This window comes from Oncorhynchus clarkii, chromosome 7 (assembly GCF_045791955.1).
Source record: "Oncorhynchus clarkii lewisi isolate Uvic-CL-2024 chromosome 7, UVic_Ocla_1.0, whole genome shotgun sequence".
In the NCBI taxonomy this organism is placed as follows: Eukaryota; Metazoa; Chordata; class Actinopteri; order Salmoniformes; family Salmonidae; genus Oncorhynchus; species Oncorhynchus clarkii.
In genome coordinates, this window is record NC_092153.1 from 51,370,279 (window position 1) to 51,442,367 (window position 72,089).

The window sequence follows — 72,089 nt, forward strand, 5'->3', positions numbered from 1 at the left end:
TTTACATTCAAAGACCGTGAAGTCAAAACTTTCTAGTGGATTGTACTGTACTCAGTACTGCATTGTTTGTGTGCAGCGACATCTGTCGTTAATAATCATCAATTGACATACTTTTTTTTCTAAGTAAAAAGTTTTTTGATATATGGATACAGTTTTTATTTGTTTTGGAATCAACAACTATAAAAAGTCCCTTTGAAGCATCAGACGAGTCAAAAAAAAAGATGGGCATACAAAAGAATGCTGACAATATTTTTATTAGATTAGAAAAATAGTTTTATGACACAAAAGCCTTGTCATGCATGAGCAGCTCCAGAATGCGAAAACACTTTGTTATGTGACTTGTTCGATGGTCAATACATCCTTCACAAGTTTCAGGAATTCTCTGATTGAAAACTATTCAAATAATATGTCCCTTATCATATCAGGCAATCAGCAATTTGGAGTATCACTTCTTTAAAACATCACTACTGTATAAACTGGAGACATTAAGCAATCAGACTTTACACAAATTATGATGTTGTGTTAGGTTTGTTGATGCAGAAATTACATACACATAGCTTATTGAATCGGGTCAATCATGGGCAATAATAAAATATGACTTTTACAATCTACTTGACTTGTATTCTAGATGTGATTGACGGTTTCCTCTGGATTATATTGTTTCAGTCCAAATCCAGTAATTGCAACTCGTCATTCTTTTGCAGTCTAAAAATATACAATAAGTGAAGACAACATATGGAGGTGGATTGATCAGATACAAATTGTAACAGTTAAAAAAGAAACCGACAGAAAATAAATATCACTTCCTGTTGAAAAATAAGGCATATGACAACTCTACATAAAACCTGATTGAGAGAAGTTCCATTGGTTTTCCCTTTTTTTATAACCATTTCTTCGGTTTCCAGTGTTAAAATTGTTCCTCCTTTATATAAACATAAAGGCACATTTTCATAGAGTTTAATTGGGAGAAAAGGCAGCTTTCTAAAACAAATTGTCTTTATGAAGAGAGTTGGTGCTGGTTCAACCTCCAGCCCTCATAAAGACCCTGAGAAGGGTAAAGTGGGTAAAACAGATGGATTTTTAGTGGTATCAAGACAAATGCTCTCCTTCCTTAAGAGACTTTGCCTCTATTTTGCTCCAAATCCCCAATGCCCATTTTGCCACCTGCCGCACCGACAAATGGGTAGCAAAGCATCACCAAAGCTCACACTTGTGTTTAGGGTTCATGGGGGAATCTGCCTTGCAGCCAAAGTGCTCAGAGAACTCATGGGAATTGGAGATGGTGCCAATAACTCGAAATCTTGATGGACTGTGTGGATCTGTGATGACGCCCTCATGCGAGCTTTCCGGAGTCCGAACTGAGCACCATACCTACATATAGCAGGATGCACAGACACACATATTAAGCATTTCAGAGTGAAAAGTCCTTAATTTACATTATCAATGTAATAGGTCATTATAATTAATACATAACACTGTTTAAGGTAGGCATGCTAGAGAATGCATTACTAAATTTGCCACAGACATGGATATACTTTAAGTGGCACAAACCTGGGCAAATCCAACAAAAAATAATTGATGATTGGTCATCCCCAGGGCAGGCAGGGTGGCCTCCTCTCCATTCTTTGCAATCCAGTTCATATAAGCCTTCAAAGCAGACAAGGGTCATATTACTGTCAGCATGCATTATCCTCCTCTCGCCATAGAGAACAGTATGAGAAAAAAAACTGTAGAGACTTTCTGCTCGCCCTCAGCTTTATTTCCTCCTCAGTCCTCACTAACAGACAGCGCTCATGCAGGTCCCCCTTTCTGCCATGTGATTGGCTCATCTGCTCCATAACCTATGACTTTCAGTTGACGGAAAGAATGTTTGAGAGCTCGCTCTGAGGCTGACCAAGCCACCTGTTGCATTTCCAGGCTTTGCTGTGATGTAGGCAACCCCGTTTTTTCCACCACAGAGTAAAGACACGACCCACAATGACCCAATCAAGTGAACAAGAAAACATGAAACGTGTGTCATAGTTCTGACCTTCCAAATACTGCATCTCACATTGATGATTCCGAAATGTCTGCACATTTACAGTACGTGTGTGTATAAGTTGAATTGCTCTTGCTCTTCATATTGTCAACTCTACTTTCTTCTATCCCACCCTAACAACACCTCTCTATCATACACACCTTGTAGGCAGCCTTCAGTCCACCATTGTCAGCTATGTTCTCTCCCAGGGTGTGTTTTCCATTGAGGGGTTCTTTGTTGATGCTGTAGTTACTGTACTGCTCCACCATACACTGGGTCTGCTTCTTAAAGGCCTCCACAGATGAGTTTTTCCACCAGGAGCGGAGGTTCCCATCCTTGTCGTACTCCCTCCCTTTAACATAAAATAAAAATATACCGTAGAACTAGATTACTCATTTAATATCGTAATGTATCACGTTCGGTGGGATGTTTTTTGGTGGGATGTTTACAACAGCCTATAATATTTTTTCATTCTTTTTTTTAAGAGAAAGGGCAGACAAGATTATGCAGTCGAGATTCTGGTGAATTTGCAGGGGTCAGCTCGCCCTGTAATCAAAGTGTCTCCCCTGCCATGTAAGTATACAGCCTTTATTAAAAAAAAATAGTATTTTAGTTTGTAGCAAAACTTCTTATTTCCCATATAAAGTAATAAGAATTAAGACAATAAAACTTGTATTAAAATAAAAGATCTTACCTTGGTCATCAAAAGCGTGTGTCAACTCATGTCCCATAACTACACCAATTCCCCCAAAGTTCAGGGCCCTGGAAATAGATTCAAAATCCTTTCAAGTAAATAAAAGCATTTTGTAACTTGCAATTCAATTCTTGGCTATGTGAAGACACTCAAGGAGACACACATACTGTATACAATTTATTATTATTTATTATATTTGTGCCTGAAATGGGGACGTATTAGGGAACTGTATAGGCTGAAGAGGGAAGAGGGACCTACTTTGGCCAAGAGCGGCTGTAAAAAGGAGCTTGGAGGATTCCTGCTGGGAGCACCATCTCATTCTTGGTGGGATTGTAGTATGCATTCACCGTAGGAGGGGTCATGCTCCACCTGTGTATGCAAGACATCGGATATAACACCAACTGAGCACAAAAGTCTGAGATCAGGGTGGTAAAAACCAGTATTTGACTCTCCCCTATCCCCTTCGCTAGGCTGTTGACTTCAGATCAGTGTGAAAGAATGAGAACCCTGAGCTACTCGGCTATGTAGTGAGAGAAAAGGATCAGTACAGCTGAGGGATATTGGTTCCCGGGGAACGTTTCTGAATGCCAGCAGTATTCCTTAGAGTCAGAATGGGAATTTGTCCCTGTCAGAGCATTTGACCTCCTCTCTGGAGAGGCGAGCAACAGGAGGGTGAGGGCTGGGTTATAGACACTCACTGGTCTCTGTTGGGGGTTTTCCTCAGCTGGTCCGCAGTCACTCTGGCAGAGAAGTTGTAGTACTGCATGACATTTTGGAAATACAGGTCAGACCCCACCTCAAACTGAGAAAGAGAGAGGAATCAGGTTAGAGAGAGAAAGAGGTTTACACACAAGCAATGCAAACAAGAGAGACTGTAAGAGCAAATCAATTTCTATTGGTCACATACACATGGTTAGCAGATGTTATTGCGAGTGTAGCAAAATGCTTGTGCTTCTAGGTCCAACTGCAGCAATATCTAACAAGATTGACAACCCTCCTCAATACTAGGGTTACAGTAAGACAACAAAGAGTTGTGTATTTTTTTATCAACATATGATATGACATGGACAACTTCATGAAACAGAAGTATGCATATTTATTTTAATTACATATTTACCTACATCATTGAACACTTTGTCAAGTTCCTTGGGGTCCATGATGAATTTTGGATATCCAACCATGTTGTAAATGGCATCAGCCTATAACAGAGCAGATGAGGTGAATTGAGACAGATGCTAACACCAGATGGCACTGTAGAGTTTGTTTCACGAGCCTTACGCTAAACATGACCATTATAGCAAAATGGACTATTACATTTACATTTGAGTCATTTAGCAGACAATCTTATCCAGAGCAACTTACAGTTAGTGCATCCATCTTAAGATAGCTAGGTGAGACAACCACATATCACAGTCATAGTAAGTACACTTTTCCTTGATAAAAGTAGCTATCAAGCAAAGTCAGTGCTGGCAGGAAAAGACAAGTGTTAGTGCAAACAAGGCAAGGGTGTTCTTTTTTTCTTTTTTTGTGGACAATGCTTTATGTGTCCTGCCGGGCAATCTCTTATGGAATACAATTGAAATGCTATAGCTGTAACAGACACAGCATGTTAATTATGAGGCAAGAAACATTTCCATAGTTTGAAGGTCAGTGTAATGACAATTCCCTCACTCTAACAGTGGAAAACATATTTCTGGCAGTTATTCAAAGCAACTTGTCTCGCCCACCTTCTCTTTGGCTGCCTTTTTGGTCTCCTGGTCCATCCAGCCCACATACTTCAGACTATCCTCAAATGCCCATTTGATCTCAGAGACCATATCCTCTGCCTGACAGACAGGGAAAAGGAAAGGCATGTCAGAATCTCACCCAGGGGCAGCTCACAGTGGAGGTAGTGTGTGAGTGGGTGATACCTTGAAACACTTACAATGGCCTTGCTGTCCTCGTCAAAGGTGGCTTTGACAAACATGGCCCCGAGAGCAAAGCCGAGGGCACTGTCCGTGTCGCTGACGCACAGCTTCCAGCGTGGAGTGCAGCTCTGAAACATCACACTGAACACATGAGAACTATGACACCACACCACCGGAAACAATTACACCACCTACACACAAAAACACTGACATCGCCTAAACACACAAGATAGCACTGTCTCTCAGACTATACAAAGTATATACAAATACTTGAAAACACTGCATGATCCTAACACAGCATCAGTCTTTAACTGTATTAGATTTTATAATGCCCCTCAAGCATGAAGTAGTAGTGTTGGTTTTGCAAATGAAGCAAACAATCTTTCCTTGGAATCCTTTACCTCAAGGCGAAGCCAGGCCTTTATCAGAGTGTGTAGGGAGACAGCACATAGCCCTCTAAAAGGGATGACTGTTGTTTTTGTGAGATTCTCAGAGATTGGCAATGACAGAACACTCCTCTCGCCCCCCAACTTCCCCTCTCCTACTATAGATATTAGAATCCAAACTGAGACTATGCAGCCAGGGGGAAAGGAAGAGGCCAACAGAGTGGAAACGGGTGAGCAAGAGACAAATAGGTGTAGATAAAGGGGAAATAATGACCGAGGGAGTGATAGAGGTAGAAAGGGAAGGGTGCTAATAGTGTAGTGTGGATGGTCTCAGGAATTGTGCACACACATTTGCAAACACGCACACACAGGACGAGAAAGCACTTGGTATGTTTTAATAGTGTGACCCCAACGGAAATCTAGCTCAGATAAGGGTTTGGATAGCTGGGACCCCGACAGCACAACACAACACAGCAGATAGCTGTTAGCAGCAGACAGCTAAGGGAAAAAGCTGTCCGGTCAATTTAATGTGTGTCTAGTGATGACAGTGATAGCTACTAAAGTATTTTCTTATCAGCTCCTTGTTTAATTAAGTTCGCTACTGACAAGTGCACATCTTAATACCTTCTATCTATGCAAATTTCCGTTTACAGTGTACTTTATAGTCACATAGTTTCAGCCACTCATTTATTTTTTTATCTGTGCTATAAGCAAATATAGCTTAACTCTGTTGACTGAAGCAGCAGGAAAAGTCAGTCCCCTTGAGTACTCTTATCTGAGGTCTGTTGCCTATTTACCTGCCAGCTTAAAGCACTGACATTATCTCCATCTCTCTCTCTCTCACCTTCTTGGTTCCATACATGACTTCAAAGAAGCGCTGCTCAGCATCCTGGAACTTCTGGTCCAGGATGGACACCATCTTCCTCAGCACCTTCATGATCATGTAGTTGTTCAGGATGCTGCACAGGTAGGAGTATATTCATTCATTACATCATTCATCACATTAACATTTCAGGAAAGGAAGCAAAATATTATATTATATATGTACAGTGGCAAGAAAAATTGTGTGAACCCTTTGGAAATACCTGGATTTCTGCATAAATTAGTCATACAATTCAATCTGATCTCCATCTAGGTCACAATAATAGACAAACAGTCTGTTTATACTAATAACACACAAAAAATTACACGTTTTCATGTCTTTATTGAACACACCGTGTGAACATTCACAGGGCAGGGTGGAAAAGTATGTGAACCCTTAGATTTAATAACTGGTTGACCCTCCTTTGGCAGCAATAACCTCAACAAAACGTTTCTGTAGTTGCGGATCAGACCTGCACCGCGGTCAGGAGGAATTTTGGACCATTCCTCTTTACAAAACTGTTTCAGTTCAGCAATATTCTTGGGATATCTGGTGTGAACTGCTCTCTTGAGGTCAGGACTCTGACTTGGCCACTCCAATAGGCGTATTTTCTTCTGTTGAAGCTATTCTGTTGTTGATTTACTTTTGTGTTTTGGTTCGTTGTCCTGTTGCATCACCCAACTTCTGTTGAGCTTCAATTTGAGGACAGATAGCCTTACATTATCCTGCAAAATGTCTTGATAAACTTGGGAATTAATTTTTCCGTCGATGATAGCAAACTGTCCAGGCCCTGAGGCAGCAAAGAAGTCCGAAACCATGATGCCTCCTCCACCATACTTTACAGTTGGGATGAGGTTTTGATGTTGGTGAGCCTTTTTTCCTCCACATATGTGTGTTCTTTCCAAACAATTTAACTGTAGTTTCATGTCCACAGAATATTTTGACAGTAGCACTGTGGAACATCCAGCTGCACTTTTGCAAACTTCAGACGTGCAGCACTGTTTTTTTTTGACAGAAGTGGCTTCTTCCGTGGTGTCCTCCAATTAACACCATTCTTGTTTAGTGTTTACGTGTCGTAGACTCGTCAACAGAGTTGTTAGCATGTTCCAGAGATTTATGTAAGTCTTTAGCTGACACTCTAGGATTCTCCTTAACCTCATTGAGCATGCTGCGTGGTGCTCTTGAAGTCAACTTTGCAGGACGGCCACTCCTAGGGAGAGTAGCAACAGTGCTGAACTTTCTTTATTTATAGACTATTTGTCATACTGTGGACTGATGAACATCAAGGCTTTTATAGATACTTTCCAATTAGCTTTTGGAGAAGTCATTGGCCTAGTGTCACACCCTGACCTTAGATATCTCTGTTTTCTATATATTTTGGTTCAGGGTGTAACTAGGGTGAGTACTCTAGTTTTTTTTGTATGTCTAGGGTTTTTGTATGTCCAGGGTTTTTGTAGGTCTAGGGTTTTTTGTATATCTATGTTGGCCTGATATGGTTCCCAATCAGAGACAGCTGTTTATCGTTGTCTCTGATTGGGGATCATATTTTAGGCAGGCCTTTTTCCCACTTTCTGGTGTGGGATCTTGTCTATGTGTAGTTGCCTGTCAGCACTATATTGTATAGCTTCACGTTTCGGTTGTTATTTTGTTAGTTTGTTCGGTGTTCATTCTTTTAATTAAGAGAATGTACGCATACCACGCTGCGCCTTGGTCTGATCCTTTCAACGAACGTCACCTAAGGGTTCACATACTTTTTTCAACCTACACTGTGAATGCTTAAATTATGTATTCAATATAGACAAGAGCAATTCAATAATTGGTGTGTTATTCGTTTAAAACCTGTCTAGGACTGGGGTTCCGCTAGCGGAACCAACAGCCAATGAAATTGCAGGGCGCCAAATTCAATCAACAGAAATCTCATAATTCAATTTTCTCAAACATACAAGTATTAGGCACCATTTTAAAGATAGAATTCTCGTTAATCCAACCACCATGTCCGATTTAAAAAAAGATTTTCGGCGAAAGCAGAAAATATCATTATGTTAGGTTAGCAACTAGTCACAGAAAGCATACAGTGATTTTCCAAGCAAAGAGAGGAGTCACAAAAAGCAGAAATATTGATAAAATTAATCACTAACCTTTGATATTCTTCATCAGATGACACTCAGATGACACATATCCGACCATGTTGGAGTCAACATAAGTCCGAAATAGCATTATGAATATAAATATTCACTTACCTTTGATGATCTTCGTCAGAATGCACTCCCACGAATCCCAGTTCCACAATAAATGTTTGATTTGTTCCATAAAGTCCATAATTTATGTCCAAATTCCTCTTTTTGTTAGGACGTTTAGTAAACAAATCGAAACTCACGAGGCGCGGGCAAGTCCAGCGGAAATGTCGGACGAAAATTCCAAAAAGTCATATTACTGTTCGTAGAAACAAATCAAACGATGTATAGAATCAATCTTTAGGATGTTTTTTTATCATAAATGTTCAATAATGTTCCAACCGGAGAATTCATTTGTCTGTAGAAAAGCAATGGAACGAGAGGTAACTTTGTCATGACCGCGCATCACGAGACCGAGGCTGCTGGCAGAACACTGACTCATTCCCCTCTCATTCAGCCCCCCTTCACAGTAGAAGCCTGAAACAATGTTCTAAAGACTGTTGACATCTAATGGAAGCCTTAGGAAGTGCAAGATTACCCATCTCCCACTGTATATTCAATAAGGGCGGAGTTGAAAACCTAAAAACCTCAGATTTCCCACTTCCTGGTTAGATTTCTTCTCAGGTTTTTGCCTGCCATATGAGTTCTGTTATACTCACAGACATCATTCAAACAGTTTTAGACACTTCAGAGTGTTTTCTATCCAATACTACTAATAATATGCATATATTAGCATCTATGACTGAGTAGGAGGCAGTTTACTCTGGGCACGCTTTTCATCCAAACGTGAAAATGCTGCCCCCTATCCATAAGAAGTGTTAAGCACACTATGTGTGTCTATTGTTGTGACTTAGATGAAGATCAGGTCAAATTGTATGACCAATTTATGCAGAAATCCATGTAATTCCAAAATGGTTTACATACTTTTTCTTGCCACTTCAGTTTGCATAATGTTTTATAATGTCACCTGTGCTGCTCAAATAATATCACTGCTGGACCGATATGAAATCTTACATAAACCATATCATCCCAATGGTTACCTTAATTACATAGTGCTGTCCATCACCATTCAAATATGAATAATGAGTGGAAGGCAGGGCTAGAAAGTGGTTTTAACCTCTTGTTAGTGCTGGCAATGAGGTCAGAGACCTTCTGGAGGTAGTCCTTGGCGTACACCACCACAGGCTCTGAGTCATTGAGGGGTACAGGAGCAAACACATCTGTGAGATAGGGCATCCAGTCCACCGCAGGAGCCAAGGTCTACAGAAACACAAAGAAACAATGATACGGTCCACATATCTACTGGTGCACCTGTCCTATCAGATATATATATATATATATTTAGATTTTTTAATCAGCAGGTATGAATAGAAAGCAGTAAGAAAGACCTTGCAGAAAGCACTGTTAAACCAAAATACAATCTATGCGAATTGCACTTTCATTAACACATCTCAATCTGGGAGTCATCTACTGTAGGTTTGTATCTAGTGATACTGCAGGTGGATATCTGGTGTTGACATGATGCTTGGATCAGCTGAAGCAATAGAGAGATGGGTACTGACCGCCAGATCCTTTGCCTGGATCTTATGGTAGATGAGCTCCTCGTCCCTTCTCTCCTCCTGGGGTACGGTGATGTTGGCCAGGGTGGTCTCAAAGTCCACAATCTCCTGCATCAGCGATCTGGACGTCTCCTCTGAGCCCCCCAACAGGACCCCTAACTCCACCAGGAAGTCTAGGTACGCATTCAGATACTGCCGAGATCAAGTGGGAAGCACAGGGGGAGAAATGTTGGTTAAATTAATTTAAAAACACAATCTAGCGCTAGGAAAATACTGACTACTACAGGCACAGAGTTATCCCCTGAGCTATACATTCTTTCTATATTATTTATACATGGTCTGTCCAAGTGGGGTACTGTAGGGTTTGTACTGCCGATTTGGATATTTTCTATTCCTAATGAAACACATATCTAGCGAGATAAGTTTCTCAGTATAGTGTACAAATTTATAAAGTTAAGTTTCCTAATTTAATCAGGCCTCTGCATCAAGGCACTGATCTATTTCATGTCCTCCCTTACCCTGTCTGTCATCATGCTACAATCTTTAAGCATATTCACCACAGTGCCATAGTGCGGCCGCCTGTCAGTACCTTTGCATTGGCCGTTTTGTTAAGGTAGTAATCCCGTGAGGGGAGCCCCAGCCCGGATTGATCCACCTGTAGGTACGAGGAACAGTTCATGACTACCATCTCACACTTCATTAAAACATTTCAGCACTCTCAGCAGTGAGCCTCTTTCTTTGATAGTATAGTATTGCAGGATCTACTGTACAGTATACTGCAGCTTCGATTAACCTTACAATTTCTAATGTCCCTCTGCACATCTTTTTTTTTTTAAATAGCATGTAAATGTATATGTCAATCCTCTCTGAGCAGATCTGGGGATAAGTGATGTTTGATGATTTTTCTGACAAATGTACAGTGCCTTGCGAAAGTATTCGGCCCCCTTGAACTTTGCGACCTTTTGCCACATTTCAGGCTTCAAACATAAAGATTAAAACTATATTGTTTTGTGAAGAATCAACAACAAGTGGGACACAATCATGAAGTGGAACGACATTTATTGGATATTTCAAACTTTTTTAACAAATCAAAAACTGAAAAATTGGGCGTGCAAAATTATTCAGCCCCTTTACTTTCAGTGCAGCAAACTCTCTCCAGAAGTTCAGTGAGGATCTCTGAATGATCCAATGTTGACCTAAATGACTAATGATGATAAATACAATCCACCTGTGTGTAATCAAGTCTCCGTATAAATGCACCTGCACTGTGATAGTCTCAGAGGTCCGTCAAAAGCGCAGAGAGCATCATGAAGAACAAGGAACACACCAGGCAGGTCCGAGATACTGTTGTGAAGAAGTTTTAAGCCGGATTTGGATACAAAAAGATTTCCCAAGCTTTAAACATCCCAAGGAGCACTGTGCAAGCGATAATATTGAAATGGAAGGAGTATCAGACCACTGCAAATCTACCAAGACCTGGCCGTCCCTCTAAACTTTCAGCTCATACAAGGAGAAGACTGATCAGAGATGCAGCCAAGAGGCCCATGATCACTCTGGATGAACTGCAGAGATCTACAGCTGAGGTGGGAGACTCTGTCCATAGGACAACAATCAGTCGTATATTGCACAAATCTGGCCTATTTGGAAGTGGCAAGAAGAAAGCCATTTCTTAAAGATATCCATAAAAAGTGTCATTTAAAGTTTGCCACAAGCCACCTGGGAGACACACCAAACATGTGGAAGAAGGTGCTCTGGTCAGATGCCCAATTTTTCAGTTTTTGATTTGTTAAAAAAGTTTGAAATATCCAATAAATGTCGTTCCACTTCATGATTGTGTCCCACTTGTTGTTGATTCTTCACAAAAAAATACAGTTTTATATCTTTATGTTTGAAGCCTGAAATGTGGCAAAAGGTCGCAAAGTTCAAGGGGGCCGAATACTTTCGCAAGGCACTGTAAATAGAATCAAAAGCTAAAGGAGTGAGGAGGAGGCCTGTGGGAGTAACTGGGCCTACAGCCACTGAGCCTTTGAGCCACTGGGGCCACTGGCTCTTCTCTCACCTGGATAATATTGCTGTTGGAGCTTTTGGAGTCAGTGCTGACAAACACAGTGAAGAATGGGGAGCAGCGGTAGTTGGCCGACACTGTGCGTAGAACCTCCTGGAAATTGTTCTTGTCCCAGGAGCCGGTTAGGGCCCATCCCCCCGTCTGAAAGAAAAAATGTATGACCTCCTTCAGAGAGAGGCTCACTTAAAACCTGAGAGGTGGTGATCCTTTATATCAGGGCATTGGATACATTTAGGGTAATTAACTGTATAACATAAAGAACATTTTACACATCTATTAGCACATCATAAACACAGCTTCTATGTGCATAGCACTATGGCAGAAGACTGGATGGGGATGCCTCTTGATGAGCGAACTCACCTGATTAATGAGCTCTTGTAGAGGCTGAGCCCCTAACTCCTCAATCTTAGTCTCATTCATACAGGCTTTGTAATACCTCTGGGCCTTTTTCTCAGCCTTGCTCAGCCCCTTCATGGTGGTGTTCTCTGCCAAACACAACAGGTTTCACAGTTAAGTCTTCAACAAACATATCTTACATTACAATGGGATAACAAAAATATAGAGAACAGTGGGCCAATAAGAACTAGCTAACTGTTTGTTTATATTTCTCTAGGCTGTTAAGGGTGAGAGGGGCAGCTAAGGTCACCCCACCCCGTGAGGAGAAACCTTACCCAGCAGGTGCTTCATGACGGCCATGTTGCGCTCCCATAGGTTGCTGAAGGGACCCCAGCGGGACTTTCCCTCAGGGAGGGGGTTGTTCCTCACCCATCCCCCACAGGCAAAATTGTAGAAGTCATGGCAGGGGTCCACCGAGTGGTCCAGGGCTCCCATCACAGCACTGGCCACAGTAATGCATGGCTCCGTCAGACACATACCAGGGTGAGCTGCCAACAGGGAGTGGGACAAGACAACTAAACATACTGTATCAGATACCTCTTATAGGCACTGTGCTACTTCAACCTCAACATGGACAACACTATTTATTTTCTTAAACAGCCAGTATATTTCAAGGTCCTTCAATAAATAATTCAAAATATGTCACGACATGGATGGAAATCATTATTTTCAACGGGTTACTGAAAAAAATATATAACCTCAAAGAAAAATTACTTTTCCTTCTCTAAACTCCTACAGAAATAAACAGTGAAATTGAAGAGAGAAGGGCTCGAGAGGTTGTGCCACAGACGAGGTTACTGTCAGTCATTGTCCCACAGTTCCAACAGCTGGTCCTGATGCACTGCTCTTGCCCCTGGCCTGCACCTGTCACACCTGAATGTTCTCCACAGGTGCAGCGTATCAATCACCCAGCCAGGCCCATCTCTCTGGGTTCCCTGTCTCATAGACAATGTTGAGGCACGGTTGTGTAAATTCTCAGCAGGCCATTGTCCGATGCTGCCATTGGTTCTAAGATGGGCATTCGTTGGCTTTGACGTGATTGCCATACATTAACTGGCTGTAAAAGCTGAAGTGTAAACGGATGTTCATGGAGTATTCTTTCTCTTTCACTGGACTGAATAAGGAGATGGATAATACAGTATTTTATTAGAATGTGTTCTGGAATTTTTAAGGGCTTAGTTGCAAAAGCTGATTTACAGCCAAGGGGCATTTGGCAACTCCCTTTATGTTGTTTTGGGAGAAGATGTGGAAAACATATTTATATCTTTAGAGGCATAATTATTCATGACCCAAAGTCTAGTTAGTGCATTCTCATTCTGTCTTGTGTCTATGTTTGAGGCTATGTTGTACATAAGTGTAGGTTTCTTTAAGGACAATACGTTTAAAATGTTTTAATCAATGATCAACATAGACATGAGACAGAATGAGAATGCACTAACTGGACTTTGGGTCATGAATAACAGGAGCTGAATAAAAGGAGTGGAAAGTGAATGGTGTAGTAAAAGCACATTCTTGTGTCGGTTCTCATAACAGACAGCGGGGGATTTGTCATGTGGGCTGATAGGTGGTTGAATAGGAGGAAGAGGCATCTGCTTCCCTTCTCAAAATACAAGGAAACTAATACTGAGCTGAGAAAATCTTTCAGTAAAGAGTTGTACCCAGGAACATTTTGTCAGATTATATGAACATAAAAGAGAAAACCTAGATTGTTTGGTCAATTCTTCTCAGGATTATTTAGCCAAATCAGGCTTAACAATCTTAGCCACTCACTCTCTTTGTAGAAGATCCCGACAGTGATGAGTGAGAAGAACAAGGCAACAGACAGAGCACACACTAAGACCAACAGCCTCCTTTCAGTGTGTGTCTTCTCAGCCCAACACCTGGGACCAGGGCCATGTCGCAGTGTCACCTGTACAGAAACACACACACACAGCAATGAGCACCCCAGTGTCATCTCCATAGACACACATACACTGGTTACTGTGTGTAATGGTTACAATGATTGGTATACAACCCTTAACCACAGTACTCATGCAAACAAACCACTCTATGTTCTATGATCCTATGATGAATGGTTTCTTCTTTCTGGTCATAGATGATACACTGAACACCAGAGGCAGAAGTGCTAATACTGTGTGACTAAAATGAATTGGTTATGGTTGAAATGACTCACATGATATATTACAATAGATAATGGCTTCCACACAATAATGCCTTTCAACACCCCTCTATATAAAGGTCATGAATTCATATTTTGTTTATTTCTTTATAGTTCTTCAGCCGGCATCATTCAAATGCATTGTGCCTCTGTCCCAGATAAGGGGAAGGCAGAGCACTAACCACAATGGATGAACTAGGACATGGTCATGTTTTTTTAAATGTCAGCCTGACTGCGTTTACTGAAAGCTCACTTGAGTTTTAGATCTGCTCAATTACTATAGCAATTAATGTGGCTTCCCATCACTGAGCTTTACACACACCGCAAAAACCATTTATCCTAGACCTGTTAAAGAATTAGATTTAGTCCCATTAACTAAGGCAAAGTTCAAATGTCACACTGAATGTGAGCAGCCCTGGTGACAAAGCCGCCAGAGGCTTCCCAATCCTCCAGACTTTGAGGTTTGGGTGGGTTTGAACTTGTAATCTGAATTGATGTGTGCAATTGAGAAGACTTGTAGTTAGACATGTGTGAAGCCACTGACTCAGACAGCACAGGTCCATTGTAAAAACCTGTTTTGGTTTCAGGTACATAGCTACTGTTGGTGTAGCCTCTAAAATGTTTGCCAACAGTGTCTTCAGTATACCTTTCTCTATCTATTGATATGTTTGTTTCTATGATAATCCCCCAAAAAACATTAATCCACAGTATGTGCAGTATGTTGTTCTGCATTCTCCTACTTAATCAGTTGTGGATATATCTCTGCTCTACTTAGTGCAGGGGAAAAAGAAGGATCCTGCACAGGGGTTATTTCAGAGTTATAAGACTGTTGTATTCTGCTGGGCTCTGCAACTGATTATCCAGGATTTTTGAAACACCCAGAAAAGCAGATACTATATGGGCCGCTGTAAAGGGTAGTTTGTTTTATAAAAGGGTTCCTCCTGAGACTGAAGTCTTTCTCTTCAAGTAGCCCTTAATGTTAAACGTAGCACATGGCTGACAGAGAATAGCAGGCTGTCAGGAAATAGCATGGCGCTCATAGTCCTCACAAAGACAATAGAAAATCTGGAATTTGATTAGCTCAATGGTCATGAATTTCTTTGGAATGGAATGTAATTTGTCATACAATGTAAGCAGATCATCACATAACAACAAAAGAAGCAGAATGAGTGCATCTCTAGACAGGCTTGGCATTTGTCAGAGTTTGTCGAAAATGTTTATACAAAGGAATAGTTGTGCCTACCTGCATGGCAGAGGAGGGGTAGATCTCATCTCCGGTGGAGTCCACCAGGTCATCCTCGTCCAGAGTGGCCCTCTTGTACGTGGACATCTGAAAGGTCAAATGCAGAAAAGACTCCCTCAGTGCTTCCATACTCCTCCAGGCCCTTCTCCTTTCCTTTGTCAGGATGTGTGTGACGTTTACTCTTTAACAGTCTTTGGGAATTCTAGGTATGGTTTCACCCTCAGATCCATCAGGAAGAGTCTCTGTCTGTCTGCTTTGGGTTGCTCCAGTCCAGGGGAAGGAATATTAAATTCTCTCTTCACCTCTCAGACACACTCACCTCCTCCCTTCCCCCTAACCCCCTACTCAACAACCCCCCTGGGGGCTGATCTCATGGGCACCGTCAAAACTCACTCACTCAAAAAGTCCTTTAAAGGTTTACAAAGAGCCCTTCCTCTCAAGCAGCTATGTTGTTCTGCTCAGCCTTCTGTCAGTACACTCTCCTCAGGAGCTCTCACTAAGCCCAATTTAGCCAAACGAGACAATACAGAGGGAACTCGCAAAAAACAGGAAGCAGCATTGACTTGATCGACGGGCATGACTGAGTGTGAGGGTGTGTAAGAGGGAGTGTATGTGCATTCCACAGTGGTTTCATTTCGATTTAGGGAGGGAACTTTTGTAGGTTAGTTCACTCCCACTCTCCAATCCATAGGGCTAGACCAGAGGGTGGAGTCTGGATAGAAACACTCTCCCACTGCATGCTTTCAGTTGTTGCCTGGGTTACCGTCACCTGATAGGCATGACAGTTGATTGTTCTTACCCTGTCTAACCCTTCACCCAGAAGGATAATGCACTATTTCTTTAAAAAATCTTATTTTACTACTGAGGTAAACAGCTGTAATTTAAGAGTGTAGTACTAGTTCTTCTCATTTTACATTTGAGTCATTTAGCAGACGCTCTTATCCAGAGTGACTTATATTTCTCCTGTTATCAATTTATCCATGACACTTTCCCCTAGCCTACAACAAGCGTAGTTACTTTCTCCTATAACTCCTGCCAATGGCTCTGCATCTTCAGCCTCCATGGACAGCAAATAGGCAGCTCTAACTACTAGACCAGCCAAGCCAAACCCCGCTTTCTAGTACATGGACAGTGGCAGTCAACCCAACTGGCAGTATCACAGGTCAACCCTACTGGCAGTATCACAAGTCAACCCTACTGGCAGTATCACATGTCAACCCAACTGGCTGTATCACAAGTCAACCCTACTGGCAGTATCACAAGTCAACCCTACTGGCAGTATCACAAGTCAACCCAACTGGCTGTATCACAAGTCAACCCAACTGGCTATATCACAAGTCAACCCTACTGGCAGTATCACAAGTCAACCCTACTGGCAGTATCACAAGTCAACCCTACTGGCACTATCACAAGTCAACCCTACTGGCACTATCACAAGTCAACCCTACTGGCACTATCACAAGTCAACCCTACTGGCAGTATCACAAGTCAACCCTACTGGCACTATCACAAGTCAACCCTACTGGCACTATCACAAGTCAACCCTACTGGCACTATCACAAGTCCCTAACAGCGCAGCGGACAGCCACTAGTGTTGTCTTAACCTCCACAAGGCCACTCATGCAAAATTCCCCACCGATGTCCACACTGATATACTTGGCTCTCCCTAACGAGGTCCTGCCTAGACCCATCATCACCCTGTGGAGGGACCGTTCTGATGAGAGAGAGATGGTGAGAGAGACACAGAGGGGATGAAAGAGGTTAGAAAAAGACTGGGAGAATACTTGTGGCCACCACTTTTTTCAGTGATTTCTAAACTACATTTCCAGACTAAAATGGGCTTCAGTTCTCAACATCATAATGTCTACTCCACTGTATATGCATAGCTGATGACTGAGATTTGAATGACTGAGACATTTTCTTCTCCTTTTCAGTTTATTAATATGGCTGTCCCTAAGCCTCCTTTTATGCAGTGAATGCATTTTACACACAAACAAAATAATGCGACTCTTTAGTCACAATCTACATTCCTTTTAAAACGACTACATTATAAAGGTAACACATGTAGTGGAATAGCCCAGGCACCATGTTACTAATCACAGTCCTCGGCCTTCATAAGTTGTGGTATTCACCGGCACAAACCCATCCATGGCACGCACTCATTCCTGAGAACACACACTCATATTTAGACACTTTCTTGGCACTGATGTGTGTGCAGATGTGCCTCAGAGCATTTTTGCATGTTGCCACAGATCGCCGTCGTTAACAACACTGAATTTCAGACCAATGGTGACGCAGACTCCCTTTTCCTGCTGTTGAGAGGTGTAGGAGAGACTAATGTAAAGCTAATGGTAGAAGGTTTGCTGTGAATCACCAGGAACACCTGTGTAAGTGTGTATCCTGTCAATAGGCTTTTGTCAATGAAAACACCTCTATACTGTAGGAGCCGGATGCTACCGAGGCCACACATAGTTGTAGCGTGAGGTCATAGGCATTCCATAACATAGTAATTCTATGAGATCCTAACAGGAAGATAGGACACATTCACTCTGATTTCCTAAGACTTGTCTGGGTATGGTGCATAGAATGATTTGCTGCACCCAAAGTTGATTATTTATAAAACTTACTGTGATACACAAACAACATTTCGACCAAAATGGTCTTCATCAGGTAAATTAACCCTACATGACCCACAACAACCAAATACCTCAGTTACCTCGACTAAGCACATTGACTCTTTAACGGTACCACCTGTGTATAGCCTCCCTACTGTTATTTTATTGTTGCTTCTATTTTTCTTCTTTATTTTTTTTTACTTCAGTTAATTTTAGTAAATACTTTCTTAACACTTATTTTTCTTAAAACTGCATTGTTGGTTAAGGGCTTGTAAATAATAATTTCACTGTAAGGTCCTGTTGTATTCGGCACATGTGACCATTTTTCTTAAAAAAAAATATTTGCACAGGATCCCTTGGTGTTCTCATGGTCTGGGTCTGTGACATGACTCTGGCTCTACAGTGTATTTGTTTGTGTTCCTCCAAAGCATGTGGGGATGTGTCTCACAGAGCAGCAGATGGCTATGAGAGGTCAATATTCCAGGATTCTTGAACCCTAGTGAGGCCATGGCCTCTGAGAGAGGATAGAAACCACATGCATGCGTCAGTAATTCGTCACAGATCCTGCAAACCAGACAATTATTTGTATAAGGGGAGTGTGTGTTTGTGCATGTATTTGGGTGTGTGTTTCTGGGATATGGGCAATGGACATGCATGGCTAGGAACACAATATATACAAAAGAAAGAGGTATAGGCTGTGATTCCGAAGGTAACCGCCCTGTGGTGCATATGGTTGAGTTTTGGCCGCATAAGAGAAAAATGCGACCATTTGCACAATCATCCTAAAATCTCATAAGAAATTACGTTTTTTTTTTTTGTCTTACCGTAACGTTATACTCTGTTATTATATTATGTTCGGTAAAATACTATCATTATGTGATCTTGCAGACATTGATTCAGCTTTGATCTAACTTTATTAAAGTAGAGAATCTCGCACATGAGCAGAAGCTTCAGGCCTTTAGCTATTGGGAAGAGTGTTCCAGAGAATTCGGACCCGCAGTCACTCCAAAAATAATATCAGTTTCACAAGGATTAATGTCTATGGTAAATGAGATCATATGGTTATGTGGTTTTGGCCCACGACTGACAACATTGGCCTCTTGTTCATTTGGCGTAAACATAGCTATCCTTGGATTGCTAAATGACATAGAAGATTATCCTCTCCTTCTATTAAATTATTTTCCTGACTGGCAAGTGAGTAACAGATCTCATTCAATCTCCTCATGAGGGAGAGAAATTTGAAAATATCTTTAAGATATTTGGAGTTTGGTAACACTGTGATATTTTTTTACTTACAGAAGGAAAAAAAATAATTTCAGCAAAAATAAATATAAATGTTGATATTAGTTGGCAGGGGTCTTTACTTCTGTTGAGATAATGGGCATCATGCCAACCCAGAGATGGAGCTAGTAGGCCGCCTATCTATGATAGATATACAGGTGCATTATCAGTACCTGATTAGGATGTCGGACATGACTTACTACCGGAGTAAATGATTATGCTAGCACCTTATCTAACTCTCTGATGTGAGTCATTCACATACACCAACAAATACTTGGGTACTATGACCACTCCAAAGGAAGTGATGCTACAATGTGATGCAAGTGACAAAGGTCTAGGGGCAGAGCCCCTGCAGAAGGGGCAGCCCATTGCATTTGCTTCAAGCACATTGACACCCATAGAGGAGGGATATGCCCAAATTGAAAACAAGTGTCTAGCCATTGTGTTCGCTTGTGACCGTTTTGACTAATACCTTCATGGCAGGGAGTCTGTCACGGTGCACACTGACCACAAGCCACTGGAGGTTATCTTCTGTCTGCCTCAAAGCGACTACAAAGGATGATGCTAAAGCTTCAGCGTTATCAATTAGAGGTAGTTTACAAAAAGGAATAGAGCTCCACATTGCAGATTTCTTGACCAGGCCAGCACTACTAACAACTAGTCACCCGCAATATCGGACAAATGAGACTGTATGCTCTACAAGTTGAGTTTGAAGATGTTTTGTCCATTAGCATGGTTCACATTTCCCTGCCAACATGCCCTTGACTGGCAGTTCTGGCTGCTCCATGCTGACTGGCAACTCTGGCTGCTCCATGCTGACTGGCTGCTCCATGCTGACTGGCTGCTCCATGCTGACTGGCAGCTCTGGCTGCTCCATGCTGACTGGCTGCTCTGGCTGCTCCATGCCGACTGGCTGCTCCATGCTGACTGGCGACTCTGGCTGCTCCATGCTGACTGGCAGCTCAGGCTGCTCTATGCTGACTGGCGGCTCTGGCTGCTCCATGCAGACTGGCAACTCTGGCGGCTCCTTGCAGACTGGCAGCTCTGGCGGCTCCTTGCAGACTGGCAGCTCTGGCGGCATCCTGCAGACTGGCAGCTCTGGCGGCTCCTTGCAGACTGGCAGCTCCTTGCAGACTGGCAGCTCAATGCAGACTGGCAGCTCCTTGCAGACTGGCAGCTCCTTGCAGACTGGCAGCTCCATGCAGACTGGCAGCTCTATGCAGACTGGCAGCTCTATGCATACTGGCAGCTCTATGCAAACTGGCAGTTCTGAACAGGCGGGAGACTCCGGCAGCGCTGTAGAGGCGGAAGGCTCTGGCAGCGCTAAACAGGCGGGAGACTCCGGCAGCGCTGGAGAGGAGGAAGGCTCTAACTGCGCTGAACAGGCGGGAGACTCCGGCAGCGCTGTAGAGGAGGAAGGCTCTGACAGCGCTAGATAGGCGGGAGACTCCGGCAGCGCTGGAGAGGAGGAAGGCTCTAACTGCGCTGAACAGGCGGGAGACTCCGGCAGCGCTGGAGAGGAGGAAGGCTCTGACAGCGCTGGACAGGCAAGGCGCACTGTAGGCCTGATGCGTGGTGCTGGCACTGGTGGTACTGGGCCGAGAACACGCACAGGAAGCCTGGTGCGGGGAGCTGCTACCGGAGGCTGGTGTGTGGAGGTGGCACAGGATGGACCGGACCGTGAAGGCGTACTGGAGAGCTTGAGAGCAAGGCTGGCACAGGACGTGCAAGGCTAGGGAGGTGCATAGGAGGCCTAGTGCGTGAGGCTGGCACAATCTTCACCAGCCGACTAACACGCACCTCAGGACGAGTATGGAGCGCTGACCCAGGTGCCATCAAATCCCCGACACGCTCCGTCGGGCGAATATCGTACCTAAAGCACCAACACAGCAACTCCCTCATAACTCTCTCCTCCAATTTCCCCATTAACTCCTTCACAGTCTCTGCTTCGCTCACCTCCAACACCGGCTCTGATTCTGGTCTCCTCCTTGGCTCCTCACGATAAACAGGGGGAGTTGGCTCTGGTCTGAACCCTGACTCTGCCACACTCTCCCTGAGCCCCCCCCCCCCCCCCAATACATTTTTGGGGCTGACTCTCGGGCCTCCGTCCGCGCCGCCGTGCTTGCTTCGCAAACTCCATTCTCCGATAACCTTCCGCGCACTGCTCCATCGAATCCCAGACGGGCTCCGGCAGTCTCTCTGGGTCGACCGCCCACCTGTCTATTTCTTCCCAAGTCGTATATTCCTCCTTTCGCTGCTCCTGCTGCCGCCGCCTGTCACCACGCCGCTTGGTCCTGTTGTGGTGGGTGATTCTGTCACGGTTTTCTGTATGGGAAAGAGAGTCGGACCAAAATGCGGCGTGTAGATTGCGATATTGCCATGTTTAATAAACAAACGTAAAACACGAATCGATACAAACACTACAAAACAAAGAACCTAATGAACGTAACGAAAACCTAAACAGCCTATCTGGTGAAAACACAGAGACAGGAACAATCACCCACAAACACACAGTGAAACCCAGGCTACCTAAATATGGTTCCCAATCAGAGACAATGACTAACACCTGCCTCTGATTGAGAACCATATCAGGCCAGACATAGAAATAGACAAACTAGACAATCAACATAGAATGCCCACCCAGCTCACGTCCTGACCAACACTAAAACAAGGAAAACACACACGAACGATGGTCAGAATGTGACACCAATAAACTTATCCAAACAAGTCAATCAACGTTTATAATCAAACCTTAGGTACCCTAATACGCAAATAAACAACAAAATATAAGACGGAGAATCATTATCGTCTTTACCGGAGATAAACAAAAAGAACGCGCTCTCTCGGCCATGCGCTTGGAAACACTACAGCGAAAATGGGAGCCTCTTAGAAAAACTACAACTTCTCCCTAATTTTTCCAAAAACCAGCCTGAAACTCTTTCTAAAGACTGTTGACATCTAGTGGAAGCCCTAGGAACTGCAATCGGGGACAATTTCGCCCTATTATAAAAGTGTCAGGCATTGAAATCAGTGGTATGCTGATTTTTATTTTATTTTTATGGTTTGTCCTCAGGGTTTCGCCTGCCATTTCAGTTCTGTTATACTCGCAGACATTACTTTAAAGGTTTTAGACACTTTAAAGTGTTTTCTATCCAAATCTACCAATTATGTGCATATCCTAGCTTCTGGGCCTGAGTAGCAGGCAGTTTACTTTGGGCACGCTTTTCATCCGGATGTCAAAATACCGCCCCCTATCCTAAAGAAGTTAAGAAATGGACTAGAGGTCGACGGATTAATCGGAATGGCCGGTTAATTAGGGCCGGTTTCAAGTTTTCATAACAATCGGAAATCTTTGTTTCTGGACAGCGATTTAGTCTTTTAAAAAAAAAACATTTACAACATTATTTAATGAGGCAAGTCAGTTAAGAACACATTCTTATTTTCAATGACGGTGGGTTAACTGCCTTGTTCAGGGGCAGAATGACAGATTTTTACCTTGTCAGCTCGGGGATTCAATCTTGCAACCTTACGGTTACTAGTCCAACGCTCCAACCACCTGCCTCACGAGGAGCCTGTCTGTTACGCGAATGCAGGAAGAAGCCAAGGTAAGTTGCTAGCTAGCATTAAACTTATCTTATAAAAACAATCAATCAATCATAATCACCATAAACACATGGTTGATGATATTACTAGTTTATCTAGTGTGTCCTGCGTTGCATATAATAATGCGGTAATGCATTCGCGAAAAAGGACTGTCGTTGCTCCAACGTGTACCTAACCATAAACATCAATGCCTTTCTTAATATCAATGCACAGACGCATATATTTTTAAACCTGCATATTTAGCTAAAAGAAAGGTTAGCAGGCAATATTAACCAGGTGAAATTGTGTCACTTCTCTTGCGTTCATTGCACGCAGAGTCAGGGTATATACAACAGTTTGGGCTGCCTGGCTCATTACGAACTAATTTGCCAGAATTTTACGTAATTATGACATAACATTGAAGGTTGTGCAATGTAACAGCAATATTTAGACTTATGGATGCCACCCGTTAGATAAAATACGGAACGGTTCCGTATTTCACTGAAATAATAAACGTTTTGTTTTCGAAATTATAGTTTCCGGATTTGACCATATTAATAACCTAAGGCTTGTATTTCTGTGTGTTATTATGTTATAATTAAGTCTATGATTTGATAGAGCAGTCTGACTGAGCGGTGGTAGGCAGCAGCAGGCTCGTAAGCATTCAGTCAAACAGCACTTTCGTGCGTTTTGCCAGCAGCTCTTCGCAATGCTTCAAGCATTGCGCTGGTCATGCCTTCTACCCTATCAACTCCTGAGATTAGGCTGGTGTAACTGATGTGGCTAGCTAGTTAGCGGAGTGCGCGCTAATAGCGTTTCAAACGTCACTCGCTCTGAGACTTGGTGTCACGACTTCCGCCGAAGTTGGCTCCCCTGCCTGTTCGGGCGGTGCTCGGCGGTCGTCGTCCTACTAGCCGCTACCGATCCCTTTTTCGTTTGTCTGTTGGTTTTGTCTTATTAGTTTCACCTGTGTGTATTTTGGTTTAATTAGCTTCCCTATATGTAGTAGTTTGACCCGCCCTTGTTTTGTCCGGGATTGTCTTTATGTTACGTGTGTGCATGTTAGGTAGTGGTGTATTTTCTTTTCTTTACTTGACACCCTGTGCCCTGTATTGTGTTGGGCTTATTATTTTGGTGTGCAAGAGTAAAGCACTTTACTCAGTTACTCTCTCTCTCTGAATCTGATTCCTGCACCCACCTAGTCCCGCGTGACACTTGGAGTAGTTGTTCCTCTTGCTCTGCAAGGGCCGTGGCTTTTGTGGAGCGATGGGTAACGCTGCTTCGAGGGTGGCTGTTGTCGATGTGTTCCTGGTTCGAGCCCAGGTAGTGGCGAGGAGAGGGACGGAAGCTATACTGTTACACTGGCAATACTAAAGTGCCTATAAGAACATCCAATAGTCAAAGGTATATGAAATACAAATCGTATAGAGAGAAATACTCCTATAATTCCTATAATAACTACAACCTAAATCTTCTTACCTGGGAATATTGAAGACTCATGTAAAAGGAACCACCAGCTTTCATATGTTCTCATGTTCTGAGCAAGGAACTTAAACGTTAGCTTTTTTACATGGCACATATTGCACTTTTACTTTCTTCTCCAACACTTTGTTTTTGCATTATTTAAACCAAATTGAACATGTTTCATTATTTATTTGAGGCTAAATTGATTTTATTGATGTATTATATTAAGTTAAAATAAGTGTTCATTCAGTATTGTTGTAATTGTCATTATTACAAATAAAAATAAAAAAAATTGGCCGATTAATCGGTATCGGCCTTTTTTGGTCCTCCAATAATCGGTATCGGCGTCGAAAAATAATTTTGGTCGACCTCTAAAATGGACAATGAACTGATGTTTGTTAATTATAAAAAATAAAGATGATAATAATGTTGTAAATAGGTATATTCATAAGGGCTGGTGTTAAAATTGTATGAAGTCTCGAGTTAATTCTATATGAAAAGGAGGATGTTGAGATAATGGGCCAACCCAGAGATGGTACTCGTAGGCCCCCTATCAATGATAGATATACAAGTGCATTATCAGTACCTGATTAGGATGTCACGACCTGTAACATGACTTACTACCAGAGTAAATGATTATGATAGCACCTTATATAACTCTGCGACGTGAGTCATTCACGTACACTTTTTAACAACTTCAACATTATTGTGTTTTGGTGTATTTTTTTACACCTTTTAAGCAAAGCCTTTGCTTATTTCTAATTTTAGGATGGAAATTGGTTGAAAGATTGACGTGCCTTCATTTAAAAAAAACATAGACTCGTAGCTTTCATTTGACACCAAATTGTATGTGCTCCTATGAACTTCACGTTAGTGCCCAGCACTAGATGCTGCCCCCCAGGAGTCAAACAAATGTTAACCCTTTAGTATAACCTAGGGAGAAGAGCTGTAGCTAGGAACACATTCCAAAGATTCCAACTTTAGGCACTCAAACGGATACAAACACAGCCATGTAAAAATGTGTTCAAGGTGATTAGACAGTAGTCACAGCCAGCCTACAACACAAACCAGTCCAAAATATCACATAGGCCCAACACAAGGTCTAATGTTTTACTACCCCGGGCTGCTTGAAGGACATAGATAAAGACAGACTGCACGGCTGAACACTGCAGCTCATGACCTGTGACGTCAAACAGGCCCTGGTGTTAAATGTCTTCCCCTGCATGCTTCCTTTGGAGAAAACACCCTGATACTGTGAGGTGGCGGGTAAAAGCAACTGTATCCAGGCCAATATAAGCATAAGAGTAACACGAGATAAACATACAAAAACGAAAGGCTTACCCTTCTTAGCCTGGAGCATTAATTTATTAAGACTCTGAGAGGTTCTGCAAATTCTGACACCCAGGTGGGTCCTCTCATACACTGTGTCCATTATCATCATATAAATACCACATTAATTACTCCAATGACATGTTTTATATCCAAGTAATTCATAAAAAACAATGATGAAACTATTAGTACAGTTTGTTAATGCAAGTGTTAATAAAGCAATGTTTGTAGAGTTACTTATACATTTATACTACTTCAACCCCACCCATCCCATCCATAAACCAGCACCAAACACTTATAATAATACAATAATGTAATTTGCACATCCTTGTCAAAGGACACTATGAACTTGGTGTCCCTCCTGAGGTGCTGACTTGCTGCACCCTCGACAACTACTGTGATTATTATTATTTGACCATGCTGGTCATTTATGAACATTTGTAAATCTTGCCCATGTTCTGTTATAATCTCCACCCGGCACAGCCAGAAGAGGACTGGCCACCCCTCATAGCCTGGTTCCTCTCTAGGTTTCTTCCTAGGTTTTGGCCTTTCTAGGGAGTTTTTCCTAGCCACCATGCTTCTACACCTGCATTGCTTGCTGTTTGGGGTTTTAGGCTGGGTTTCTGTACAGCACTTTGAGATATCAGCTGATGTAAGAAGGGCTTTACAAATACATTTGATTTGATTCATGATTTTCATTACGTAACCCTTATACAGTCATGTGTACAATACTGCAGTTGATCATTCTGTATCTGATATGATGTCAGTCAGTGACATAACCTGAAACACAAAAAAACGTCCCTCAAAAAAACAGTAAAGACTACTGCACAATGAATGGGAGGCACCTTGTAGGCTAACGTCCAGGTGTAACATGAGAATACCTTTGGAGAATATGTTATCTGCATGATGTGGGATTTACAGCTCAGGTAGGCCTAGATAACATTAGATTACCTGTGTCTGCTGCTGCATGTGGCCTAATATTGACTTCCAAGAAACTCTCAAGCTCACCCCTGGGCCCTAGGTAGGCTAATGAATAGCCACTATGCAAACAAGGATGACAACAACAAGTGACAACCCAATTATGGATTAAAATTATTATTTTTCCTTTTTCAATGAAAAAGTGTGTTCAATAGTGTTTTCAAACCATCTTTGCTGTAGTAGTAGGGTATACAGTATCTGCCAACATGATCATAAGGCAAACACTTTTATTTAAGTCAGTGAGTAGGCTTGACTAAAATTCAGGGATGACTTGTTTTGGTAATGCAGAAACCGGTTCCCGCTGGGAATTATGCAAAACACACTAGGGTGACCACATGTCCCTGACAGTGGCCTTTTCTTCCGCAACCAAACAATCATGTCCTGCATTTTATCAACAAATTCAAACACCACTAATTTGGAAAGAAAAAAGGTTGGTTCCTCCTGTATTTCATTCACATATTCCAACCTGTCTTTTGCAGTCATGTTGCGTTTATGAAAATATGTAGGCCTATATCATCAGGATGTGGCGCTGATGTTAAACACTTCTCCAATTGTTGTTGAGATCTGATATTCTGAGCAAGACAAGCATAGCAATGTCATAGGCCTATCGTCAACCAATCACATTTCCCAAATCCTTTCGGGAAAATACCAGCTAAACTTTTGAGAGGACAGTTAGGTCTAGCTACTTACAAAGCTGGTTTGTGACGAAGAGCTACAAAAGTCAGTAAATAGCCACATTAGACTGAAAGGCTTGGGACAATTTCAAGGATTTTACTGGGTTACAGTTCATATAAGGAAATCAGTCAATTGAAATAAATAAATTAGGCCCTAATCTATGGATTTCACATAACTGGGCAGGGGTGAAGCCATGAGGGGGCTTGGAGGGCATAGGCCCACCCACTGGGGAGCCAGGACCAGCCAATCAGAATGAGTTTTTCCCCACATAAATACTCCTCTGCACTACCCCCATCAGAAGAACCCGCAGGTGAAGAAGCTGGATGTGGAGGTCCTGGAATGGCGTGGTTACACGTGATCTGCTGTTATGAGGCCGGTTGGCAACTGCTCTGGTGGACATTCCTGCAGGCAGCATGCCAATTGCATGCACCCTCAAAACTTGAGACATCTTTGGCATTGCTTACAAAACTGCACATTTTAAAGTGGCCTTTTATTGTCCCCAGCACACAGTGCACCTGTGTAATGATCATGCTGTTTAATCAACTTCTTGACAAGCCAAACCTGTCAGGTGAATGGATTATCTAGGCAAAGGAGAAATGCTGTCACGTCCTGACCTTAGTTCCTTTTGTATGTTTCTGTTTTAGGTTGGTCAGGGCGTGAGTTGGGGTGGGCATTCTATGTTTTATTCTATGTTGTATGTCTAGGTGTTGTGTTTCTATGTTTAGGCCTGGTATGGTTACCAATCAGAGACAGCTGGTTATCGTTGTCTCTGATTGAGAACCATACTTAGGCAGCCTGTTTTCCCACTATGGGTGTGGGTAGTTATTTTCTGTTTAATGTGTTGTTTCACCTGACAGGACTGTTTCGGTTTTGTTCGTTCACGTTGTTGTTTTTGTATTTTTCAGTGTTCTATTAAAATAATTATGAACACGTACCACGCTGCACCTTGGTCCTCACCTTCTTCCACCTACGACAATTGTTACAAATGCTCACTAACATGGATATAAACACATTTGTATACAACAGTTGAGTGAAATAAGCTTTTTGTGCTCATGGAAAACGTCTGTGATGTTTTTATTTCAGCTCATGAAACATGGGACCAACACTTTACATGTTGCGTTTATATTTTAGTTCAGAGTAGCTCGTTCAGGAACCGGGAGCTGTATGGTGCTCATTTAGTAAAGTTAGACGAAAGCTGAAGCAATGTCTTGGAAGATCACATACTGATGAATTAGTATTCTACATAACAGAACCAAATATACCTATAATAGCAAAGGATGATTACAAAGATTGGACCAGCCAGAGCCAAGAGGTTGTTAACTTCTACATAACCATTAGGCCTAGTAGCATGGCACTCAAGGCTGACTTTCGCAAATTTCCTGGGGAACTGTGAAAATGAGGGCATTATAATAATTATAATCCCATTGATCCTCCCATTGATCCTATTAGGCACTTGTTTACTTCAGAAGCTTATTGTAGTTGTATTTTCTTTGATCTCCACACCTTAAGTGATTGCGCTACATGTTAAGACCGTAACGAAATACCCAGTCAACAATTCAAGTTCCTTAATCCTTCAACACTTGAGAAAATTGTGTAGGCCTGTGTAAACAAATGTACATTAATTGCAGCTAAACCACCCCTTATTCGGTTAAGATAAATTATCTATCGCTTTATTTGCAAATCCTTGAAAATTGCATAAACCAAAACAGGTAGCAGTTGTAACCTAATTAGGGTCAATATACTTTAATAATGTACCTGGCTGTACCTACATGTAGGCTAAACTATCATGCACTGTAAACAAAGAGGCATATTGTTTTGGTTCCTTAGTAAATTGGGACCCTTTTTTCCGCAGGATAACTTTTTGCACATTAATTGCAACCACAAATCAAGTAAAACGTTCTAAGAAAAGGTAACAAAACATTTTTATTAAGACTGTCATGTACTGTCATGTTGTGTCTTGTCTCTGCCCTTTCCCTTCACCCTGTCTCCCTCTGCTGGTCGTTGTTAGGTTACCTTTTCTCCCCCTCTTTCCCCCAGCTGTGCCTTGTCTCCTCCTAACCACCTCGTCACCCCGTTTCCCACCTGTTCCCTTTTTCCCTCTGATTAGGTCCCTATATCTCTCTCTGTTTTTGTTCCTGTCCTTGTCGGATTCTTGTTTGTTGTGTTTCATGCCTGAACCAGACTGTCGTCATGTTTGCTGTAACCTTGTCTTGTCCTGTCGGAATCTGCCGGTCCGTCTGAGCCTACCTATGTTTGGTAATTAAAGAAGCTCTGTTTAAGTTAATTCGCTTTTGGGTCCTCATTCACGCACCGTAACAGAAGAATCCGACCAAGAATGGACCCAGCGACTTCGGATCCTCTCCACTCAGCCGTCGGGATCCAGGGAGCGATGCTAGGCAGACACGAGCAGGAAGTGTCTGCTGCTCGACATGCCGTTGAGACCCTGGCCACCCAAGTCTCCAACCTCACAGAACAGGTTCACCATCTCCGCCTCGATCCACCGGCCACTTCCTGGGCTTTCGAATCTCCGGAGCCCAGAATCAATAACCCGCCGTGTTACTCTGGGGAGCCCACTGAATGCCGCTCGTTCCTCACCCAGTGTGATATTGTGTTTTCTCTCCAGCCCAACACTTACTCCAGGAGCACTGCTCGTGTCGCCTACGTCATATCTCTCCTTATTGGACGGGCTCGTGAGTGGGGCACGGCAATCTGGGAGGCAAGGGCTGAGTGTACTAACCAGTATCAGGACTTTAAGGAGGAGATGATACGGGTTTTTGATCGATCTGTTTTTGGGGAGGAGGCTTCCAGGGCCCTGTCTTCCCTATGTCAAGGCAATCGATCCATAACAGACTACTCTATTGAGTTTCGCACTCTTGCTGTCTCCAGTGGCTGGAACGAGCCGGCCTTGCTCGCTCGTCTTCTGGAGGGTCTCCGCGCAGAGGTAAAGGATGAGATTCTCTCCCGGGAGGTTCCTTCCAGCGTGGATTCCTTGATTGAACTCGCTATTCGCATTGAGCGACGGGTTGATCTTCGTCACCGAGCTCGTGGAAAGGAGCTCGCGCTCTCCGTCGCCCCCCTCTCCGCATCACTACCATCTTCCTCTGCCGGCTCGGGTGCTGAGCCCATGCAGCTGGGAGGTATCCGCATCTCGACTAAGGAGAGGGAACGGAGAATCACCAACCGCCTCTGTCTCTATTGCGGTTCCGCTGGTCATTTTGTCACTTCATGTCCAGTAAAAGGCCAGAGCTCGTCAGTAAGCGGAGGGCTACTGGTGAGCGCTACTACTCCTGTCTCTCCTTCAAGATCCTGCACTACCTTGTCGGTCCATCTACGCTGGACCGGTTCGTCAGCTTCCTGCAGTGCCTTAATAGACTCTGGGGCGGAGGGCTGTTTTATGGACGAGACCTGGGCTCGGGAACATGACATTCCTCTCAGACAGTTAAAGGAGCCCACGGCCTTGTTCGCCCTGGATGGTAGTCCTCTCCCCAGGATTCAGCGTGAGACGCTACCTTTAACCCTCACTGTTTCTGGTAATCATAGTGAAACCATTTCTTTTTTAATTTTTCGTTCACCTTTTACACCTGTTGTTTTGGGCCATCCCTGGCTAGTTTGTCATAATCCTTCCATTAATTGGTCTAGTAATTCTATCCTCTCCTGGAACGTCTCTTGTCATGTGAAATGTTTAATGTCTGCTATCCCTCCTGTTTCCTCTGTCTCTTCTTCACAGGAGGAGCCTGGTGATTTGACAGGGGTGCCGGAGGAATATCACGATCTGCGCACGGTGTTCAGTCGGTCCAGGGCCACCTCTCTTCCTCCACACCGGTCGTATGATTGTAGTATTGATCTCCTTCCGGGAACCACCCCCCCCCGGGGTAGACTATACTCTCTGTCGGCTCCCGAACGTAAGGCTCTCGAAGATTATTTGTCTGTAGCTCTTGACGCCGGTACCATAGTCCCCTCCTCCTCTCCCGCCGGAGCGGGGTTTTTTTTTGTCAAGAAGAAGGACGGGTCTCTGCGTCCCTGCATAGATTATCGAGGGCTGAATGACATAACAGTGAAGAATCGTTATCCGCTTCCTCTTATGTCTTCAGCCTTCGAGATCCTGCAGGGAGCCAGGTTTTTCACTAAGTTGGACCTTCGTAACGCTTACCATCTCGTGCGCATCAGGGAGGGGGACGAGTGGAAGACGGCGTTTAACACTCCGTTAGGGCACTTTGAATACCGGGTTCTTCCTTTCGGCCTCGCTAACGCTCCAGCTGTCTTTCAGGCATTAGTCAATGATGTCCTGAGAGACATGCTGAACATCTTTGTTTTCGTTTACCTTGACGATATCCTGATTTTTTCACCGTCACTCCAGATTCATGTTCAGCACGTTCGACGTGTCCTCCAGCGCCTTTTAGAGAATTGTCTTTTTGTGAAGGCTGAGAAGTGCACTTTTCATGCCTCCTCCGTCACATTTCTCGGTTCTGTTATTTCCGCTGAAGGCATTAAGATGGATCCCGCTAAAGTCCAAGCTGTCATTGATTGGCCCGTCCCTAAGTCACGCGTCGAGCTGCAGCGCTTTCTCGGCTTCGCGAACTTCTATCGTCGTTTCATCCGTAATTTCGGTCAGGTGGCAGCTCCTCTCACAGCCCTTACTTCTGTCAAGACGTGCTTTGAGTGGTCCGTTTCCGCCCAGGGAGCTTTTGATCTCCTCAAGAATCGTTTTACATCCGCTCCTATCCTTGTTACACCTGACGTCTCTAGACAGTTCGTTGTCGAGGTTGACGCGTCAGAGGTGGGCGTGGGAGCCATTCTTTCTCAGCGCTCCCTCTCTGACGACAAGGTCCACCCATGCGCGTATTTTTCTCATCGCCTGTCGCCGTCGGAACGTAACTATGATGTGGGTAACCGCGAACTGCTCGCCATCCGGTTAGCCCTAGGCGAATGGCGACAGTGGTTGGAGGGGGCGACCGTTCCTTTTGTCGTTTGGACTGACCATAGGAACCTTGAGTACATCCGTTCTGCCAAACGACTTAATGCGCGTCAGGCGCGTTGGGCGCTGTTTTTCGCTCGTTTCGAGTTCGTGATTTCTTATCGTCCGGGCTCTAAGAACACCAAGCCTGATGCTTTGTCTCGTCTCTTCAGTTCTTCAGTAGCCTCCACTGACCCCGAGGGGATTCTCCCTGAGGGGCGTGTTGTCGGGTTGACTGTCTGGGGAATTGAGAGGCAGGTAAAACAAGCGCTCACTCACACTCCGTCGCCGCGCGCTTGTCCTAGGAACCTTCTTTTCGTTCCCGTTCCTACTCGTCTGGCCGTTCTTCAGTGGGCTCACTCTGCCAAGTTAGCCGGCCACCCTGGCGTTCGGGGTACGCTTGCTTCCATTCGCCAGCGTTTTTGGTGGCCCACCCGGGAGCATGACACGCGTCGTTTCGTGGCTGCTTGTTCGGTCTGCGCGCAGACTAAGTCCGGTAACTCTCCTCCTGCCGGCCGTCTCAGGCCGCTTCCTATTCCCTCTCGACCGTGGTCTCACATCGCCTTAGATTTTGTCACCGGACTGCCTTCGTCAGCGGGGAAGACTGTTATTCTTACGGTTGTCGATAGGTTCTCTAAGGCGGCTCATTTCATTCCCCTTGCTAAGCTTCCTTCTGCTAAAGAGACGGCACAAATCATCATCGAGAATGTTTTCAGAATTCATGGCCTTCCGTCAGACGTCGTTTCGGACAGAGGTCCGCAATTCACGTCTCAATTTTGGAGGGAGTTTTGCCGTTTGATTGGGGCTTCCGTCAGTCTCTCTTCCGGCTTTCACCCCCAGTCTAACGGTCAAGCAGAACGGGCCAATCAGACTATTGGTCGCATCTTACGCAGTCTTTCTTTTCGCAACCCTGCGTCTTGGTCAGAACAGCTCCCCTGGGCAGAATACGCCCACAACTCGCTTCCTTCGTCTGCGACCGGGCTATCTCCTTTTCAGAGTAGCCTCGGGTACCAGCCTCCGCTGTTCTCATCTCAGTTCGCCGAGTCCAGCGTCCCCTCCGCTCAGGCTTTTGTCCAACGTTGCGAGCGCACCTGGAAGAGGGTCAGGTCTGCACTTTGCCGTTATAGGACGCAGACTGTGAGGGCTGCTAATAAGCGTAGAACTAAGAGTCCTAGATATTGTCGCGGTCAGAGAGTTTGGCTCTCCACTCAGAACCTTCCCCTTAAGACGGCTTCTCGCAAGTTGACCCCGCGGTTCATTGGTCCGTTCCGTATTTCTCGGGTCATTAATCCTGTCGCAGTTCGACTTCTTCTTCCGCGATACCTTCGTCGCGTCCACCCGGTCTTCCATGTCTCCTGCATCAAGCCCGCCCTTCGCGCCCCCGCTCGTCTCCCCCCCCCCCCCCATCCTTGTCGAGGGCGCACCCATCTACAGGGTCCGTAGAATTTTGGACATGCGTCCTCGGGGCCGTGGTCACCAGTACCTCGTAGATTGGGAGGGGTACGGTCCTGAGGAGAGGAGTTGGGTTCCCTCTCGGGACGTGCTGGACCGTGCGCTGATCGAGGATTTCCTCCGTTGCCGCCAGGTTTCCTCCTCGAGTGCGCCAGGAGGCGCTCGGTGAGTGGGGGGGTACTGTCATGTACTGTCATGTTGTGTCTTGTCTCTGCCCTTTCCCTTCACCCTGTCTCCCTCTGCTGGTCGTTGTTAGGTTACCTTTTCTCCCCCTCTTTCCCCCAGCTGTGCCTTGTCTCCTCCTAACCACCTCGTCACCCCGTTTCCCACCTGTTCCCTTTTTCCCTCTGATTAGGTCCCTATATCTCTCTCTGTTTTTGTTCCTGTCCTTGTCGGATTCTTGTTTGTTGTGTTTCATGCCTGAACCAGACTGTCGTCATGTTTGCTGTAACCTTGTCTTGTCCTGTCGGAATCTGCCGGTCCGTCTGAGCCTACCTATGTTTGGTAATTAAAGAAGCTCTGTTTAAGTTAATTCGCTTTTGGGTCCTCATTCACGCACCGTAACAAAGACTCGCCCATTTCTCAAATCCTGTTGTTAGAATGATAGATAACCGTCGCTTCTCACCCTGCTATTGTTCGGGAAAATTCATTTTCAAGGGTAATTTGTAAACTCAATATTTACAGTGAAGCTTTCGCCTTGTGTGGTGACACAACTGAAAATATAGTTAATGTCGTTTGTAGCGTCTATGCAAACCAACAGCTGTCCGCTGAAGGCATATGAGAGGACTGCGTAGACAGATTGAGCTGAAATAATGGTGGTAAGAACATGTTCCGTTTAAAATGTTTATTAATTACATACCATATGTTTATTACAATGAATGTTTTGGCTGCCGTTGATGTAAACAAGTACTCTACATTTGGAACATTTGACCATCTCTGTGCGATGACCCGATGCGTAAAAAATGTATGGTGCTCAATTACAATTTTCACTGTTTACCACCATGACATGAGGTAGTGTTCAGTTGACCACATTTTAAAATACCCAAATGTGGGACAACAGGATGATTTTGCTGGACATTCGCAGTTTTGGCCGCATGATAAAATATGTTTTATTTCAGTTAAACCTCCTAAGAAATGCCGTGCTGTTTTTGATGTGAAAGTAACGTTATACTATGCTATAATAGTTTTTTGTTCGTACACAACAAAAAAAATATTGGAATAAAACTAGGAATGGGAATAGCAGATGGACTCAGATGGTGCCTATACTAAGTAGGCCTACTATTATTCAGTTAATTATTTTATCCAAGCAATTATTTCTACTTAATTGAAATATACTGTTCAAATGTTGTAGCCTCAGTGCAGGTGAGGCCCTGCGGTAATAGCGTACTTACCTCAAACGTAAATTCAAGTCTTGCTATGTCTATTCCCCCTCTACAGTGTTGGCAGTGGAGAGATAATCCCAGTAGTGTTTGCCGGTTCACACTGGGGTTTGTTTGTGGGGGATACTTGGAGAGAGAGGGTAGGTAGTGTTGCCTTCCTGTATGAGAGTGAGCCAAGGAGGGGATTCGATTAAGCTGTCCCCGGTGCCCGGATGAGCGGAGTTAACATTGGGTGAAAAGTGATCACATTCGTTTTGAAACCAGACTGCTCCCAGGGTTTGTCGGGTGCCCCGTTCAAAACAAACTAAAGTATGTCATGAACATGGAATAATGACTTAGGATTCTGAGGTTTCATATGCTAAAATGTTGTTTGTTCTTCATAAGAATGTCTATGTTATCTGAAATCCCAAGCAAAACTACATTTAAAAATCAAGCATATGCCTATCCTATGGAAAATATGTGTGTTTTTGAATGATGCATCGTGCTGCCTGGTTGATATTGACAATATGACCAGGAGGTGCAGAGTACTGTTCGAGCAGAACAACATGAGTTTCCAATAACCCTAATAAACACCACTTGTTGATATGTAAAGGACGCTCCAACCTAAGCGCTTTTGCCCGGTCTAATGACGGGCCATAACCCGGTGCAACCCGGTTCATTCCAATCGAACTCCCTCAATGGTAGCGTGGATCACGTTACCATTTTGTTAATGGTCACTGGTCTCTAGTGACATCTAAAGGACACAAAATGAACAGCAAAAATCACCGAGGAAAAATTGGTAATTTAAATAATCTAGTTTATAAACTGCTAATTATTAATTCATAGTTTATAATTATGTAATAAACAGTTATAATACATTTGTTGAAATTGTGTGCTTATTTAGCTGCTTGCCACATAGTTACTGAGTTTATATGGCTGTACTGCAATAGACTAATAATTGTAAAAGTCAGTATAGTGCATTAAGCGGAGTCATATAATATCACAATTTGTCAAGCAACTGTTTTCACACATTTATAAACTAGGCTATAAATAAACTAATGACAGTTTATATGCTATTTATAAACCTCTATATTACGTATGTAGGCCTATAATATGTTTCAGTTCTTCACAAGCTGACAATGAACTCGGCTGATTTAAATGAACGTGAAGCTTGAATTACAAATCATTTTGAGTAGCCTAGATGCAACAGTGAAACAGGTCGACAGGCGGCACTCAAGATCCAGCTCTTCATATTATGGTGCCATTTCACCATCGAGGTGAAATACCGACCGCTGTTCTCAGCCGCCCAGACAGAGCAGATAGGCTTATAAAAGGATGGTCAAAAGATCCTCAAGAACACACAGGAAAAGGTGAACGTGCTTTGTCAACGGACAGAAGTGTTTTTGCTACAGAGCTTAAATAGATCCCGCAGTAAGTTTATTCCTTTAACTTTTTGCACTAATAGACTTTGGAATATCAGGAGATGTCAATTGTTATTCGCGTACAGGCTATTTAGAAAATATGAAAATACAATATTGCAATTGGCTGCATTGTCAGGAAAATCGCTGCAATAAACAATCCGCTACATAGTTTCATGGCGTGTATCGCTTTCCATCTTCTTAAAGCCATATTACGCTATAATGTAGCTGTTCTGTACGTTTTTGTGATTGCAGATTCTTGTAGGTAGAACTCAACTTTCCAACACGTGATTGAGCATCAACATAACAATAGCAATACGTTCCTTCCTTTTGGTAAAAACAGTTTTTTATTAGCGTTTGCACCAATATCTGATTTCGGGATTTTAGAGATTGTGATGATTGTTTGCAAGTTTTCACATCACCAGACGAAATCACGTATCTAGATATACAGACAATTTAATTCATTTTGGTTGGTATCTTATGCTGTTGGATGTTCATTTTCAACATTATAAAGGTCAACTAGTAGTGAGTGCTCAACAATAGTAAAATACATGTCAGAATTCACAACAGATACTATTTCTCTAGAAAATAACTAATACACTGTGCACAATACTTGCACAATACATCAATTGGTTGGACACGCTCACCTTTTACAGGTAAACAGAAAAAAAAAAAATACATGGCAAGCCTTTGTTCTTTTCAGGTTTTATTTTAACCAATTGCAAATATTAGACAGTCATTGCTCCCTAGACATGGCCATACTTATCTTCCAAGGTGATTTATGTTTGAGCTGACACCAATGGAGTGGAATGTGTAGCATATGCTTAGGAGAGGATGATATCATCTCATCTACAATTTCTCCTGTACATGCCTTATCTAATGACTGAATCAATAACTCATTGTATGGTCTTATGCAGATATTCATGGGGCCTTTATAAGCTATACAGGCATTACATCTCACCTCAACAAGGCAATGGCAGTTCAGAGGGGAAAATAATGCCAATGCTAGAGACACTGAGACATTAATATTCTGATAGATATTCTGTATTTTATTTTTATTGAACCTTTATTTAACTAGGCAAGTCAGTTAAGAAGAAATTGTTATTTACAATGACGGCCTACCCCGGCTAAACCCTCCCCTAACCCAGACAACACTGGGCCAATTGTGCGCCGTCCTATGGGACTCCCGATCACGGCCTGTTGTGATACATCCCGGGATCGAACCAGTAGCAGTGTACAGCATACCCTAGGATAATGCCAGAACCTAGAGTTTTTTAAAGAAAACGATCAAAACATGCCATTTGGAACACAACATTGATTGAACTGGATTTATTAATTCTTCTTCTATCACATTTTGGAGGGCTAAAGTCATCTGTTTGGGAGAATGTGTCTGAGGTCAGTGTTATCCCAGAATGGAGGAGCCTGTGTCACTGAGCCCTGAGCTCACCAACATTATTAAACCTAATCCCAGATCCACTCAAACAGATTGAACCCTGTACAGGGACTCACCCCCTAGAGCTCAGGTACTGAGCTGGCAGGTGAAACTGGAAACATCTGTCTTTCTTTTTATATACAAATTCCAACCTGGACACTTTTTCTCCTTGACACCATGGGCCGAGATGGACTCTCGATGGCGGTGACCCTCTTTTTCTCTGGCATTCTCCTGGTGGCCATCCTGGCACTGCTCTGCTATTTCACCTGCAGGCTGGCTAGTGTGATGCCGATTGGTGGGCCCGACCACTTCTGAGCTTCACTCAGAGGATAGACCTGCGTCTGTGGCACGGTAAAACCTCTCCTCTCCGTAGAGACCAGCTAGCAGATTTGTATGAGCTCAACTTCAGCATATTTTACACACATTTTGTAGGCCTTGCGTTGTCTGCGTTGTCAGTTTTAATATCAAAGTAACAGGACTCAATCGCACAGAGTTTCAAGACTTTGTGAAATACCATTTTCTTTCAAGCACATAATGCTTATTTAGAGCATGTGTAAAAATTATTTTTTCAAACTCTCTTCTTTATAAACTCTAAACCTAATTTAATAATATTCTTTCATTTACTTATGGGTGGAAGTGTCCAGTCAATCATTTGGTGTTAATCGGCTTTGTTATGGCTGTTAAGTCTCTCTGTGCTATGGCCCACAATCCCATTAAAGTGACCTTGACCACAGCACAAAAGAGGGACAGGAGAGGGACAGGGGAGGGACTGGGGAGGGACTGGGGAAGGAAGGGGGGGGGGGTATAATAATATATTAAAGGCTGGCTAACTAGAGCCTTTGGGGTCAGGTTGGGACTACATTTCCACAATACCACTGTTTATTTTCACTGTGAAGGCCTAAGTTGAAACTTACCTGCTCCCCCCTTCTTTGTTGTACTTTACAGCAAATTCATCAACTTTATTTTTGTGAATCAACATAATTTTGTGTGTTCTTTCATCAGCGCTGATTTCTCCTTATTTTCCAGACTCACTCTAGTTTGGGATGTGGTATGTGACGGTAATCCCAGGTAACACTACGACCATGACATTTTTTCTCATCATCTGCTCATGTCTGGCCCTGGGAGGCCTGGGGAAGCCTCAGTTTCCTGGTGAGACACAAACCCGTCAGTAAATGTAATGTCTTGTAACAGCATCCAACTGTTTGACTGAAATCCTTCAGAAAGAGCTAAGAGGGAACACATACTAACTGTTTATCTCCCCCTTCTACCTGAAGTGTGCACTTGTTAAATCCTGCTCATAGATTTGAAAGGAAATGGATTCGTTTAGGAAATGGGGTGAAGACTCACTCTAGCACATGCTTATACCAATCCAATGTTTGAGGAGTGAATGAGTGCACACTTCAGGGAGAAGGAAGAGAAACAAAATTGGGCTTTGATTTATTGGAGATGTGCAGAAGTCTCCAAATGCTCTTATGAAGGAAGTGCTACTTTTCTGTGGTTTATTGCGTCTTGTTTAGAATAACACGGCTCGTTAGGGTTATAACTGTCAGTCTATTTACCCAGCTGAACAAAGTTCACACTGTATTTACAGTATGGCAAGTGAACCTCTGTTTTCTTAGTCCTCCTACAAAATGACCAGAATATTTTAGCTCCTGAAAGACTATGTACAGATCAGGAGAGGTTCACAAAATGGATTCCAGATGTATAATATTTCTACCCAAACAGTAAGAAAATGATGTTCCGTCTTGTTGTAACATCATACATGTGTGTGCAGTTCTAGGCTATAGTAGGCAACATGTGATTTCAGAAATAAGAAGCCTATGGAGTTGTCAGAGGTTCTATGGTTGCCAGAGCCTACAGAAGTGTCATTATTAATACAGACAGTACATGTGTATGTGCTTATAGTCATCCTGTTGGTTCTTTGTTTTTATTGTCCATACTTAGTCATATTACATGTCATGCTGAGACTTGAAAACAGTAAAGCAATAAGTTACTCACGAAGGAATTTTGTCATCTTCTGGGGGTAAAACATTACTTAGAAAGGTTATAACTAGGTTATTAAAATACAAGTTAATAAGTTATAGATTGCTTCTATCTTTTCTGTGTTTATCAAATTTTTGTCCATCAAAAAATGCTTCTATGGATAAACCTCAAAGTGTATTTTATTTAATTTGAGCATATTCTGTCCCACTTGTCCCACTACTTTCACAGTTGTTACAGATCACTTCCACTGGCCTCTTTACCTCCTCATTTAAAACTAAAACTACCTCCGTGTTGCAGACCAAGAGAAAGATCCCCTGTTCTGGAACACATGGGCCCAGCATACTTTGAAGAATGCCCTCACACTTCAGAAGCTCAACCAAAACACTGCAAAGAACCTCATCCTCTTCCTTGGTGATGGTAAGCCATGATTGCAGGAGCCTATTTCAATCTATGAGTATGTGCCATACTGTATGATAAAGTGAAGTCTTAACGCAATGTAATACACTCAAAGAGCTTATGTGCCGCATACTGATTTAATATTTTTATGCAGTTCTAGATTATCTTTCCCGGTGGTTGTAGTAGAAAACGAGTATATCCTCCTCATCAATCCATAGCCATTTTTATCAAAACATTCTGGTGGACTGAGACAGTATAATCCAGTCAAAAGTAAATAGAATGTCACACTTTCAAAATCTGTTAGCCATCAAGCATTTCACAAACATGCTGCCAATGCCAATAGATAACTTGGCTGCTGCTTTGTGTTATGTTGCGGTATGTAGTGACCCATTAAACTGTGTACCCCAAAGGACCTTAACTGTCTATGTTTTTAGATGCAGCAGTATACAGTGCACATTTCTCTGTCATGTATGACTACCATGCTGAACAAGAATAGACTGACGAGTTTCAGTAGAAAGTTAATACTTTCTGTCCATTTTGAGCCTGTAATCGAACCCACAAATGCTGATGCTCCAGATACTCAACTATTCTAAAGAAGGCCAGTTTAATTGCTTCTTTAATAAGAACAACAATTTTCCGCTGTGGTAACATACAATGTCTACACTGCATTTCTGATCAATTTGACATTATTTTAATAGACAAAAAGATAGCTTTTCTTTTCAAAAACAAGGACATTTCTAAGTTACCCCAAACTTTTGAACGGTAGTGTATATGAAAACTAAGGGAAAAATAGATAGTCAACTCTAAAAAGATCAATCGTTGACTTGTGAAAAGGCAGATCTCAAGTAAAAGGGGGGTCCTTTTCACCAAATGTATAGGTGTCTGTTTAGTGGAAAGAGCAGCTGCTGTGAAAAGCGAGCACAGGGCAATGTTAACCAGATGGAAAACTAAAAGGTGTTAATGCATGAGATGGAAAGGCTCTGTGTCTCTTAAATAGATTGACACCCTAACAGAGAGAGCACCACTTTGCTTTTGTTGTGTAGGAATGGGCATTCCCACAGTGACTGCAGCACGAATACTGAAGGGGCAGCTGAGCGGACAGAGTGGAGAGGAGACCCAGCTGGAGATGGACAAGTTCCCCTTTGTGGCGCTTTCCAAGGTCTGACCTGGTCTGTTATCATATAGAAGCGCTAGAAAATAGCATGCAACATTGATCTGTAAGTAAAGGGACAGTTCACCCAAATTACACAATGACAGATTGGTTTCCTTACCCTCTAAGCAGTCTATGGAAAAGTTATGACAGAAAGCCATGCTTTGGTTTAGCTTTCTTGGCACTGTTTCCGCATGTTAACGTTTTAGCATTTGTGGCACCAACCCCATTCAAGTCATGGGACCGATATTAGCATTTTTTTTGAGCATAATTTCCAAATCATCCAAAATAATAAAAAATGTATTTTGAAGTTCAACAAAGTCTCTTATAGATGATTTTAACATAGATTTGAATATCGGTCCCATGACTTGAATGGGATTTGCGCCACAAATGCTACAACGTTAGCATGTAGAAGCAGTGACAGGGAAACTAAACTAAAGCATGGATTGAATTTGGGTGAACTATCCCTCAATGAATTCTGTACCAGCAGCAAGATACAAGGCCACATATGGTCTACGTCAGTGGTCCAACCGGTCAATCGTAATCGACTTGTCGATCTCCAAGGCCTTCCTCATCGATCACCAAACATGTCTGTAAAAAACAAAACAATGATAAAGCCTTGCTTTCCAATTTTTAATCATATTCTTTTGTGCTGTTGGCTGTAGGTGCACTTGATTCAGCAGTGCTAGTGCCAGGAAGGCAAAGTGTTCTCATTTTGAACCAGTTCAGAAAGTAGAACTCTGCCTACCCGACAGGCTCAGAGAGCAAATCAAGTGTACCTACAGGCCTACCGCTGGCCAATCAGATAGCTCCGATCACCGTGTCTGCACAGTTTCCTCATAGACTGTAAAAAAAATCTTAGAGCGCACAACAAAGTTCATACTGGGAGGTTTCACAAATGTTAAACCATGACTAGAGAGAGACTCAACCAATACAGCAAAAAGCTGCTGCTTTTATGATTCAGTTCATGTTTAAATTGTTATTCAGCACTGTGAATGCTTTGTTCAACACTTTTATAAGCCATAATTTGCATGTTCTCCCTACTTCTAGTCACGCTACAACCAGCACTGCAGCCGCAATGAATGACAATAGAAAAGTGTTTCGATGAGCTTGCATCGGCTTGTCTCTCGAGTAATATTTCACTTTATCTGGGCATTGGGTTAACAACATGAATTGTTGCATGAGGCAGAAATAATTCAGTGCAACTTGAGTTTCACAATCAGCTGGTTAATGTTGCATACATAGGCTTACGCTTTATAAGTCATGTTTAAAAATCTGAACGGTAGATCTCGGCTTGCATTTTATTTTGACTCGGAAAGTGAGCTTGGTTGGTGACCACTAGTGTATGGTGTACGATATGATGTGTTATTATGTTACATACTTGTCAAGAAGCCAGACATAATGTAGCTAATGTATCTGCACTGTTAATGGAGCAGCAAATTCCACACATTATTTATCATGTAATTACACAACAGTGCATTTAGTATGAAGATGTTTGGAGGGGGTGTATAACACCAACACGTCAAGCACAGCAATGACTCCTTCTACAATTCTATGTAATTGACACATGGTACTGCCCTGTCTCTGCAGACGTATAACACCAATGCCCAGGTAGCAGATAGTGCAGGCACGGCCACAGCATACCTCTGTGGTGTGAAGGCCAACGAGGGCACTGTGGGCGTGAGTGCAGCTGCTGTCCGTTCCCAGTGCAACACCACACAGGGTAATGAGGTCACCTCCATCCTAAAATGGGCCAAGGAAGCAGGTACAGTGTCATCATAACATGTTTATTCACAGTACCTCTCCACACCAGATCTACTAAGGTTTATTTGGCCATCCTGGGAAAAGCAGTAGAGACACAGCATGATAACATTGTAAACGTACTGTAGGCATGCATTGATGTCAATGGGGAGTTTATAGCTACAGATGATCAGGGATCCAATAATTTCCCAGAGACCAGACCAGGCAGGCTGTGACCTTATGATCTGAGCTCTTCACATAACACAGAAATAGATACTTCACATAATCACCTCAGGAACAGACAATAGCTCTTTAGTTGCTGACCCACTTATTCTCAGTGGAGATATTTATACACCACAATTATCTGTCTGATATAGTAATTACTTTTAGAATTTCCAGATTCTTTGGATCAATTGGTTGACTTCTGATGTAGCAGACTATTGCACAGAATCCAAGCAACATGTTCGAAAACTGTTTGTGTGTTTGTCACCCAGGCAAGTCGGTGGGAATAGTCACAACAACTCGTGTGAACCATGCCACCCCCAGCGCAGCCTACGCTCACTGTGTGGACAGGGACTGGTTCTCTGATGGCGAGATGCCCGCTGAGGCAGTACAGGCGGGCTGCAAGGACATCGCCAGGCAGCTCTTTGAGAACATTCCCAACATCGATGTGAGTCACAGCGTATAATATGGATCCTGATATTACAGAAAACATCCAGTAATCCTGCATGCAAACTGTGTCCATTGTTCAGCCAGTAATATTGAGCAACTTTCACCTGTAATGTTACGACTCACAGATAGTAAATCCTTTCCTAATTATTCTTGCTTTGTATTCCATAGAGATAAATCAAATGTTTTATCTCTATAATGTATGTCTAGGTGATTATGGGAGGAGGGAGGAAGTACATGTTCCCCAAAAACCAGTCAGATGTGGAGTATCCTGGAGATAAGAAACATTTTGGTACCCGCAAAGATGGAAGGAACTTGGTGGAGGAGTGGACTAACAGAATGAAAAACAAGGTCAACTGCTCCGTCTTAGTCCGTCTTTCACTCCTCTTTACCATGTCCTGCTGCTTCCTCCATGTTCGTCTCTCAGTCCTCCTCCTTTCTCTTTTTTCTTATCAAGGACATTTGAATAGTTTTAAGTTGTCGCATGTTTAGATCAATCCCATATGATATATTGTTTTCTTTTTTTAAATGAACAGAAAGCCCAGTATGTATGGAACAAGAGAGAACTTCTATCAGTAAATCCTAATAATGTGGATTACATTTTGGGTGAGTTCTTTTTTTATTATTATTGTTGGTTGTACATTAAACAAAATATCAACGCGTATTTCTCTCAAATGTTTTGCACAAATTTGTTTACATCCCTGTTGTTAGTGAGCATTTCTCCTTTGCCAAGATAATCCATCCACCTGACAGGTGTGGCATATCAAGAATCTGATTAAACAGCATTATCATTACACAGGTGCACCGTGTGCTGGGGACAACAAAAGGCCACTCTAAAATGTGCAGTTTTGTCACACAACACAATGCCACAGATGTCTCAAGTTTTGAGAGTGCGTGCAATTTAAATGTCCACCAGAGTTGTTGCCAGAGAATTCAATGTTAATTTCTCTTCCATTCATCCTCCGTCATCACCTCATGTTTCAGCATGATAGGATCTGTACACAATTCCTGGAAGCTGAAAATGTTCCAGTTCTTCCATTGCCTGCATACTCACCACTCAAAAAAATAAAGGGAACACTTAAACAACACAATGTAACTCCAAGTCAATCACACTTCTGTGAAATCAAACTGTCCACTTAGGAAGCAACACTGATTGACAATAAATTTCACATGCTGTTGTGCAAATGGAATAGACAACAGGTGGAAATTATAGGCAATTAGCAAGACACCCCCAATAAAGGAGTGGTTCTGCAGGTGGGGACCACAGAGCACTTCTCAGTTCCTATGCTTCCTGGCTGATGTTTTGGTCACTTTTGAGTGCTTTCACTCTAGTGGTAGCATGAGACGGAGTCTACAACCCACACAAGTGACTCCGGTAGTGCAGCTCATCCAGGATGGCACATCAATGCGAGCTGTGGCAAAAAGGTTTGCTGTGTCTGTCAGCGTCGTGTCCAGAGCATGGAGGTGCTACCAGGAGACAGGCCAGTACATCAGGAGACTTGGAGGAGGCCGTAGGAGGGCAACAACCCAGCAGCAGGACCGCTACCTCCGCCTTTGTGCAAGGAGGAGCACTGCCAGAGCCCTGCAAAATTACCTCCAGCAGGCCACAAATGTGCATGTGTCTGCTCAAACGGTCAGAAACAGACTCCGTGAAGGTGGTATGAGGGCCTGACGTCCACAGGTGGGGGTTGTGCTTACAGCCCAAAACCGTGCAGGACGTTTGGCATTTGCCAGAGAACACCAAGATTGGCAAATTCGCCACTGGCGCCCTGTGCTCTTCACAGATGAAAGCAGGTTCACACTGAGCACGTGACAGACGTGACAGAGTCTGTAAACGCCGTGGAGAACGTTCTACTGCCTGCAACATCCTCCAGCATGACCGGTTTGGCGGTGGGTCAGTCATGGTGTGGGGTGGCATTTCTTTGGGGGGCCGCACAGCCCTCAATGTGCTCGCCAGAGGTAGCCTGACTGCAATTAGGTACCGAGATGAGATCCTCAGACCCCTTGTGAGGCCATATGCTGGTGCGGTTGGCCCTGGGTTCCTCCTAATGCAAGACAATGCTAGACCTCATGTGGCTGGAGTGTGTCAGCAGTTCCTGCAAGAGGAAGGCATTGATGCTATGGACTGGCCCGCCCGTTCCCCAGACCTGAATCCAATTGAGCACATCTGGGACATCATGTCTCGCTCCATCCACCAACACCACGTTGCACCACAGACTGTCCAGGAGTTGGAGGATGCTTTAGTCCAGGTCTGGGAGGAGATCCCTCAGGAGACCATCCGCCACCTCATCAGGAGCATGCCCAGGCGTTGTAGGGAGGTCATACAGGCACGTGGAGGCCACACACACTACTGAGCCTCATTTTGACTTGTTTTAAGGACATTACATAAAAGTTGGATCAGCCTGTAGTGTGGTTTTTCACTTTAATTTTGAATGTGACTCCAAATCCAGACCTCCATGGGTTGATACATTTGATTTCCATTGATCATTTTTGTGTGATTTTGTTGTCAGCACATTCAACTATGTAAAGAAAAAAGTATTTAATAAGAATATTTCATTAATTCAGATCTAGGATGTGTTATTTTAGTGTTCCCTTTATTTTTTTGAGCAGTATATATATAAATATATATATATATATTTTAACCTTTATTTAGGTTAATTAAGAACAAATTCTTATTTACAATGACGGCCTATACCGGTATCTGTGGTATCTGTGACCAACAAATGCATACACTACCGGTCAAAAGTTTTAGAACACCTCCAGGCTGTGTAAGGGTTATTTTACCAAGAAGGAGAGTGATGGAGTGCTGTATCAGATGACCTGGCCTCCACAATCCCCCGACCTCAACCAAATTGAGATGGTTTGAGATGAGTCGGACCGCAGAGTGAAGGAAAAGCAGCCAACAAGTGCTCAGCATATGTAGAACTTCTTCAAGACGGTTGGAAAAGCATTCCAGGTGAAGCTGGTTGAGAGAATGCCAAGAGTGTGCTAAAGACGTTCCATGAACGCCCTCCAGACTCTCGAAGTGAACTGGGGACCTCGATCAGACACTATATCCTCAGGCACCCCGTAGTGCCGGAAGACGTGTGTAACAAGGCCTCCGCAGTCTGTGGGGCCGTAGGGAGACCGGGCAGAGGGAGGAGACCTCAGGACTTAGAGAAACGATCCACAACGACCAGGATCGTGGTGTTTCCCTGTGAGGGAATAAGATCGGTCAGAAAATCCACCGACAGGTGTGACCAAGGCCGTTGTGGAACGGGTAAGGGATGTAGCTTACCTCTGGGCAGGTGTCTAGGAGCCTTACACTGGGCACACACAGAGCAGGAGGAAACATAAACCCTCACGTCCTTTGCCAAGGGAGGCCACCAGTACTTCCCACTCAGACAGCGCACCGTCCGACCGATCCCCGGATGACCCGAGGAGGGTGACGTGTGGGCCCAATAGATCAACTGAGCACGGACAGCAGACGGAACGTACAGATGTCCAACGGGACACTGGTGGGGAGCGAGCTCTGTACGTAAACGCCTGCTCAATGTCCGCGTCCAGCTCCCACACGACCGGCACTACCAGGCAGGAGGACGGGAGAATGGGAGTCTGATCCATGAGCCACTCCTATGTGTCATACAGTCGGGACAGTGCGTCTGCCTTCACATTTTGGGAACCTGGTCTGTAGGACAGGGTCAACACAAAACAGGTAAAAAACATGGCCCACCTTGCCTGACGAGGATTCAGTCTCCTCCCTGCCCGGATGTACTCCAGAATGCGGTTGTCAGTCCAGATGAGAAAAGGGTGTTTAGCCCCCTGAAGCCAATGTCTCCACGCCTTCAAAGCCTTAACCACTGCCAACAGCTCCTGGTCCCCCACATCATAGTTCCGCTCCGCCGGGCTGAGCTTCTTCGAGAAGAAAGCACAGGGGCGGAGCTTCGGTGGCGTACCCGAGCGCTGAGAGAGCACGGCTCCTATCCCAGCCTCGGACGCGTCCACCTCCACTATGAACGCCAAAGAGGGATCCGGATGGGCCAGCACGGGAGCAGAGGTAAACAGAGCCCTTAAGTGCCCAAAAGCCCTGTCCACCTCAGCTGACCACTGCAAACGTACAGGACCCCCCTTCAGCAGTGAGGTAATGGGAGCCGCCATCTGGCCAAAACCCCGGATAAATCTCTGGTAGTAATGGGCAAACCCTAAAAACGGCTGCACCTCCTTTACCGTGGTGAGAGTTGGCCAATTACGCACGGCTGAAATGCGGTCACTCTCCATCTCCACCCCTGAGGTGGAAATGCGATAGCCTAGGAAGGAGACGGCCTGCTGAAAGAACAGGCATTTCTCAGCCTTGACGTACAGGTCATGCTCCAACAGTCGTCCAAGCACCCTGCGCACCAGGGACACATGCTCGGCGCATGTAGCGGAGTATATCAGAATGTCATCGATATACACCACTACACCCTACCCGTGCAGGTCCCTGTAAACCTTGTCTACAAAGGATTGGAAGACTGATGGAGCATTCATCAACCCGTACGGCATGACGAGGTACTCATAATGCCCTCCGGTGGTACTGAACGCCGTCTTCCACTCGTCTCCCTCCCAGGTTGTAAGCGCTCCTGAGATCCAATTTAGTGAAGAAGCACGCCCTGTGCATTGACTCAATCGCCATGGCGATGAGAGGTAGCGGGTAACTGTACCTCACCGTGATTTGATTTAGACCTCGATAGTCAATACACAGGCGCAGACCTCCCTCCTTCTTCTTCACAAAAAAAACTTGAGGAGGCAGGTGAAGTGGAGGACCAAATGTACCCCTGACGCAGGGAATCAGAGACATACGTCTCCATAGCCACCGTCTCCGCTTGTGACCTGTCGATACACGTGACTCCTGGGAAGTGCGGCATTTACCAGGAGATTTATCGCACAGTCCCCCAGTCGATGGGGTGGTAATTTAGTCGCCTTCCTTTTGGAGACGGCGAGAGCCAAATTGGCATATTCAGGGGGGATGCGCACGGTGGAGACCTGGTCTGGACTTTCCACCGTAGTAGCACCAACGGAAACCCTTACACACCTCCCGAGCACTCTCGCGACCAGCCTGTGAGATCCTTCTGTTGCCATGAAATAGGAAGGAAACGCAGGAGAGTCAATGAGTAAGAGACTGATTCTCTCCTCGTGACCCCCCTACGTCACCATGCCCAGGGAGATGGTGGCTTCCCTAATTAACCCGAACCCTAATGGTCGACTATCCAGAGCGTGTACCGGGAAGGGTCTAACCACAGGAACAATAGGGATCCCTAACCTATGGGCGAATGCTCTGTCGATATCATTCCCAGCCATGCCTGAATCGACGAGCGCCTTATGCTGGTAATGCGGGGAGAATTCATGAAAAAAAAACATGCACAAACAGGTGGACAACAGAGGGCTCTGGATGAGAATGGTGCAGACTCACCTGGGGTGACGCCAGAGAGCCCTGCCTGCTGCCTCAACTCCCAGAGGCACCAACCCGGCAGTGTGCCCTCTGCAGCCACGATGGTGCACGCGAAGGCCCCTCCTCCGGCCTCCCTGAGCGCAGCCCCTCCCAGCTCCATTGGTACCGGAGCGGTGGTACTGGAAGAGGGAGCCCTCTCTGGACATCCGTGGGTGACCAGCAGGTTATCCAACCGAACGGACAGATCCACCAACACCCGACGGACATCCTCGCGCAGGCTGCATCGGTAGTGGTCCGAAATTTCGGCCAAGGTCCGAAATTCCAGGGCGAACTCCTGGGCGCTCCTCGTCCCCTGCCTCAGGTGGAAGAGACGTTCATCCACCGCTCTATCCTCGGGCGGATGGTCTAAGACTGCCCGGAAGCGGCGGGTGAACTCATCAAAGTGGTCCAACGCCGCATCTCCTTCTCCCCACACGGCGTTTGCCCACTCCAGAGCTCTCCCCGAGAGGCACGAGACGAGGGAGGACACCCTCTCTCTTCCCGAGGGAGCTGGGTGAACGGTGGCCAGGTATAGGTCCAGCTGTAATAGGAACCCCTGGCACCGTGCTGCCGTCCCATCATACTCCCTGTGAAGGGCAAGACGCATCCCACTGGGACCGGATACAGGAGGGACGGGTAGAGGTAACCCCGGTTGTGCTGGTCGAGGCGCTGGAGAGACTCCCTGTCTCTTCCAGCAGTCCATGGTCTGGACGACGCGACCCATCGTGGCGCCGAGATGTTGCAGCATCGTCGAGTGTTCTCGGACACAGCTCATTGGCAGCTACCTACTGTAATCTAAGTGCAGTATCAAAGCAGTACTGTAGAATTGACTGTATTATAATGTAAAAAAATAAATGCTACCGTAATCATAATGAATGAATGAAATTCATTGAGGGGACATAGGATTTACATTTCACAGTATTTTACTGTAATTACATGGGATTGGTGCTAGCAGGTTGGCTGCTAAAGTAATGTGTTTACACATACAGCATATCAATTCATATTTTGAGTTTGCACAAACTGGCAGCGATTACATGGCAAAACAGAGCAAAAATATATGGCAAAATGCTCAACCTTAAAGGTTTAAGACTTGCTGCCTCTCCAATCTGTCCCCTATACATTTTTTATTAATGTCACACTACTACCGCATACCAGTTAAATTGGTACAGCATTCTCACTAACAGGTGCAACAAATATAACCTCTTACAAGGTAAGCCTCAAAATATGTTAATGAGCTAGAAACAACAATACCATGTACACACCAGTTGATAATACCCAATTAGAGTTACAGTATAAATAGACCGTTTTCTGATACAGTGCATGTTGATCAGTGTTAATCATCTTCTCAGTGTTAAACCGAGCTTCCTGTGTTAATACAGGTCTGTTTGAGCCGGGAGATCTGCCCTACAACCTGGAGAGAAACACTGAGACAGATCCTTCCCTGACAGAGATGGTGGAGGTGGCCATCAAGATCCTGAGGAAAAACCCCAGGGGATTCTACCTGCTGGTGGAGGGTGAGTGTTTTGTCACATTTACTCTGTAAATATGTGTTGCATCAGGTGAATCATTTATATAATGTGAATGTAACATTTGCACAGCTGAGGCTGCTTTGCCAATGCTGATGCTAGATTTTCTCATCTGCGTGAGAGAGAGAGGTTAACCAGGCTGTGCGTTGGCAGGGGGGCGCATCGACCACGGACATCATGAGGGCAAAGCCAAGCAGGCCCTACATGAGGCAGTGGAGATGGACCGGGCCATCGGCCGTGCCGGCCTCATAACCAGCATCTATGACACAATGACTGTCGTCACTGCTGACCACTCTCACATGTTCAACTTCGGCGGCTACACACCAAGAGGGAACACCATTTTTGGTGAGTAATGAATGATTTTACAACCATGGATTGTTTGTAGACACACTGTATCAGTCATCTGGGAATGATTCTATGCATAGTGACTTTAATAGCTCTACCTACATGTACATACTACCTCAATTACCTCGACTAACTGGTGTCCCCGCACATTGACTCTGTACTGGTACCCCCCTGTATATAGTCTCCACATTGACTCTGTACTGGTATCCCCCTGTATATAGTCTCCACTTTGACTCTGTACTGGTACCCCCCTGTATATAGTCTCCACATTGACTCTGTACTGGTACCCCATGTATATAGTCTCCACATTGACTCTGTACTGGTACCCCATGTATATAGTCTCGCTATTGTTATTATACTGCTGTTCTATAACTACTTGTTACTTTTAATTCTTATTCATATTTTTTGAACCGCATTGTTGGTTAGGGACTTGTAAGTAAGCATTTCACTGTAAGGTCTACTACGCCTGTTGTATTCGGTGCATGTGACAAATACAATTTGATTTGATTCACTTTGTTTCACAATGGATCGTGATGGAGGTGGGGTATTATTTTCCTCTCTGTCTACAGGACTGGCTCCCATGTTGAGTGATGTGGACCAGAAACCCTTTACCGCTATCTTATATGGGAACGGACCAGGGTTCAAAGTTATCAACGGTCTGAGAGAGAACGTTTCCACCCTTGACTATCGTAAGTGAAGTCTTACCGTCATTGACATAGTGCCATTTTGACAGTCCTCTGTCATAGAGAACACCACTTGGTCTTTGGTATGCCAGAAATCATCCATCTGATCTATTTCTACTTCCATTTCTCTCTCTATCCACCCCGCCCCTCTCTCCAGAGGGAACTAACTACCAGGCCCAGTCTGCAGTGCCGCTGCGTATGGAGACTCATGGAGGAGAGGATGTGGCTGTGTTTGCTAAGGGCCCCATGGCTCATCTGCTGCACGGTGTCCACGAGCAGAACTACATTCCCCATGTCATGGCCTATGCTGCCTGCATCGGCCAGAACAGAGACCACTGCATGTCATCCGGTGTAGCCTCTAGTCTCAGCCCTGCTCTGCCCAGCCTGGCAGCTCTCCTCACGCTCACCCGCCTCCTCTGCTGACCTTTCACCCCAACCCCCTCCTGCACCCCACAGCCCCCTCCTCTCCTTATACATGTAATACTCCCACACCCTTTTTCCTGTTGTAATGTGGATCTTTTTGTGTGGGGATTTTCTATTGTTGATTTAAAAAGAATAATGTCCAGTTGAATGACTTTGGGACCACTGTAATGGCATTTAAAGATGAGTGTTTTGAGCGTTGGTGACGTTCAACCAGATTCAGTTTTAGAGTAAATAGGGGGATATCACTTTCACTCTACTGTAACATATAGGATAGGTTGTGTTACTCAACTTTGGCATTGTTCATCATTCTGGTAACACCAAAACTATTTCAAGAGTTATGTCATATCAGTGGGTTTAAGAGAAGGGTATCACTCTGAATTGATATCAATTATTGTATGGAAAAAATGTCCTCCCAGTATTAATGATAAAGCAATGTTGCTGCGCACCTATTTGTTTTCTGTCAATTGTATGACTTTGGATTAATCAACTTTTTAAAGAAACCATTACTTTTTAGAAACCTACTGTAAAGGGATCGATTTTTATATGCATATTTTATTTCATCCGCTCCCTCGACCTAAACAGAAGACAAACAGTAAACAGAATCTACCTCATCATTTTTTTTGGGGGGGGGGAGAAGTGAAAACATTGCAATGAGGAAAGTAGAGGCTATATTTGAATGTATAGTTGAAACTTTTTTTATTATTGAAATGGTATGTAATTCCATGTTCTTTGTACATACTTCCCGAAGGCATTGAATGAAAAGAGTCAGAAACACACCCACCAGTATTTCCAAAAACAGAAGTTGTGGCAAGATCCCTTAGCCAATAAAGGAAGTCCTGTTGGTTTTTCATAAGATGTTGTCATAACATTATTGGTGTGTGTACTTGGTGTGAAAAAAATGTATGTCAATGGGAAGGAAAAGGGGATACGTGTAGTTGTCAGTTGCAGAACTGAATGCATTCAACCGAAATGTGTCTTCTACATTTTACCCAACCCCTCTGAAATAGTAGAGATAATGTCAGTTTGCTTAGAACTGATTGTGGTTGCACTTTGCATTCTGGAAACCATTTGGAATGGAATAGAACAAATTTGTAATTTCATTAAGAAATGTGTAATGGAACACAAATGAATTGATTCAATGTTTATATTAGAATGTTTCATATATCTTATCAAAAGTAGGATTTATTAAAATAAAACATATAGTGCAGTTGGAAATGATTTAAAATTAGATCTCTGTAACAATCTAGAATAAATGGAATGTAAAGTCGAAACAAACCGATATTCAGCATTTGAGGTTTCCTGCATTTCGTGTAACTTGTCAACAGCATGCACTGCTGTGGCTTGTGTGGTATGTGAATGGACACTAGCCACAGAGTCCTTGGCATGGTATGGTAGTTGAAAAAACAGAGAAGGACTCATGTTGGCTGGAGCATGAAAATTGAGGTTTAGCTCAGATGGGTATGTAGTCCACACTCTGGAACATCATTTATATGGGTGCCTGCTTGGAATCTGGGCCCTGGGGGTCTGTGTCTGGTGTGTTCTCCCTACATAAACCTCACTGCAGTAGAGGCTTTACTCTGCTCATCTCCCACCATGCAGCCAATATAAGACAGCAATCTATCTGATGCAGTGGCGATTTTGGCATGTAAATATTGGTGGGGCAAACTCCCATTTTTTTTGTTGTTGTTGCATGCCAGCAAAGCCACAACACAACACTAAACAATACATTAATTGCACAATAATGGTGACAAACGGTGCCCACAAACTGTTTTGGCCTTCAGCAGTCCCAAAACCTTAACACTGCTACACCTGGCTATCAGCGGAGCCGTGTCTGGCAGCAAAACAGTTCATTCAGCCTCATTTACTGCCTTTAAAAAAACATAGCTGATATGGCTGACTTGCTTAAACAAATGTGGTTTGTACTGACGATTGAGATGTACAAACTATGGCATAAGGGGACGATGTGCGGATAAGAGGCAATTCATAATTTCGATTAAGACATTAATGAGAGAGCCAGGATGAGCGAAGTTAATATAACTATTTGTAAGGCACTTTTGAAATGTACAACGACAGAATTCAGAACATGGGCCGTTCTTGCAGTATTCTCCCTGTACACCAAGTCAGAACTGTAGGATAAATAAAGGGGGCATATAAGCAAGCAGACAATGAAAGCTCTTACAATATTCGTTGATGACATTTCTCTAAAACAGGCTAAAGGCTACATGTGCACCACCTAGTCTGAACAGTGGGCTAAGTTATGAAGGGAAAAGGGAGCAAATGATTAGGGTGAGGCGCATGGACTACTAACAGCTTACTACACAACATACACTTGATATTACTTTCTTAGCTACAGTATACATTTTTCCCTGGCATAATACATCATTTATGAGGCAGCATACAATACATTTTTGGACTCACCTTGTTGTTCTGTCCTCACTCGAACAGGAAGGTGGCGTGGAGGTCCTTCGTGGCAAATTTTGTCATCAAACCTTGTCATCAAAGTCTGGCATTCTCTGGATTTATGGTGCTTTCAAGACAACTGTAAAAAACAAGGTTGAATCATGACGTCAGTGATCTTCAGGTCAGAGCTCTAGAATGAAGCCAGAGTTCCCGACTTGAATTCCGAGTTGGATGACCATTCAAAATGTATTTTCCCAGTCGGAGCTCGTTTTTTTCTGAGTTCCCAGTCTTGAACTCACTGAAGTCTGAGATTTCCCAGTTCAGTTTCCAGTTGTTTAGAATGTGGCAGAAGTCATGCTACATTGACAGCATGGCCAATGTTGAATGTTTATCCTTTTTAGCTTGGAAAAGCTTGGAAAAGAGATCCTGAAACCCAGACCGACCACACACCCACTCCACTGAATAGCAGGCCAGTGATTGCTTTGCAATTCTTGCAGTTAGCCACTGATTCCTTTCAAACCACTCAATGCTGAATTTGCGATTTCCAACTTGTTGTGTAATGGCCGATGTACACCTATACATTTTATTAAAATGTATCTTCATATGACAAGGATTGAAACGGATTTGCCAGTAGATTGTCAACTTGATTCAAGATGACTTCTAGCTTGCAAACTAAGATTGTGGAAGTATGATGTTGACATGATCAGTCCAATCAAAGCTATGGTTGTCATGCCCTGACCTGAGAGAGCCTTTTTATGTCTCTATAATGGCTTGGTCAGGGTGTGATTTGGGTGGGCATTCTATGTTTTGTTTTCTATGTTTCTTTATTTCTATGTTTTGGCCGGGTATGGTTCTCAATCAGGGACAGCTGTCTATCTTTGTCTCTGATTGGGAATCATACTTAGGTAGCCCTTTTTCCCTCCTTCAGTGTGGGTAGTTAACTTTGTTAGAGGCATCATAGCCCTGTTAAGCTTCACGGTCATTTTGTATTGTTTATTGTTTTGTTGGCGACATTCTAATAAAAAGGAATATGTACGCCACAACGCTGCACCTTGGTCCACTTCTTACGATGCCCGTGACAGAACTACCCACCACAAAAGGACCAAGCAGCGTGGTAAAAAGGAGGACTAGACATGGGATGACATCCTGGACGGCAAAGGATCCAGGACATGGGAGGAGATCCTGGCCGGAAGGGATCGCCTTCCATGGGAACAGGTGGAAGCAGCCAGGAAGGCGGAGGCAGCTGGTAAAGGGGCCCATCGTTACGAGGGAACACGGCTAGCAAGGAATCCCGAGAGGCAGCCCCAAACAGGGAGTTTGGCTAAGTCAGGTTGGAGACCTGAGCCAACTCCCCGTGCTTACCGTGGCGAGCGTCGTACTGGTCAGGCACCGTGTTATGCGGTGGAGCGCACGGTGTCTCCAGTGCGTGTTCACAGCCCGGTGCATTACCTTCCAGCTCCCAGAATCGGCCGGGCTAGAATGGGCATCCAGCCAGGACGGAAGGTGCCGGCTCAGCACATCTCGCTGCCAGTACGTCTCTATGGCCCAGGATATCCTGCGTTGGCTCTGCGCACTGTGTCTCCGGTGCGTCTGCACAGCCCAGTGCAGCCAGGACGGGTTGTGCAGGCTCTACGCTCAAAACCTCCAGTGCGCCTCCACGGCGCCGTGTATCTTGTGCCCGCTCCCAGAACCAGGCCTCCTGGTTTTCTCTCCAGCCCAGTGATGATCCATGGAAAGAAGCCTCCAGTGATGATCCATGGCAAGAAGCTTCCAGTGATGATCCATGGCAAGATGCCTCCCGTGATGATCCATGACACGAAGCCTCCAGTGATGATCTATGACACGAAGCCTCCAGTGATGATCCATGGCACGAAGCCTCCAGTGATGATCCATGGCACGAAGCCTCCAGTGATGATCCATGGCAAGAAGCCTCCAGTGATGATCCATGACACGAAGCCTCCAGTGATGATCCATGGCACAAAGTCTCCTGAGGGATCTCCTCCCAGACCTGGACTAAAGCATCAAAACTCCTGGACAGTCTGTGGTGCAACGTGGCGTTGGTGGATGGAGCGAGACATGATGTCCCAGATGTGCTCAATTGGATTCAGGTCTGGGGAACGGGCGGGCCAGTCCATAGCATCAATGCCTTCCTCTTGCAGGAACTGCTGACACACTCCAGCCACATGAGGTCTAGCATTGTCTTGCATTAGGAGGAACCCAGGGCCAACCGCACCAGCATATGGCCTCACAAGGGGTCTGAGGATCTCATCTCGGTACCTAATGGCAGTCAGGCTACTTCTGGCGAGCACATTGAGGGCTGTGCGGCCCCCCAAAGAAATTGGTCATGCTGGAGGATGTTGCAGGCAGCAGAACGTTCTACACAGCGTCTCCAGACTCTGTCATGTCTGTCACATGTGCTCAGTGTGAACCTGCTTTCATCTGTGAAGAGCACGGGGCGCCAGTGGCGAATTTGCCAATCTTGTTGTTCTCTGGCAAATGCCAAACGTCCTGCACGGTGTTGGGCTGTAAGCACAACCCCCACCTGTGGACGTCGGGCCCTCATACCACCCTCATGGAGTCTGTTTCTGACCGTTTGAGTTGACACATGCACATTTGTGGCCTGCTGGAGGTAATTTTGCAGGGCTCTGGCAGTGCTCCCCCTGCTCCTCCTTGCACAAAGGCGGAGGTAGCGGTCCTGTTGCAGGGTTGTTGCCCTCCTACAGCCTCCTCCATGTCTCCTGATGTACTGGCCTGTCTCCTGGTAGCGCCTCCATGCTCTGGACACTACACTGACAGACACAGCAAACCTTCTTGCCACAGCTCGCATTGATGTGCCATCCTGGATTAGCTGCACTACCTGAGCCACGTGTGTGGGTTGCAGACTCCGTCTCATGCTACCACTAGAGTGAAAGCACCTCCAGCATTCAAAAGTGACCAAAACAACAGCCAGAAAGCATAGGAACTGAGAAGTGGTCTGTGGTCACCAACTGCAGAACCACTCCTTTATTGGGGGTGTCTTGCTAATTGCCTATAATTTCCACCTGTTGTCTATTCCATTTGCACAACAGCATGTGAAATTTATTGTCAATCAGTGTTGCTTCCTAAGTGGACAGTTTGATTTCACAGAAGTGTGATTGACTTGGAGTTACATTGTGTTGTTTAAGTGTTCCCTTTATTTTTTTGAGCAGTGTATATTCAAGTATACTTTTAACTGTCTTCCCTATTCACTGATATGTTGTTTTAAATTACTGTAATATAAGAAAAAGTTAGCCTTGAATGTATGGCTTCTTCTGTAATACACATATGTACGTACTTTGCCTTCAATGAAAGAGGCCAATTTCGCCAACTGTTTTCATCTCCTGCTCCATCACTAACAATGCTAATCAGAAACCAACTAGGCTGATAGTAGAGATGTCGATCTTCTTTACATTGTTATTCATACTGTACATCCCCCACCCATCACGGCACTACCACTGTCTTCCCAACAGGAGAGGATAACTTTTCTCAGTAATTACCAAAGGAGACTACGGTAGTCTTGCAGTCAGTCCTTTGATGAATCTGGCATGTGAAATGTGGGTTTTGGATTCTCAATAATATTTTGGAGCTGGTGCATTCCAGCATTGTAGTTTTGGATTCTCATTGTTTCCCTGACCACAGCTCACAGCCCCTCTCCTGGAAATAACAATTATGTTTGCTCTTTAGAAAGTCATTGGCATGGTACACATCTTATATAAGTTGTGAGTTACTTTTGAGTTGTGGATTGTGCACCAGATGTCAAAATTCCACTACACTGCAGAGAAACAGGGTTATGATTGGTCCTGAAAAAGATCTGATTGTATCATCAAAGCATCTCACACTTCAACATGATTTTGGCATCAAACGCCCATCAGCTGCACTGACTCATGCTGTCAGGTCAGATAATGCTACCAATGTGTGAAATCGCTCTTACTCTCCACAATCTGTCTTTCTTTCTTTCTCTCCATCATCCTCCCTCTTACTGATTCTCAATATTGCTCCATCTCCCTTTCTCCATCTGTATCTCTCCTTCTATCTTTCCATATCTCTGTGATCTTCAGTTCCACCCGGCTGCTGATCCCCAGCCCTAGAGTGGCTCTGTGGGCCTGTGTACCACAGCTGAATAATTGAAAAAAGTGAGGGTGTGGTGAGCCAGGCAGGGGCTGTCAGATCAAACCGAGACAGCAGGAGCAGGCTGACAGCTACGGGCCTACTGTATAAAAGGATCAGTGAGGCTGCAAGAAGACGCTAATGCTCTCTTTTTCAAAGCAGAGATCCTCCTCTTACCCCCTCTGGGCCAGCCAACCCCCATGACCCTGCTCCCCAGTGATTGCGCTCAGTTGAGCGCCATTATTAATCAGATTCACAATGCTTCACAAAGCCACATCTCCAATCCTTTCTTCCATACATGCAAATGCCACAGCCAATCACACAGTCAATTAAATCTGCATAGGCAGAGACGTACTTCATACAGTAAAATATGGTGTGGTGGTTGTTAAGGTCAACGGCATCATGAACTTTAGCAAGTACCAGGACATTTTAGCCCAAACCTGGTTGCCTCTGCCAGGAGGCTGACACTCATCAGCAAGACAATAACTGCAAGCACAAATCAAAATCCACAAAGAAATGGTTAATTGACCACAAAATCTAAAAATGTCATGGACCATCTCAGTCGCTAGAATAGAACCCCATTGAAAACCTGTGGTTTGAATTGAAGAGGGCAGTCCATAAGAGTAGACGAAGGATATCAAGGATCTGGAAAGATTCTGTGTGGAGGAATGGTCTAAGATCCCTCCCAAACATTTGAGAAAAAGGATGTGTTGAGATTGAAATAAGTGATTAAATATATATTTTTTCAGCAAACGAAACCCATTCAAAATAGTGAAGAAAATCTGTATTGTGAGTTTATGGTAAGTTCTGTCTCCAGTCCCACATGTACCCAGCCTCTCGGCATTTTCTTTAATGTAATCCGCTGTCATGAATGTTTATTGGATCTCAGGTCTTTGAAACATCTTTGTGACTCCTAACTATTATATGGGGATTTCAGTTGATGATTGAAGGCTTTTCCAACCCTTCCATTCTATATATTTTTTATGTGTCATTTCAGTTGATTTCACACAATGAGCCCCCCCCCCCCCCACCCCACCCAAAAAAGCGTCTGTCTTTTGTTTCCTTCCCAGTTATTCATTTATGTGGTGTAGTTCATACATATGCATAGGGATGTTGTGATGGATACAGTACAAAAATAAAACATATATTTACTTTAGTGAACCAAGTGAATTCTGGGAGATGGAAGTACACCGTACTAATGGAAGAACAAACCTCTTTGGTGGTCTGAATATTCCTGTTTATGTATGCTCTGTTTTATGCTGTGTATTTATACACAGGATATGTTGAAAGGCTTATTAAACAAAGTAAAATATTTATTCAACTCTATTTATGGACCAGACGCAGACTGGACGAGCAGAATGAACGGTAGATTTACAGAATATTGTTTTCACAGGGTGATGCTGTTCATAGGTTCCTACCGGCCAGAAGGAACACAGGCTACACTGTAGAAGAACCAGCCACAGCCTACACCCTGTGTATCCCAGACCACACATCAAGTACCCACGAGAGAGAGAGCGAGAGAGAGACTCAACATGCAACCTCCTGAGTCCTGATTCTCCCACAGTCTTTCTCCTCCCATAGGGAGTTCCTTGTTTCCCAGTATTCAACAACTGGAAGTGTCTTAAACATGTCTTTATATAGTTATCAAACTATGGGTGTTGTTCAAGCAACTTTGATAAATGCACAGGTCTCAATGTCGTACTTAGTATTTTAGTCACATAACTGTGAATGTTAATAGTTCACACAGCAGGAAAACTATGGATTTGTCATTTTCTTGTAGACTTTTGGAGTCCTCTCATTCCCCCAGAATCCAAGCAGCCATAGGTTTTAAATCACATTTTGTGAGAGAGAGGCTTTGATGTGGGAGAGCTACCAGACTACTCCTATGATCCCTGCCTGCGTCTCCCTGGGTCTCCCTGCCTACCTTCCCAGTGTGTTGGCTCTTTCTCACAGCTGCAAGCTCTTACAGTTGATCCACATGGGAGTGAAGACTATCCCCCAATCCCTTCAACCCCCACAGAGAGAGAGGCCCAGTCTGATTTTAATGAGCCTCTCAAGCCAAAGCTGAGTTGCTACACAGTAGTTTAACCTGAGAGATAGCGATTTAGTGAGCATACATATTATGTGGAGCAACGGTTGGCCACAATAACAACAACATAGTCACATTTAGCTAGACAATTGCAGAAGGCTGATTTTGCTGAATCATATGTTATCAAAAACAAACAAATACACAAGGAATAAAATCACTCTATGTGTGTCACATGCATCATGCAGTACTCTGGTCAGTTTCGTAGTCCTGAACTACACTATGACTGGCTATACTGTTGTGTCTCTGTTCTAGTAGTACATGTCTGGTTGGTTATAGATGTATATTATAAAAATACAAATCTTTGAAAGTACAGCCATTTGTGGCTCTGTAATTTCATCACACAAGGACTATTTGAACCTTGAACTCTTACTGCTCTCAGGCTTTGTCACCCCTGTGGTGTTGCAGCTGATTTACTGAAGAGGATAAACCAAGAGCAACACAGCGGACAAGTCAATCATTATGTTGAAAGGAGGATACATTTGTAATATTTGACTTCTTGAATCTGTGGGGTTTTGAAGATGAGCATGATGGTGAAAGTGTCTGATCTGGCCACAGAAAAACGGCACATGATGAAGCCAACAGATTGAGCATTTCTCAAACCGGAGAAAGAGTCCCTTGAGCCTAGCGAGGACAGAAAACGAATCAACCGGCCCTTTTTGAACATTCCTTTTGCACTTGAGTAACCACTCATGTCTCTGCACAGATCTGTGGATCATCAGCTTCTCTTTGCTGCAGCTAATCATATCTGTGCTGCGTTCATAGACGGCATATTCATCTGATTATCTCCAAAGAGAATGACTTGCCAAGTATTGTTAAAATCCAATTAACCTGATTTCTGAATTTGAAGTTCTCCTCCCAAATGGGTGCCACGCTTGATAATGTGCCCAATTACTACACATATTAAAATACTTTGCATCATTATATTGTAATTATCAAAACGGGAGTTGTTACAGCTCGTTAGTCTAAAGGCATCTCATTTTCTCATTCAAGCTGACAGCATGTGATTGAATGTTTGACATTCTTTTGAAAAAGGGAACCCTTTTGGTCTTGATGAGTGCGTGGTGGAAGGCTCCAATACTCAAATTCATCCATTGATTCTATAGCTAAATTGCTACACAGTGTATTACTGCAACTTGCTAAATCTGACTTGTAAAGGGCCTATAGGAAATTGTTACCTCATGACTGAAAAAAGACGAAACATGTCACATTAAAATGTCTGTTCAATGTTCACTTCCGGAAGGGACATAGCCAGGGTCTGAGTCCCTGGCCAAGGCCCAGACTGGCTTTGAAGTGTTGTAAGATCTCATATCTTACCCTAACTGACTGAGCTTAATTTTTAACACCCAAACACAAACATGCAGGCATAAGCACACAAGCACACATGTGCAACCACATGTGCGCACACACACATACACACCTCACGGGCAAATCATTTTTTGATGATGGGCAAACCTCTTGAAGGCGGAGGAAAAAACTATGTTTATTTCCTGCAATTCTACATGGAGAGAAACAATTTCAGTTTAACAACTAATTTCCTGCAATTCTACACATTTTGCCATTGGGTGTAAAGAAATATTTGCAGTTTTAAAGCTTATTTCCTGCAATTCTGTACATTTTGCCATGACATGTTAATATGATATCTGAGTGAGAGTGACTAACAAAATCAAGGGATCAAAGATAAAAGTCTGAAAAAATTCCCCCCCAAAAAGAAGTTTAACTGACATAAAAATGGAAGTTGTTACATCCAATGCCTGTTTGCCTGAGACTGATGCCACGCAAGCGCTTGTACACGCGTGCACATACATACACACACACAATTGCATTCTAACACACACACACACACACACACACACACACACACACACACACACACACACACACACACACACACACACACACACACACACACACACACACATACATACGGTTGGCCTTGATGTTTTGATTTTTGTTGTCCTTGGCATTGTTGTTTTCTGTTGTTGTTTTCCTTTGTTGTTGTCTTTTCTCTCTTTAGTTTTTTCTGTTGGTTGTTGGTGTATTGGGTGGTGGTTTTGGTCGGGTTGGAGGGGGACAGTGGCTTGGGGGGTGGGGAGTAGATGGGGAGGTTTTTCAGAGGGGACTGTGGGGGGTCTTGGATGGTTGAGGGGCATCTCTCGAAGGGTACTGTGGGGGGATCTTGGATGGTTGGTGGCCTGTCGGTTGGGAGCTTGGGCTGGTGCCCTGAGAGGTTGCTGGTTCGGGTCCCTGATTCGAATGAGTAGGGATCTGTCCTTGTGAACTTGGGCAGGGCGCTTGACCCTGGCTGCTCCTGTCATGACGTTGGCCTGGGGGTAGGTTTATGACAGTCATGAATACCTCTCCCCCATTTTTCCTATCTCTACTCTACTGATGTGACATTTGAAAATCCCTTGGTTAACATAGAAATTCTGCGAACATATGCGGTGGTACTTAATGAATATTATGCCAGTTCGGTTGTCATCTGAGACATTCTCATCAATGATAGGATGACATAAACTCTACAGTGGAAAGTCTGCACATTGTAGTTATCCAATTCACATGGAATTGTTGTTCAATTAAAATGTTTGAATATAAAATTATTGGTGAAAAGATTAAATGTAATTTTAGCTTCCAAATGAGAGATTTGGGTTTTCATAAGGTTAGGGCTCTGCTCAATCAGTGACCCGCCCCTGTGAAGAGACATGGGCTGTAAACTATGAAAACACACCCTTCTCCCTCCTCCACCACCGCCTTGACGGAAATGTAACCTCCTGTTCCGAGGATGTGAGGGCGACGGTCCATACGTTAAAAGGACTAACATGTCAACCATTCCGGGTACATTAGGATGACGTTCCGATGTCAGAATGGTTCAGATAATAACTACAGAACGAAGCCAACCTGAGCGTGAGCTTTGGTTGTGATTGGTATGAACTTTGAACTCTTATTCACTACAGAAGTGATACCTCCTAGCCGTTGAGTTAGCAACAGCAGCTGCAAACGTGGGCTAGGAAAGAACAGACAGAGTATCCCGTCTACCACACAACGACGTTACTACAACGTATACAGTTTACCAACCAGATACATTCTTCAAAGGACAAAGCACTCTGTTGGGCCTTCCATCTACCACCAACCTACCGAAGTGCAGCTCAGAGTAAATATTTATTGCATTGTCCTTTTCCAAATGGGCGGTAATTTAGAATGCATAAGATACTGTATTTACGATAGAGACATCGCTTCTCCCTTTGTTCCTCAGTCTTCCCGCTCTTTCACTCAAACCAATCCCCCTTTTCTTTGTGTAACCAGCTGTCATATCTGTTCCGTCCGCTAGGGACGTTTTCCTTTAGAACATAATTTGTAATCAAGGTATGATTCATTCTGTGTATATGTAATTCTGTGTGATTAGTTAGCTATTTAGTAAATAAATAATTAAACCCAATTTTGTATTGCTGATTCAACTTGTTAGCCAGGGTTCATGAAGATAACCAAGAATTTACAACTTTCAGATGAGACTGAAATAAGGTGACAATTAATATTGACTGCTATTGATGTAAAATATTACTAGGTCTTTAAGAGTTTATTCGGAAGATAACTGCTCTATAAATATTATTTTGTGGTTCCCAGACTTTTCTAGTTAATTACATTTACATGATTAGCTCAATCAGGTAATATTAATTACAGAGAAAGGAGTTTATAGAATAGCATGTCATATCACTTAATCCGGCATAGCCAAAGACACGACACTCCTGTGGGTCGCTCTGGATGGGAGTGTCTGCTGGATGAGTGAATGTAATGTAATATGGAGCTGCTTCACTGCAGGTAGATTGTACTGTATGTTTAAGATATTTGTAGTACCTGTCAAAGGTTTGGACACACCTACTCATTCAAGTTATTTTTCTATTATTACTATTTTCTACATTGTAGAATAATAGTGAAGACATCAAAACTATGAAATAACACACATGGAATCATGTCGTAACCAAAAAAGTGTTAAACAAATCAATATATATATATATATTTATATATTTATAAACTGGGTGGGGGTCGAGGCCTGAATGCTGATTGGCTGAACGACATAGTATATCAGACCGTATACCATGGGTATGACAAAACATTTATATTTTCTGCTCTAATTATGTTTGTAACCAGTTTGTAATAGCAATAAGGCACCTCGGGTTTGTAATATATCTATATATCAATGGGTGCCACCTGGAGGTGAAGTCTCTTGGGCACATACCCTGCGTCCCCGGTTGGTAATTCAGCCATGATCACTACAAGTTTAGATATCTAGCTCGACTAACTAGACAAATTTACCAATCCCTTTTTTTTTTTTGCTGACATCGGCTAATTGAGTGACTGTCAGTAAGTGACAAATAACAAGAGGAAATCCGCTGATGCGCAAACGAGTTTTGCATTTGAGACTTGTGTGTTCTAGTATTCTACTCTCAACAGTGTCTTCATATGTAGCTACGGCCCTGACTTCCTGCTATGTCGTAAACATCCGTTTATACATCTAAACATCAGGCCAAGCCTCAACTCATTTTGTCCTACTTGCTGTCCTTTTATGTAACTGTTAGATGATAAGCTTCTGCCAAGTTTACCAGATTTCTCTGCCGCTCTTCCTCTTCGTTACTCTTTAACAGAGAAGGCATTAATTCAATGACTTCCACTAGTACTCTAAACTCCATAGCTTATTTCAAAGGCGAGACTGAGAGTGTTGGGAAGTGTGTCATTGAACAAACAGGCTGTTCTCAGTTGGTAATTATCAGCATCTAATCCCTGCTCTTTCCCCTATCTCTCCATCTGGCTATGAAATGGGAATACTAACTAATTCCAGTGAGAGGAGGCAGGCAGCTCACCTCAGAGGAAACTCAGCGTACCCCTCATTCCCACTGCTGAGGAGAACCACAGACAGACAGCCAGCAGCAACCTCAGTTCAGCTCAGGTCATGCACTGCTGTGCTGTGTTCACACACCTACCAGGAGAACATAACTCTGCAGTAATCAAAGGTCCATTTGTCCACTGGGCCTCCAAAGGAGAGTTAGTTTGAGGTCAGATAGGACATTGTGAGTAAATTGTACACAGAGAAACTGCTTGATAAATTATTGTGTAGATGGATGTTTTTGTTTGAGTTGAGGACAAACTTCCCTTGTGTTATGGTTTTGGATCTGATGTTGCCGCTCATCTCAACCAGCCAAATTAATCATTTGATTAAAGGGAATGCACACAAATAAAAATACACTCTTTGGATTTCATAAATGTTTTCCATTGACATTCAAATGTTTATTGTTGTGTTATGTGTTCCATGCTGTTAACTTCGTTGGGATGATTTGATGTGAATTATCTTATTCCCCTTTGTGCCATGAATGATTTATTTTTGAAACACCATGGGTATTGGTAAAACTGGATTGAGCCTCTGTAGTTTTAAATGGGGCAATTTAAAACTACAACATTTACATAATCTAGCACATTTTCATTTCTTTGGGAAACACCTAGCCCAATAATGGACTAATGGACCCAAACGTTACTCTTTACAGTCCAAGGGCCTTACATGTTCTGTTTAGAGAAGAATAGGCAGCCAAAACATTCAAACACTCCATCTTAACTTTTGTGGTGTCCATCTTCCATGTACACACAGGTGTTCGGAGACACAGATAGCTAATTAGTATAGGCAGTCAACTCTGTCTTCCATCTGTTTTCTGGAAACAAGGACTGTAACATGGAAATATGGTATTGTGAGAACCCTAACCTTATACAGGTGTGTAGTAATTTAAACGTAAAAAAAAGTGACTTAAAATCAAATTTCAATAAAAAATGTATTTGTCACATGCGCCGAATACAACAGTGAAATACTTACAGTACTTACAAGCTCTTAACCAACAATGCAGTTTTAAGAAAAATAAGTGTTAAGTAAAATATAGTAAAAACAGTAGCGAGGCTATATACAGCGGGTACTGGTACAGAGTCAATGTGCAGGAGCACATGTTAGTCAAGGTAATTGAGGTAATATGTACATGTAGGTAGAGTTAAAGTGACTATGCATAGATAATAAACAGAGAGTAGCATCAGCGTAAAAGAGGAGAGGGGAGTGGGGGGTGGTGGACAATGCAAACAGTCTGGGTAGCCATTTGATTAGCTGTTCAGGAGTTATCCTTTCTCGATGATATGAAAGATACGTTCCTTATATTTCCAAAATCCACACTGCAAGCGAAGTGTGTTAACATTTAGAGAAAGCGTCAGGGCTCAAAAATGCAACAGGAGCTAAAGGTAGTTAGCGTCTATGAATGGGCTAGGTAGGAAACACCAGAGAAGGTACAAAATGACCACATTTGAACCATGTTAGCATCATGCGCTCTCCTGACTATTACCATGTTATTATGACTTTATTCTCTGCTGTGATGTTAAGAGACTCCCAGTCATTGCGCCAATGCTAGTTAGTATTGACACACACAACTGTCTCTAACTTCCTTTCTACTGTCAAACACGGTACAAGCTAACACAGCCAGTAATGGGGTTTAATTCATAATACTGTTCACCTTTTCCACAGTCAGATGTCTCTGCCTGCCTGTTGTGATAAATGTCCATAGAGGGAGTCAGTCAAAGCAATACTGACTTGTTTTTATTTGGGTTTCCCCTCTTCCATGTAAAACAAATGTTGAAAAGGATTTTGTGACCCCCCCACTGTGCTCTGTACAATCATGTTTCTTCTCAAGCCCTCTTTTTCATGTCACTGGGCCGGAGTTGATCCTTACTGCACGTCAAAACATCCTCTAGAAATACTAACATTACTATAAATGTTTTTTTTTGGAATGATGGTCCTTTGAAGTGATGCTGTTATCTATTTGCATTTTGTGACACATTATTTATTGTACAATCGCTGTTATGAACCATCCCCACCCACCAATCATAGTTGTAATCATGGTTAGTTTCAAAAGAATGACTTGATAAGAAATCCAAAAAACATAAATTACCTTTGTCAAAGCTCAGTTGGGCACGATACACAGCATTAGGGGTAGTGTAAGGTAAAGGAGGAACCTGGAGTAACACTGTATTTGATAGACCATCTGTAGATGTGCTCAGTAACATCTCAACTAACCACCTACTAACCCTAGCTCTAACCCTAACCTTAACCCTTATCCTAAACCTGAATGTAACACTTAGCCTAGCCCTAACCCCAACCTTAACCTTTATTCTCAACCTAACCCTAACTGTAACCTTAGCAAGCAGTTGCTTATCAAAATATAGTTTGTTTATAGTATGTCCAGCTGTAGAGCATCTACAGATGGACTATCCAAATACAAAGTGTAACCTAACCTGGTGCTAGGTGGTCTCGTGTGGCTCGGTTGGTAGAGCATAGCGCTTGCAATGCCAGGGTTGTGGGTTTGATTCCCACTGGGGACCATTGTGAAAAATGCATGCACTCATGACCATGAGTCACTCTGCATAAGAGTGTCTTCTAAATCAGTGGTTCTCAAATTGGGGACACAGATGTTTCAGAGCTTTGTTGTAGCCCTGAGCTAGCTCACCTGATTCACGTAGTCAAGGGCTTGATGATTAGTTGACAAGAATCAGGTGTGCCACCTCTGAAATAGTTGAAATGCATGGAACGGCTTGGTGGTTCCTGAGGAGAGGTTTGAGAACCACTGTGCTAAATTACTTAAATGTAAGGTGATATTTACATGGTAAGGTCTGACCCCTGCTGGTTTAACAATATTTTGCTAAAATTAAATGTATACAATTGTAAATGTGGACACCTGCTCGTTGAACATCTCATTCCAAAATCATGGGCATTAATATGGAGTTGGTCCGCCCTTTCTTGCTATATCAGCCTCCACTCTTCTGGGAAGACTTTCCACTAGATGTTGGAACATTGCTGCGGGGACTTGCTCCCATTCAGCCACAAGAGCATTAGTGAGATCGAACACTGATGTTGGGTGATTAGGACTGGCTCGTAGTTGCCGTTCCAATTCATCCCAAAGGTTTTCGATAGGCTTGATGTCAGGGCTCTGTGCTGGCCAGTCAAGTTTTTCCACACCGATCTCGACAAACCATTTCTGTATGGACCTCGCTTTGTGCAAGGGGGCATCGTCATGCTGAAACAGGACGGGGCCTTCCCCAAAGGGCAGAAATTTGATGAACTGACTGGTTGGAAAGGTGGCATCCTATGATGGTACCACTTTGCAACTCTCTGAGCTCTTCAGTAAAGCCATTCTACTGCCAATGTTTGTCTATGGAGATTGCATGGCTGTGTGCTTGATTTTATACACCTGTCAGCAACGGGTGGGGCTGAAATAGCCGAATCCACTAATTTAAAGAGATGTCCACATACTTTTGTATATATAGTGTATGAATAATTTTAGCTGTTTCACTTTCAATCTATATTGAAACAAATGAACAGTGTCAATAAAGTAGATATAATTCGAAATATTTACAGAATCAGTCCATTTTACAGTAAATGTATAAACACATTCAGTCTGGTGGAAAAAATGGGATTAGACACAATTTGATTAGCAATAGAAATTTATGATTCACAGTTTCTACAGTGAATTTATCACATATTCCATGGTAATTCATGGAAATGTCATGAACATCTGGACATTACCGTTTATTTAAAGCCTTTTGCTGAATTATAAATAACTTGATTTTGGCCGTACAGCTCAAACAACATCAAACACATAACATTCCTCAAGTGTATGCAATATGTCGATCAATGGCTCCTGGCACATGGATAGGATGGGCTTATTCATGCCCTGGCTTCATATGTGATGCAGATCTGAAGAAGATGTGTGGTGTAGATAGGAAAGCTTCAGAGGATTGTGTAACAGATGGTGGCAGTCTTACGGTAGACACCCAAAGCAGGCGGGGTGGGCACAGATCTCACACAGATCTGGAGACGTGATGGCATCCACTGGAGAGAGACAACAGACACAGAAGGTTAATATATGCCTATGGCTGCTATAGTGTCAGATAGAATGCTAATATTGACAACGGGGAGGAAGTTAATCAGCCTCGTTAAAGGGCTTGCAGAGCAATAGAGAGGCATGCGAGTGCTCTTTGTCTTGCACACTTTATTGCACTCCAATGCTGTTTGTTCTGTTTTAATTGGGCTCTTGTGAGTAGAATAACTTGTGAGCAACACACGTAAATCATGTCATTAAGTGGAAGTAGAAGGATATATTATACTTCAGGCAGCAGGATTGGCTGTGTCCAGGCCAACATCTCCTGCTTGTTGTAGCAAGCCGCCTACTGCTACAGCCTGCGTATGTGGTACAGTTCTCTGGTAGAGCTAACAACAGGTGCTATGAGGACGCGTGCCTCGGTCTCCGAGAATCGCTTTTCTGGGTTTACCATGTGTGCTCATGTGGAATAAAATAGGAAATATGTCAATACTCATGTGGAATAAAATAGGAAATATGTCAATACTGTCACATCTGTGATCTGGATCTCTGATCTCACAGCTTTGCTCAAGTATTTATGGGGATCATTTTGTTGATTGTATAAAAACGATGAATGATATGGGATGGTTGTATTGTCTCTAAAATTCAGTAAGTCCTCTCAGGTTACAGAGCACTTTGGCTGCTGCTATTGGTGGTTAGAGGTCATGTCAGCTGATAACAAGGCAGATATTAATCAGTGTTTCACTGAAACCACTCAATGTGCTAATGACTACCAATGTATGCTGAACCCTTCAGAGTCAATCCCTTGAGGATGGATTAGGTTTCCATTATCATTGACTTCAAACGCCTTTCAATCTGCATACACCCTTCCCTGAGTACACAACATAAATTCAGTTCAGAACAGGCCCCATAGGGAGGTTGTGGGGTCTTTAAAGGAGTAGTTCACTATTTTACAACTTGATGTTAGATGACCCTGAAAGTAGACTATGGGCCAGGAAAAACTGTAATCCATGGTTCAGATTCCTTTAAACAGCTATTACAAGCTTCAGCTAACTTTAGCCACTGCTAGCTAAAACTCTATGGAATTGATGGGGACATGTGAACATGTTTTTTTATGGCCAAATTACATTGAAGGAACATCAAACCAAATATAGAGTTGATTTCACCTACATTGGTTCTTAGCTAGTGATGAAAGTTTGTAATGGCTGTTTAAAGAAAACTGAACCATGGATTACAGTTTCTCCTGGCCCATAGACTACTTTCAGGATGAGCAACCATCCAACAAGTTGTAAAATAATGAATTACTACTACTTCTTTAAAGTGGGTCTTAAATAAATCCCATGGTTCCCCCCGCCTGGAAAATAACAAAAACATAAATACAAACATCAATAAAAAAATGAAATGGGGCCTTCTGAGTGGCGTAGCGGTCTAAGGCACTGCATAATTGTGCTTGAGGCATCACTACAGACCGGAGTTCAATCCCAGAATATGTCACAACCGGCCGTGGCCAGGAGTCCCACAGTGCGGTGCACAATTGGCCCAGCTTTGTCCAGGTTATGGGAGGGTTTGGTCGGGGGGCTTTACTTTGCTCATTGCCCTCTAGTGACTCCTTGTGGCAGGCCAGGCACCTGCAAGCTGACTGCAGTCATCAGTTGAACTGTGTTTCCTCCGACACATTAGTGCGGCTGGCTTCCATGTTAAGTGGGTGGGTGTTAAGAAGCGGATTGGTGGGTCAAGTTTCTGAGGACACATGATGCAACCTTCGCCTCTCCTGAGCTCATTGGGGAGTTGCAGGGATGAGACAAGACTGCAATTGTATTTCACAAAATTAAGGAGAAAAATGGGATAAACTGCAACAATAAAAAATGAATGCACTTGTCTTTTTTTAATAGCACTGACATTGCTGATTACTTTGTTGAGGTAAAATGTACTTGCTACGATTGTGATGTGTTGTTGTCTCACCTAGCTATCTTAAGATGAATGTCTCTGAATAAGAGCGTCTGCTAAATTACTAAAATGTAATTGTAAACATTTTGTGAAAACAGGTCACCTTCCCCACGAACTTCAGCAACTTCAAAAAATGCTGAAGCAGGTAATAGCCTACAAATCAAATCAAATCCAATTTGATTTGTCACACACACATAATTAGTTAATGCAAGTGTAGCGAAATGCTTGTGCTTCCAGTTCCGACAGTGCAGTAATATCCAACAAGTAATCTAACAAT

At 43.5% G+C, this 72,089-nt stretch overlaps 3 protein-coding genes across 7 annotated transcripts in view; 1 reads left to right on the top strand and 2 right to left on the bottom strand.

Annotated features, from left to right (window-relative positions):
* Window positions 1–238: 238 nt before the first annotated feature.
* LOC139413446 (endothelin-converting enzyme 1-like) lies at window positions 239–35,351 on the bottom strand. Of its 2 annotated transcripts, XM_071160861.1 has the most exons (19): window positions 35,183–35,351; window positions 15,462–15,548; window positions 13,831–13,969; window positions 12,336–12,548; window positions 12,025–12,149; window positions 11,659–11,805; window positions 10,189–10,254; window positions 9,603–9,791; window positions 9,158–9,300; window positions 5,849–5,963; window positions 4,636–4,746; window positions 4,439–4,537; window positions 3,833–3,910; window positions 3,410–3,513; window positions 2,970–3,080; window positions 2,712–2,779; window positions 2,179–2,369; window positions 1,552–1,647; window positions 239–1,371 (listed from the first exon to the last, which is right to left on the bottom strand). In XM_071160861.1, exons 2-19 carry the CDS (start codon window positions 15,546–15,548, stop codon window positions 1,195–1,197), a joined length of 2,259 nt encoding a protein of 752 aa, XP_071016962.1. In that variant the 5' UTR covers window positions 35,183–35,351; the 3' UTR covers window positions 239–1,194. The 2 variants fall into 2 exon arrangements, with proteins under 2 accessions (XP_071016962.1, XP_071016960.1); XM_071160859.1 differs by lacking the exon at window positions 35,183–35,351 and having other exon boundaries at window positions 15,462–15,810.
* On the top strand, window positions 34,367–53,213 carry LOC139413447 (alkaline phosphatase-like). Of its 4 annotated transcripts, none has more exons than XM_071160865.1 (12): window positions 34,367–34,609; window positions 39,026–39,148; window positions 40,280–40,399; window positions 41,422–41,537; window positions 43,119–43,293; window positions 43,763–43,938; window positions 44,148–44,288; window positions 44,474–44,543; window positions 50,763–50,897; window positions 51,063–51,254; window positions 51,824–51,943; window positions 52,095–53,213. In XM_071160865.1, the coding sequence occupies exons 2-12, from the start codon at window positions 39,043–39,045 to the stop codon at window positions 52,358–52,360; spliced, it is 1,617 nt and encodes a 538-aa protein (XP_071016966.1). In that variant the 5' UTR covers window positions 34,367–34,609; window positions 39,026–39,042; the 3' UTR covers window positions 52,361–53,213. The 4 variants fall into 4 exon arrangements, with proteins under 4 accessions (XP_071016966.1, XP_071016963.1, XP_071016965.1 ...); XM_071160862.1 differs by lacking the exon at window positions 34,367–34,609 and adding an exon at window positions 36,447–36,580; XM_071160864.1 differs by lacking the exon at window positions 34,367–34,609 and adding an exon at window positions 36,847–36,900.
* Window positions 53,214–69,742: 16,529 nt separating this feature from the next.
* LOC139414297 (guanylin-like) overlaps window positions 69,743–72,089 on the bottom strand; it is a 5,499-nt gene continuing 3,152 nt past the window's right edge. The window contains exon 3 of the mRNA XM_071162213.1: window positions 69,743–69,876. Coding sequence (XP_071018314.1) covers window positions 69,806–69,876 — 71 coding nt within the window. The 3' untranslated portion in view covers window positions 69,743–69,805. The remainder of the gene's footprint in view (window positions 69,877–72,089) is intronic.

Excerpts from the sequence above, each read along its gene's own strand:
- LOC139413446 (XM_071160859.1), bottom strand. The coding sequence starts at position 15,590 with ATGGAAGCACTGAGGGAGTCTTTTCTGCATTTGACCTTTCAGATGTCC. Across the intron at positions 9,301-9,602 it reads TCCAGGCAAAGGATCTGGCG|ACCTTGGCTCCTGCGGTGGA; the intron begins GTCAGTACCCAT and ends GTGTTTCTGTAG. Across the intron at positions 3,081-3,409 it reads AAAACCCCCAACAGAGACCA|GTGGAGCATGACCCCTCCTA; the intron begins GTGAGTGTCTAT and ends TTGCATACACAG.
- LOC139413447 (XM_071160865.1), top strand. The coding sequence starts at position 39,043 with ATGTGGTATGTGACGGTAATCCCAGGTAACACTACGACCATGACATTT. Across the intron at positions 39,149-40,279 it reads GGGGAAGCCTCAGTTTCCTG|ACCAAGAGAAAGATCCCCTG; the intron begins GTGAGACACAAA and ends TCCGTGTTGCAG. Across the intron at positions 44,289-44,473 it reads CTAACAGAATGAAAAACAAG|AAAGCCCAGTATGTATGGAA; the intron begins GTCAACTGCTCC and ends TTAAATGAACAG.